The sequence below is a fragment of the Vombatus ursinus genome, unplaced genomic scaffold (genome assembly GCF_900497805.2).
Source record: "Vombatus ursinus unplaced genomic scaffold, bare-nosed wombat genome assembly UNPS02014821.1, whole genome shotgun sequence".
NCBI lineage: Eukaryota > Metazoa > Chordata > Mammalia > Diprotodontia > Vombatidae > Vombatus > Vombatus ursinus.
Genome location: NW_020954599.1, coordinates 4,670,300 through 4,742,388, shown reverse-complemented (window position 1 = coordinate 4,742,388; position 72,089 = coordinate 4,670,300).

Sequence of the window (72,089 nt, the reverse complement as noted above, 5' to 3'; positions counted from 1 at the left end):
ATTGTCACTGAAGCTACAACTGGTAGCAGTTTTCTAAAATAGAAAGTTTGAAGTTTTTTTAGAATGTTTTTTCTATCTGCCCTATTTTACTATAGGGAGATGACTATGGGGTTATTATTATTATTATTTTAAATTTTACTATTCTGATCTTCATGAACTTCTATATGCGGAGAACACAAACAATCAGCACTGGAACATATGTTGTCATAGCTTGTCTAAGTGAATTGATACAAGAGTACCCCAACATGGTAGCAACAAAGAGGAGTTTTTGTACTGAAGTATTAGAATATTAATACGTGTTTGCCTGAATTAGGCACCGTTGCATTATGTAGTCACTGACACATTTTGGGAAGTGCCTTAATCATAAAGAAGCCTTTTGTAAAAAAAAAAAAAATCTGTTGAATTGAGAAATGCTAATTTAAAATTTGACATTTTGGAGCTTACTGTTTATGCAAGTTAGATATTATTTGTTTATTTTTGGTCGAGTCACACTAGAATTTTTTTTTTTTGGTAGCAAATGAATTCTTTAGCTAATTTTGCCCTGATTTTAGTTTGTAACTTTGGTAGGGGTGGGGAATCAGCTTCATACATCCTTCAGAAGGCACATATTTAACAATGTCTTAAAACAAAAGCAGTGAATATTTATTGTTCTTATCTTAGGCTAATATGTCACTGTAACTCATGTCATAGACCTTCGAGAGGCAACAGAAACTCGTGTATTGGAACGTACCTTGCAGGCAGCTAGTCCAAACCCTTTACTATACAGAGGAGAAGGAGGCCCACAGAGGCTGTGAATTAGCCGAAGTCACCCTTGTAGTGAGGGGCAGAGACAGAATTCTGCCCCAGGCCCTTTATTTCTAAATCCAGTACTCTTTTTTACACTGTACCATACTACTTCTCAACATTATATTCATATGTCTTTTTTCCACCAGACCTGTGAAATTCTTCCTCATCTGCATCTTTTCAAAGTGACAGTGATAAATTTTATAAGCCTGTTTGTTGACATTCCCAGGAATCTGTCAGAGAAAGTAAATCATGAAAGGCAGAAAAAGCATCATACCTAGATTTACTGCAGAGTATCTTGGTGATTGGGGGTTGAAGAGGCAAGTAGCTTAAAATATATATATACCCCAGAGTTGTCTTGAATAGGGATTTTGGTTAACAAATTTTTAGACAATAGATGTTAACCTAAGAATGATTTCTCTTCACGTATGGTTCTGCTAATAGAGACAGGGCAGCTAGGTGGCACAGTGAGTAGAGTGCCAGGCCTGGAGACGCTCAATGTATGATCCTGGGCAAGTTGCTTAACCCTGTTTGCCTCAGTTTCCTCATCTATAAAATAAGCTGGAGAGGAAATGGCAAACTACTCCGGTTATCTTTGCCATGATAGGGTCATGAAGAGTTGGACATGACTGAAATGACTGAAAATAGCTATAGTATATACTATATACTATATAGTATTTTCTGGGGAAAATACTACCCAATAAAATAAGTTAATGTAGAATAATGTAGACAAAAAGCAATATTTGCTAAGAAGTCCATAATTTTAGAGCTTGGAGATATAGTCTAACTGTCTATTTTACATAGGAGAAAACTGAAGCCAAGGGGGATTTAGTTCTGCGACTTTGAGGAAGTTATTTTACTAGTGGCAGGGATGGAATTAGAAGGCAGGTACCTTGCTGAGAGTCACAGACACAAGAAACTGTCAAATGGATGATTGATCAGGTAGACAAAATAGCCAATTGACTGAATTTTTTTTCATTCTTATAAAATGTTTTTAACCTCTCTGCACCTCAGTTTCCTCATCAGTAAAAATGGGCTTTAATCATTTTGAAAGCCCTCCACCCTATGCTTGAATGGAAGGAAAGTTGAATTAGTAAGGGAGCTGAGTAGCATTTGGTTGGGAGGTCTCTGTATTAATCATGGCTGGCATTTAATTTAACTTCTTGTTTGCTCTGACAGGGACATAATTCCTCTGTTTATAGAAGCCTCTCCTGCCAATGGGGATGTTGTTTTACAATGGAGACGGGGAGGGAAGTAGCGTGAGGGAGAAGTATGTATGTATGAGGAAGATAGATTGTTTAATATTTCATTTATACTGGAGTCATATTTCACACTTACATAGTATGCATAAAAGGTGTAACCAGGTTGTAGGATGCACCTTTGGAGGGAGTTACCCACTCATATGATATTACTCATTAGGAATTTGAAGGTAGTAGTTTAAGGCTAACAAATCACTTTCTTCATAACACCTGGTGACATGGATTAAGATCTTACCATATGTGGGCATCACTAGGCTAGAGGCTTTTTGATGATGTAAGGAATATGAGACACCTGCCCTACTTTCAATGGACTTATTTACTTGCAGAGAGATTACTAGTATGTGCTGAAACTATAGAACTAATTTTAGTTTAAGAAACTTTCATTAAATACCTACTGTGTGCTTGGAACAGGGAATGATAAAAAAACAAAGTGAACATCTCTGTTCCCAATTAGTTTAAATTCTATGTAATCCCATGGGAGGACAATATTGATTATACAGATGCTTACTTACAAGATGCTTACAAAGTAATTTTTGGAAGGGGACAGCAATTAGCAATATGTTGGGGGAGAGTCAAGAAAGATTTCTTTTTTTAGGCAATTGGGGTTAAGTGACTTGCCCAGGGTCACACAGCTAGTAAGTGTCAAGTGTTTGATCTGAGGCCAGATTTGAACTCAGGTCCTCCTGACTTCAGGGCCGGTGCTGTATCCACTGCGCCACGTAGCTGCCCCCAAGAAAGATTTCTTTAGGAGCAGCCAGTTGAGCTGAACTTTGAAGTTCTCTAAGGATTGTGAAAGAAACGTGCAAGATAATCCATAATAAAGTATTCAATGATGTGCTACAGACTTCTCCACCAGAGTTTAGATAAGGAAGAAATGACTTAGGGTCAGAGTAGATGGGGAAAGTTTCATGCACTTATGGTGTTTGAAGTATGGATAGGAGGGACAACTAGGTGGAGCACTGGCCCTGAAGTCATGAGGACCTGAGTTCAAATCTGCCCTCAGACATTTGATATTTAATAGCTATGTGACCCTGGGCAAGTCACTTAACACCATTGCCTAGCCAAAAACAAACAAACAAAAAACAACAAAAAACAAATTAAGTATGGATAGGAGCTAGAAAAGTAAGCAAGGGTTGCTGAGAATCTGACTTGGGAAGAAAGGCATTGGAGCAGGAATCAACTTTGCATGATGGGGAAGGTGAGTAGAACAGTGCAGCTGGGTGGGCAGGAAATGCTGAGGATGTAGAGAAAAGGTTGGATAGGTAGGGTGGTCATGGTCTTTTAAGAGAGTCAGTTCAAACAAGTCATCCTAGGATAGTTAGTGGAGTAACATGATAAACAGTACTGGAAATATCTGCATGTGCATGTGAGAAGTATATGGTACTGTGTATATTCTTTATCTTCTTACTTTGCTGTTGAATGTATTTTTTTCCATTTATTGTATCTTCCTATTGGAAGTGAACGGAACTGAAAAAAAATGAAATGTAGTTTCTCATTAGGTTTCACTCCCAAAAGCTTTCTATGCTAAAAATGTTAAATGAGAGTTTGAAGTCATGGAGATGTGAAACACAATTTTTATGTTCTTTTTGCCTGAATCTATGATTTATATTGACCTTAAGTTTGTTGGGGGATGAGAATCAGTTCTTCCAATAGAATCCTACAAATGTAGTCTTCGGTAGCATAATAATCAGTGGCGGGATTTATAACAAATGGGTTACTAGCCATTGTTGTGGTGGGTATGCAGTTAGGTTTAAGAGAAACTTAAATTGCATAATGAACATTATAGATTTTTGGTTTCTTTTTTTAAACATAGAATTAAAATTTTATTTAGTACCTTGAAACGCAATATTCTCTGAAACTTCCAGGCTACATTAGACCAAATTTGAAGAAATGTTTTCCCTTTTGACAGCCACTATATTATAAATGAGTAAGCCACTAAATTTTTTCTGCTATTATAACCTCTCATTGGAATCATTAGGTGTCATTACTTAACTACCTACTCGTTCAGGAGTGCTTACCCTGAGGTCGGTGAACTTACATGAAAACTATCTTGGTAACTATTACAATACAATCAGTTTCCTTTGTAAAAGGTCCTACGTACTTTTATGCGTTTAAAATTATGATCCTGGAAAGGAGTCCGTAAGCTTTACCAACCTGCCAAAGAGGTCTATGGCACACACAAAAGGTGAATAACAACCACATCTAGTTCAATTCTTTCTTTTTTAGAAAAAATATGTATTTATTTTTAAAAAATTTCCCCAGTTACATGTAAAAACAATTTTTAACCAATTCTTTCGTTTTATAGATGAGGAAAATTGGACTCAGAAAAGTGAAATGACTTGTCTAAGGTCATGAACAGAGTAGAGCTGGGATCCCCACCCAGGCCCTCTGATTCCAAAATTGATTTCTGCCATATGGCCTGCCCTTTTTTCCTCCCCCTACTCAAACTGCTTCTTACAAACCTACATACAAATGATGCCATGAGGTTTTTCCCCCCTAAGTTTTATCAAATCCCAAAGGTGTTAGTTTTGGCCCCTTACTTTTCCTCACCGCAAATATACAATCAGTTTCCTAATGTTGCCTCTTCTACTTCCTCCACAACATTTCTTACAGTTCCTTTTCTTTACCCATAGTCACAACCTTAGTTTAGGCCTTCTCTTCTCTTGCATAGATTATTGAAACATGATATCACAACTCTGTGATCCAGTCAAACTGCTGTTTTCCCTGTTCCTTACACAGAGCTTTTGCTCTCCCATTTCTATGACTTGTACAGGCTGTCCTCATGCCTGGAATACATTTCCTCCTCATCTGTTGTGTGTGTGTGTGTGTGTGTGTGTGTGTATTTCTCTTCTTTCATAACGCAGCTGAAGCCCTGTCTTTTCCATAAAGCCTTTCCTCATTACCTCCTCCCAAACTGGCAGTGCCCATCCTCCTCAACTACTTTATATTTTTTATATTTGTTCTTCTTATCTTTATTCTGAATGTGCTTATATATGTATTTGTTTTATCTCCTATTAGAATATAAGCTCATTTAGAATTGGAGTTGTGAATATTTGTCGCTTCAGTGCCTAGTACAGCAGACACTTAATAATTGCTTGTTGATTGAGAAATATTGAACAAAGGCAACACTGATTCAAAATATAAAAACCTTAGCAAAATCTTACAATAAAGATGATGGAAAATTATGAATACTATTACCTTATAAATCAGAAAGAACCAATGGAAAGTGAAACATTTTAAAGGGAGTTTTGCAAGAGACCTAACTAAAGTAAAGCTGAAGATTATTTAGGGATGAAAATGGATGGACCTATCGATAAGAGAAAAATAATGGAAAAGATCTGCAAAGAAACTATTTTCACCAGTAAGGAAAGTATAATCATCACCCCTAGATATGGTTATAGAAGAGGTAGAAATAGCTTTAAGGAGAACAAAGATAGAAAAATCAGTTTGCTTAGGTGAAGTGTACATAGAGGAGATGTCTATTTGACGCAGTGCAGTTATGATGGCCTTGAAGGAATCAATCACAAGGTACCTAAAGGGTTGTTGTTGTTCTTTGTCCTTCGTTAGCTGTTGAAGATGTTGAAGACAAGGAAAATTAATGATCTCAAACCTCATAAATACTGGAGAAAGGGCAACCAAGAGAAAACCAACAATTGCTATCTCTGCCTGTTTTTTGATTTGTAGAAAATTTTTGCGATATTTATCTATACATTCATTGAGGGCACCTTCAATATGGGGTCCTATTGTACTTATTTGTTTATATGTACACACATGTGTATATATGTATACACATAAATATATATGTATGTGCATAAATGTGTGCACTTATATATGTATATTATATGCATGTTTGTTTCAGTAGAGTAAAATATCACCTTAAAAGTCCTCTTCTAACAAGGTGTCTATTCACTATATATTAAAATCACTCACATTCCTTGAAAGATAACCTAGTTCAGTGACCCCTCTGATAATAAATATCAAGCCAGTTCTAAAACAAGGAGATGTGTGTTTGTTAAGGGTGTTTGGCATTGTTATGGAAGTCTATCTAGCTCACGGTTCAAGGAATGAGAGTGGCATCAAGTTCTTCGAGATACCCATAAATACTGAAAAGCATTTATTCTGATCACCCACAAGGCAAAAACCAAGTGGATGAAGAGTATTGTCCAGATTTTAACATGCAGGTGGAAGTTTAACTATATAGTATGTATACATGAGACAGAAAACACAAATAGACAGTGAGATTGGTTTATAATTGAATAGGAGACGAGTTGGATAGATTACCTGCAGGAAATTGCAAGGTTCTTTTTAATGACCCCCGATTTTTCCTGGAAACCGTGGTAAATCTATATAATATCTGTATGCTACTCATACTGTTGTATGACTGTGAGACATAGAGAAGAGTCTCTAAATCAATGAAAATAATTGAAAAGAACACAAACAGGGCAGGGTGGGGGAAGGCACACATAGTGGATGTGAGCAGGCTATGACATATGAGAAATGAAGAAGTTCAAAGAATAACAGGAATGAAAGATATGGAAACATATGATAGAAAAAGAACATGGGCTGGTCACGTGGCAAGGGAGAAGCATGACAGGTGGATAGCTCTAATGGTATCTATAACATGTCAGGAGAAAGGGAAGAAGTCTAGCATGTTGGATAGACTGCCTATACTGAGTTTATGGGAACACATGGACCAGAGTTGCATAGGATGAGTAAACATGAATGGATTGCATTTCGTACTATCCAAAATGAAAAGATCATGAATCCATATACATATTTTGAGAGAAGTAGCCAGTGAGTACATTTTCCCCTACACTGATACACCATGGCGAACTAGCCTGTACTTACAGGCTTAGAGAGTTACCAGAGGCAGTGGTAAGTTATGATTTGGCCCTGGTCTCAAAACTAGTATGTGTCAGAAGCAGCACTTAAATGTAGATCTTATTGCCAGTATCTACTCTGTCCTGTTGACTCTTTATAGATAAATAAGAAATCAGTTCTAAGAAAACTAATGTGGTTGTTGGAAGTTCATCCAACGGTGAGGGTGGGGTGGATTAGTGAAGCCTGTATGTTTCTACTCCTGTAGAGTAGTCCTACTAACCCTCCAAAACTGTTAAATTTAAAGAGCATTACTAAATGATCTGACATTGTCTAACACCATTTCACCATATCAAATATTTTACAGACCTGTTCCAACTTGTATATAAAAGCTGCCATACTACCAATAATTTAACAAGTCTATCTACACTCAGTTTCCTATATATTTTTTAGAAGTCATGCTCACATGTGTTTTTACTTATTTGTTGGTTCTTGGACATTTTAACTCCTTCAGTCCCCTAATTTGTGATAGTCATGGTGGTATTTGCCTGTCAGAGAAGCAGTAGTGTGAAAAATTTGGATTGGGTAATCTGAGATGTTGAAAATGGGATGGAACTCAAAGCAAGAGATGGTGATTTGTTGAAACCAGTGTCCCCTGTCTGGAATAAGAGGTTGAGGTTTCTGGTGTGTGTGTGTGTGTGTGTGTGTGTGTGTGTGTGTGTGTGTGTGTGTGTGTGTGTGTGTGTGTGTAAATATACAGAGAGGTGGGGTGGGCATAGGGGGAAAGGGGAGAGATTATAAATATACTTGTTGGTCTCCAAATTATCAGCATCCAGAAAGCATGTGAAACACTTATCAATAGACTTATTGGTCAGAGTGTCTTTTATGGAAAGTTTTCTGCAGATTTAATAGAGAGCTGTAATATATGCATGTTTTTCTCAGACTTCTACCATGATGATAAGCTCTTTTAGCATGAAATTCGTGTGCAAGTGACTAGCACTTGTGACTAACAACTTTTCAATTATTATACCTATTGTCTCTTCTTCGTTTCCTAGGGGCTGAGCAATTTGCCCCATTGTTTATAAGGTCACGTTGTAGGGGTTACAGTTCTGTACATCATCTTAGAGTGGCCATAACAAGAGTGTTTCTTTCACTTTGTACTGGTAGAGTTGACTAGGAATTCTTACAGAGGAGTTGGACAAAGAAATGGAAGGCCGGACTTTTTTTAATTGATAATTTTGATATTATATAATCTAAAATCACCTCTTGATATTTTGGTAGTTGGTTGTTTCTTGTTTTGCATACACATTTGTTGTCTCTTTAATCTATGGATTCTACTTTTTCAAGTTATACTCAGAAGAGTATAACATTTGTCCCTTATAAAGGTCCTCTTGCTAGGTAGAACTGGTAAGTGATCATCAGATAGCATTTATTAAGCACCAGCTATATGAAGACAAAAATGGAATAGTAATGGAGATAGCATTATATCAGTGGAGATACCATGTAAGCAAATGAGTATATACAACAATATGTAAAATAAATACAAGGTGGTAGAGTTTTGTGTTCTTTTTTTTTTTTTTTTTTTTGAGGAGTAGATCTGGAGAGGCTTCATGTAGGAGGTAGAATTAAGTGTAATGGGAGTGCCTCAGTGAGATTTCAGCAAATGCTGGAAAGTCTACAGTGGGATAAAGATGGAAACATTGAAAAGTAAAGAGGAAAGCCTCAAGGCACAAAATCAGTATTCTCTACCCTAGAAAAAGATGTGAGGCGTGAATACCTTAATTGCATGTGAAGAGGCCAGGAAGACTATGAATGTGCTTCCAAAGTAGAGACTGCATTCACACCTTTTCTCTATGCCATTCCTGTCCATATGATTCCCCAAGGAGGGTGGGAGGTGAAAATGACTGAATTGAAGCTAATCAACGCAAAGCAACATGGAGTAGCTTAAAAAGGGAAGGGACTTCTGAGTGAAAAAGGAAGAATGTGTTAAATAAAGAAGCAAGCCTCTAATTTCCTGTCTGGCTGTGCCAAACAACCTCAGAGCTAAGGCTCTGGGGAGTCAGAGGGAAGAACTGCTGATCCTAAGCAAAGGGTCATTGTTCCCCCTAAAAGAGCTTTGTGGCATTCTTGTGGAAGAGAATACATTCTCCTTCTGCACAGCCAGGGGCTGTGGTACAATGGACCATGGAAGAGCCAACTCAGAAGACCAGGTAATCAACACATCTTAGCAAAGATGTGCCCTGAGAAGAGCAGAGTGCCTGCACATCCTTTCTGGTCCAGTCCAGGAGCAGTGGAGCCTGGTGAACCAGAACAGCTACCCAGTGATGTGTTCAACCCAGTCCAGCAAGAGCTTGGCCCTTCCAGCTAAAACACACACCCTAGGAGGAGCAGCCCAGGTGAGCCAGTGAAGATACTGTGCCTTGCAAAAGAGCCAAGTCAGATGAATAGTGGAATGATTCAGTGAACTTTGTGAGAAATCTCTGGAGAGAGAAAGGGCAATGAGGACCTAAAGTTCCAGAGTTGTGGGTTCCTTGGCCATGTATTCCCCACAGGTGGTCTCACTACAGCTGTACTATCATGCCCACTCTTTCCCAACCCTCCCTGGATTCTGGGTATGTTTGTGGGAGAGGGTGCCTCTGTTATCTGGGGATATACTTTGTAACTACTGTCTTTCCTATGTCATTTGAATCTTTGCTAAAGAACTGAGTCTACAGGTTGATTAAAGGGAAGCGCACTGATGGGGGTTTGTGAGCTAGTGTTAGGAAAACAGCAACCCACAAAGTTACACCTGGAACTTGGGGGAAGTAATAGTTAATGGAGTTGATGAAGTGAGCCCTGAGGGAGCATTACATACGGGATTAGAAGAGTCAGTGGTGAGGTAGGAATATATCACAGGTTTTTCTTTATTCTCTCCCAACTTTTTATGTCTAACAGTTTTTTTTTCATTGTTGTGTCTAGGGAGTAAGCTTCTTGAATGTAGTCAGTGTAGCAGTGGCTGATGCTGGAATTTTTGTTAGGAGTGTTTTCAAGTTCCTTTTGGGAATGATCACTATACAGAATGAGCTCCTAGAGCAAGATGTGAGATTTGATACGCCTTTTGGAGTTTTGAATTTTATGTTCTTCGAAATTGTTAGTTCATTTCATTAATTTGAGCTCCATGAGAAATTATTTGTCCGGATACCTGCCTGGGAATTACGGAGATATTAGCTGAACATCAAATCCTTCTGGAGACTTCCAAGTATGTTCAAAGTTACTTAGGCATTTATTTTGACATTTACAGGTAGTAGAGGGAAATGAATTTATTTTGAATATAAGTTTTTCAATTTGTAGTCACTTTTAGCCCACTGACTGGTGAATATTTATTATGTACCAGCACTAGGATAGGCACTGGTAGGAGACAGAAAAGGTGTATAAGCATATTCCATGTAACACTGTCCTCATTCGTTTTATGATAATGTTAATACATTATAATTAACTTTGCTCGAATGTAGTTCCAGATAGCTGCTTTATCTTCTCTCATATTTAATATCTTCCCATTCCTCTCCTATTTTCCCCCTCCTTTTTACCATAGCCTTTTTATCTGTGTGACTTGGGCAAATAACAACCACCGTCACCACCCTCAGCCTGTTTCCTCATCTGTAAAATAAGGGGGCTGGACTAGAGGAATTCTGAGGTCCCTTCTAACTCTAGCTTCATTCCTAGGATTCTTTCCCTTATCTCATTTTGTTTCTAACATTTTTTTTCTGGAACTAAGAATATAAACCCTCTAATGTTTCACTTGTCATTATGCTATGTGAAACATCAAAAAAGCAAGAAAGACTTGGTATGTCTGTAAAAGACTATTCTAAAGGAGCTTATGAGCATGGTTGGAAGACAGGACTTACATACCTGAAGTAATTGGGGAACAATACAACACAATATATATTAAGTGTTCAATTATGTGGAATACACAATAAATGCTAAAGAAATTCAAAGAAAGGAGAGAAATGAATATAAACTAGAATAGTGAAATAATTCTTTAGGAAGGAGGTAGAACATGAACTGGGTCTTGAAAGATAATTGGATAGAGAAGGGGTCATATGGCAGACATTCTAGAAATGTCATTTGGGGTGGGAGGTGAAACTTCTCAAGGTAACAAATGTAGTTTAATCCTTTTTTTTTCACCTCACATAAAAATTCAGAAAATGAGGGGGCGGAGCCAAGATGGAGGAGTAAAAGCAGTGACTTACTTGAACTCTTTCCCAAACCCTTCCAAATAACTGTAAAAAATGGCTCTAAACAAATTCTAAAACAGCAGGACCCACAGAAACACAGAGTGAAACAAATTTCCAGCCCTGGGCAACCTGGATGGTTGATGGAAAAGGTCTCTTGTTCCAGACTGGGAGAGGAACACAGTTCAGGCAAAGACCAGGCCTCAGCAAACCTGGAACAGGCCTCAGGGGACTGAATCAAGAGGAGCTGTGGTGGTTTCTAGACTTCTCAACCCACAAAAGCCAAAGACAACTTAGAAGGTCAGTAGAAAAGGTCTGTTGGACCATGGTGAGAGAAAAGCTCAGTCCAGCCCCAGTCTTGGCGCAGCCCCAGGGCAGTGGCTGCTTCTGGAACTCTCGGCCCAGACTGAGGGGGAATAGATTGGCTGATCAGAAGGGGATTGGAGGGATCTCTTTGCTGGTGCTGAGGCAGGATTCTCTTGCTTTGCCTGTGCTTGGATCTGGGTCACTGTTCTGGGTGGTGGTCTTGGAGCAAGGAGGAGTGGTGGCATGGTGGAGCTTGTAGTGGTGGTGGAGAGGTAATCCACCTCGCAGTTCCAAGGCAGAAGATAGTGCTTGTGGTCACTCATAGGACAGAGCACAGGCCAGGAAAAGAAAATTTACAGGTCCCTAGAAGTAGCTCTGAAAACAGCTGCAAAAACCCCTGAAGCTTGGGACATTACGTTATCCACACTGGAAGCAGACCCCTACCTTAACAAAGAGTTTAAAACTCAAGTAATTGACTGATAAAATGAGCAAACAGTGCAAAAAAGTCAGACCATAGAATCTTACTTTGTTGACGAAGAAGATCAAAACATACAACCAGAGGAAGACAACAAAGTAAAAGCTTCTACACCCAAAACCTCCAAGAAAAATATGAATTGGTCCCAGGCCATGGAAGAGCTCAAAAGGGATTTTGAGAAGCAAGTAAGAGAAGTAGAGGAAAAACTGGGAAGAGAAATGAGAGTGATGCAAGAAAAACATGAAAAACAAGTCAACAGTTTGCTAAAGGAGACCCAAAAAATACTGAAGAAAATAACACCTTAAAAAATAGTCTAACCCAAATGGTAAAAGAGGTCCAAAAAGTCAGTGAGGAGGAGAATGTCTTAAAAAGCAAAATTGGCCAAATGGAAAAGGAAGTCCAAAAGTTTACTGAAGAAAATACTTCCTTAAAAATTAGAATGGAGCAATTCTCGGAGGCTAGTGACTTCATGAGAAATCAAGACACTGTAAAACAAAACCAAAAGAATGAAAAAATAGAAAACAATGTGAAATATCTCATTGGAAAAACAACTGACCTGGAAAATAGATCCAGGAGAGACAATTTAAAAATTATTGGACTATCTGAAATCCATGATAAAAAAAAGAGCCTAGACATCATCTTTCAAGAAATGATCAAGGAAAACTGCCCTGATATTTTAGAACCAGAGGGCAAAATAGAAATTGAAAGAATCCACCGATCTCCTCCTGAAAGAGATCCCCAAAGGAAAACTCCTAGGAATATTATAGCCAAATTCTAGAGTTCCCAGGTCAAGGAGAAAATATTGCAAGCAGCCAGAAAAATACAATTTTGTGTATGTGAAAAATACAATATTTGTGTGGAAACACAATCAGGATAACACACGATTTAGCAGCTTCTACATTAAAGGACAAGAGGGCTTGGAATAGAATATTCCAGAGGGCAAAGGAGATAGGATTACAAATAAGTATCACCTACCCAGCAAAACAGTATATTCCTTCAGGGGAAAAAAATGGACATTCAGTGATCTAGAGGACTATCAAGCATTCTTGATGAAAAGACCAGAGCTGAATAGAAAATTTAACTTTCAAATACAAGACTTAAGTGAAACATGAAGAGGTAAACAGGAAAGAGAAATCATAAGAGACTTATTAAGGTTGAACTGTTTCCATTCCTGCATGGAAAGATGATATTTGTAACTCATGAGTCCTTTGTCAGTATTAGGGTAGTTGGAGAGAAAAATATATATATATAGATATATGTATAGGTAGGTCAACAGAGGGAACAGGGTGAATTGAAGATGAATGGGTGATATCTGGAGAATAAAATTAAGGGATGAGAGAGGATTACGCTGGGAGAAGGTGAAAGGGAGAGGTAGAATAGGGTAAATTATCTCACATAAAACAGACTAGGAAAGATTTTTACAATGGAGGGGAAATGGGGGAAGGTGAGAGGGAATGAGTGAATCTTATTCTCATAGGATTTGGCTTAAGGAGGGAATAACAGACACACTCAATTGGGCATGGACATCTATCTTACCCTACAGGGGGAATGGGGATAAGAGAGGGGGGATGATAGAAGGGAGGGCAGATTGGCGGAGAGGGTAATCAGAAGCAAACACTTTTGAGGAGGGACAAGGTCAAAGGAAAGAATAGAATAAATGAAAGGTGGGATAGGATGAAGGGAAATATAGTTAGTTTTTCACAACATGACTATTATGGAAGTGTTTTGCATGACTACACATGTATAACTTATATGGAGTGTCTTGCCTTCTCTATGAGGATGGGTGCGCAGGGAGGAAGGGAGAGAATTTGGAACCCAAAGTTTTAAAAACAAGTGTTAAAAATTGTTTTTACATGCAGTTGAGAAATAAGATATACAGTCAATGAGGTATAAGAAATCTATACTACTCTATAGGAAAATAGAAGGGGAAGTGGATAAAAGAAGGGAGGGTGATAGAAGGGAGGGCAGATCAGGAAAAGGGCTACTCAGAATGCATGCCATCTTGGGGTGGGGGAGGGGTGAGATGGGGAGAAAATTTGGAACTCAAAATCTTGTGGAAGTGAATGTTGAAAACTAAAAATAAATTAATTAAAATTTAAAAAAAAGAAAAAATTCAGAAGGTGAAAAAGAACCCACAGGAGCCCATAACAATGCAAAAAATACATGGAGGACTTAGCCCATAAGCAATTAATGTAATTTTCCTTCCCTTTTTGGGGTTCCACTTCTCTATAGGGGCCTAAAGTCTTTCAATTCTATGACATCTATGGTTTGGATCCCCCTTAGAAGGGAATGAAATTGGGTTTGATAGTGAGGCAACTTTCGCCCTCCCTCTACATTCTAGTAAGTCCCTTGCAGCAAGAATTTAGGGTTAGGGTCCTACATAATCTTCCTCACCCAGATTTAGTGTTATCCTTTCATTTGGGCTGTCCACAAAAGGGAAATGAGTTTTGGTGCTGTTGGGCAGTAAATATCCTGATGTATGATGTTGAGTCTTTCACCCTAGAAAGATTCTGTTAGGGTTTGAAAATTCCTAGAAAGAAAATACATTGGGGCATTTTTAATTAGGCAGCCCCCTTCTTATGAGGCTGACATTGTCTGAACATTTGAACATATTGGTCGGATTCCAAGTTTTGGCTAATCGCTGTGCCATATTGTGGCTTTTAATCCCTTGCTGCTGTTCCTAAAAGCATGTGGATCCCCTTCTCTGTTGTGTAGGAAATTGCCCTTCTATGATGAGGCTAGTTTTCCCAATTCTCAGACTTGGGATTGAGATTACTCCAAACCAACTCCTGAGGCTCCAGCTGTGCAAGAATTCCCTTTCTCTGGATGGATAGCTAGATTTTGGGATGACACTGTCCAGAAAAAGCTCCTCCTTTAAAAAGTCGGCAAGAGTTCCCGAACGATACAGTCTAGCAACTACCTCTTCTGTTTTTCCTGACGTGTCTCTCACATACAGCAATGTCCTCCCTTCTGCTTCCCTACACACACTCTTAGAATCTTTCAGGAAGAAAAACTGAAAGAAAAAGGATGAAGTTACTTCCTTCTTATAAGTCAGTTGGAAGGGGTGGCTCTTTTTAAAATGGTTTGTCCCACAAAAGTGGGAACCAGCTAGTTTACTGGTTTACTGGGGGCAGTACCAGTCGGTGAAAGTTAATTAGGGTTTTAATCCTTTTAAGTTATCATTGGGTATGTCACTAGGTGGTATGGTAGACAGAAGGCTGGACTTGAAGTCTGGAAGACCTTGTGTTCAAATCCTGCCTCATAAATACATTTACTGTGTGACACTGGGCAAGTGACTTTCAGCCTCAGTTTCCTCATCTGTAAAATGAGTCTAATAATGACATTGACCTCACTGTATTGTTAGAGTGATCAAACAACGTTATATATATGGCTCCTTGTGGACCTTAAAATATTAAATGAATAGTTATTATTATTATCATTATTTATTATTGTTGTCATAAGATCTATAAGGAGATTTAATCAAGTTAGAGCAAGAGCTCACTGTCCTATAAGCCCATCAGGTTGAATTCATAAAATGAAATTTCCCACCAACATATAATGAAGAGTTTACTGAAACTAGATTATTTAGGCATAACTATTCACTATCATTTGTAAATTAAGGGAAAACTTTTGTGACTTGTTTTTAAAGTATCTTTATGTTGGTTATAAAATTTTAAATCCATTTATTTCATTCTCTACAAAAAAGGAACTCTGCTATTAAGCAATGTTTCCTCCAGTGCCAATCATTTGCTGAGAAAATTAATTTATTCCTATGAGGAAGAACTGCTTTTCCTGAATTCCATGGTATTCCTGGGATATAAAATGTCAGAGAGAGTTCTAACTTAATCCAGTGCTGAAATAATGCCACATAGTACTTTTTATTTTAATGAAGGTAACAGTTTTGATGAACACAAAGCTAGACCCATTGAGCCTACTGGATGTTTGTTCGACTTCCTGCATTCTCAAAATCAGTTTGGTTCTGACTGAGAACTTGTGGGAAGGCTGGTTTACCCCAGAACTTTATTAGAGCATCAACTTCACTTGGCAACAGAGCTTGGCAAAGTGCTTGGATTGGTTCCAATGGATGCCTCGTCTTCAAAAGCCTTGAATGGATAGTTTTGGTTTTAGGGACTCAGTGATGATTTGGCTCTATATTTGCCATTCCAGGAAGCCTGTTCAAATATGGAATTCTCTTTGTTCAGCCAGAGTTGTCAAAGTATTGAGCATTAACTTTGAAAGCAAGAGAAACAGGATTACCAGTAACATGTTAGGAAAAGAATTGAAAATTTATTAAGTTTTTTCTTGGATCCTTTGGATTCTAAGTGAGTAGAAAGATAGAAAGAAGAGTGATATGTCTACCTGTGACAAAAAGGGAAGTATCAGGCATTGGAGAGACATTGTAGTATAGTAAAAATGGTTTGGATTTGGAGTAGAAAAGCCTGAGCTTGTGTTCCAGCTGAACATAAAATTAACTCCTCCTCTATTGACCTCAATGCCTTACAAATAAGGAGAATGGATCCCATCTAGTCCCAATCTATGATTTTGCTTCAAAGTCACCATCAGGAAATAAGGAATTTGTTAATGTTGTGGAAATGATGGAAACTTTGGGAAGAAATCCATTCTATCCTAGAATTTTTAAGAGAGGAGAGGAAAGTTGTCTATTTTGATACATACACTATGTTTTGGGAGAGCAGATTTGAAAGCTTTCAGGGAAAGCACAGATCCCATGGACTGAAATTCTATGTGGGACTGTCAATTTAGGAAGGATGCGAAGGTCTCAAGTATGAAGTTCTGAAGACAAAAAAAAATGGATGAAGAGGAAAAAGATAAGTAGTCTTACAAGACTGATGTAAAAGCACAGGGAGCTTGCTCCCTGATAAACAAAGACACATACTGAAGGTGGATGCAAAGGCAAAGTAAAAAAAAAAATCAACAGGGAGCAGTGGAAGGGAGGGAGGTAAATACAAAAATATAGCACAATCCTGTAAGAAAAATGTCAGGAATGCTAAAACTTGGAATGAGCTTAGGTTGATGAGGAAAGCTAAGGATGGCAGTTTTTTCAAAAGTTATACTGTAGAAAAGAGGGAGATCAAAGCAGGGAAAGAACAGCTGCTTTAGGATGGTGGTAACCATGAGATACTGTAGCTTCTATCTTATTTTGATATGGTTTTCTCTGTCAAGGGAAATGATCATTAGACTGGAAAATATGAAAGAAAAATGGTGAATAGAACATAGATATCGAAGAGAAGTAGGGAGACAGTAAGACATGAGGTCATATAACCAGATTCAGATGACTGTTATTCTAGGGTATTGAAAGAACTCTCTGCTGTGATTAGTGAACCATTGTTGATGATCTTTGAAAGGTAATGGTGAAGTAGATAGGTACTGTTGGCTTGAAAAAGAGTGAATATCTCAATTTTCAAAACGGGAAAGAATTGAGTCGGCAAGCCACAAGGCTGAATTTGGTTAGTTAATGTCTTTGAAAGGAAGCAGTGATCAGCAAGAACCAGCATGACATCATCAAGAACAGGTAAGGTCAAACTAACCTTATTTCCTTTTTGGACAGGTTTGGCTTACTAGATTGGTAGACTGTATTCTACCGAATGATGCAGATATAAAGTAACACTTATGTCTTAGCAAATCATTTGGCAAAATATTAAGTTCTAAGAAAGATATTGAAAAACAGAAGATTTTGTCCAGTAAAAGGATGTTGAAGGATCTCATGAGAAACTCTGATGTCTTCCCCTCCCAGATTGAAGACAAACTAGGCTTTTTAAAAAATTCAATTCTTATCTAGTTTTCAACTACCGAAAAGAGGAAAAGACCTTAACTTAAAAAGGCCAAGGTCTCCCACTGCATCTGGGGCCATGTCTAGTCATCCTGACCTAGGTCTTGCCACTGGACCCCGATGACTCTGGTGGAGAGAGTGAGGCTGATGACTGTGCATCCTTGTGTCACTTAAATCCAATTCTCTTGCAAGTCAAGATGTCACCCTCTTGCTGTCATTGGTCCTCTTGGAGAACTAAGGACAAAAAGCAATAATCCTGACATAGGAGGATAAACTGAAGGGATTGGTGAAGTTCAGATGAAAAAAGAAGAGACTTAGGGATATGACAACTGAATTTAGGTATGTGAAAGTTTGTAACGTGAAAAAGAGTTTGTCTTACTTGACTCTTGAGTCTAGAGGGTAAAAACTAGGCTCAGTGAGTAGAAATTGTAGAGATAAACTCAGGCTTGTTACAAAGAGAAAATTGCTAACCGTTAGTTTCCCCAAAGTGGAATCGGCTGCCTTTGTAGGTAATAGGTTTTCCCTCAATAGGGGATTTTCAGGTAAGAATTGAACAAACACTTTTAGGCAATGTTACAGTGGGGATTCTTGTTTAGAAATGGTTTGAACTGCATAGCTTCTATGGTCTGGGATTGTGTGATTTATTGAGGAAGTTCAGGAAGCCGGTACATTTCAAACCCGTGTTTTACCTAATACTTACATTGATTTTATAAATGTTAGTTTGTAACAGCATTATTCAGTAATACAGTTTATGCTAGGTGGAAACTATTTTCTCACACGTGTGCCTAAGCAGTGAGCCTTTTGTTCTATCCAATTATAAGGTTCTCCCCTGATAGAATGTGAGACTCTAGAAAGGTTGTTTCACTTAGCTGCAGACAAACCAATCCACTTGGGACCCCCTCTGAGCTTGCTTTCTGCAGACTGAAGTTATAATACTAGCAATATTTGTGTTTACCTCAATCTGGAATTCATTATAGACTGAAATAGCTAGCACATATCCTTGTCTGAAATAATGTGCCAACAGTGCTACTTCAGAATATGTCTTTGAGCCACAATGTACTCTGCTTGTCACAGAGATCAAGTTATAGAATTTTGTAGCTGGTAGCCGCTTTCAAGGTACTCTAGCGCAATTGCCTCATTTTACAGAGGACAATTTGAGGCTTAGAGAAGTTGTGAATTGCCCAAGCACACAAGATGTTATATTTTATTTTTATAGATTAAAATACATTTAATTTTAAAATTAAGTTTAATAATAACACAAGAATATCTGTCGATCATCTCACAATCTCTCTACCCCAAATCCTGGTTTCATGCTGGGAGACTTCAATATACATTTTGATTCTCCCTCAAACACCCTATTTTCTCATTTCCTTAATCTTATTCAACTTTCATGACTTAACTCATTCTCCCCCAGCTACACACTGGGATGTTAACACTCTTGGCCTTTCTATCACTTATGTATGCTCCACTTGCATGATCAAGAACTCCAAAATTTTGTTATTTGTTAATCATCTCGAATAATTTCATTTCTCCCTGTGACTTATTCTTCTTAAATCTGTTCTTTATCCTTACCATGACTTCCAACCCTTTCATTTTCTAGTACTTTTTTTTTTTTTAGTGAGGCAATCAGGGTTAAGTGACTTGCCCAAGGTCACACAGCTAGTAGTGTCAAGTGTTTGGTCTGAGGCCAGATTTGACCTCAGGTCCTTCTGACTTCAGGGCCGGTGCTGTATCCACTGCGCCACCTAGCTGCCCCTCATTTTCTAGTACTTTCTCAGGTCATCACTTATGTCCTAGCTTATAGTCTCTTATTCCCAATCTCAACTTTTTAGTTAGTCAGTTTAATTCTACACTATCCTTTACTCTCACATCCCTTTCTTTCTTATGCTGTTGATATTTATGCCTTGTTAACCCCCAGTACTACCACTGTTCACTTTCTCTGCTTTTAGTCATGTGTAGCTTACTGAATGGAACTGGAAGAATTGATACAATTGTGAAGATTGGGTCTACTACAAATTTATCATCTCAACTGAGACCTAATCAGGTCCTTTTATTCCTCTCTAGTTAATTCCCCCCCTACACACATACTTAAGTGGCTATTTTAAATCCACTCTTGTCTCCTTGAGACTAAATGAAGTCCTCTTCTCCCATTATTCTTATCCCCAAATTTGTTCACATCATTCCCTACTATCTCCTTTACTCCAGTCTCTGATGAAATGGTTGATCCATCACATCAAGGCCAACCTCCACTTTCTACATTGATACTATCCTATTCTGTCTTCTCTATCATTGGCTTCACCAATATCCCACCCCGCAACCCATTCTTCAGTATTTCCCTGTCTCTTAGTTCCTTGCCTGTAGCCAACAAATATGCCCATTTTCCCCATGTTAGAGCTTTCATCTCCTCAGGTTATCATCCTATATATCTTCTCTTCTCAGTCAAATTCTTTGAAAATGTTGCCTAGTCTTTTTGAATCTATTTTGTTTCTTCTTACTCTCGGTATTTTGGCTTGTGACCTGATTACTCCACTGAAATTGCTTTCTTAATTGCCACATGTAATGACCGAAGATCATTATTGACAGTGCAGCATTTGCCTCTGTTGAATTTCCTTTTCTCCTGGATATTTTCTTCTCCCTGGGTTTTTGTGTCCTCTTCTCTCTGGGTTCATTTATTGACTCCTTGTAGATATCTCCTGGTCCCACCCCTCATCTCTTATGAAATTCAATTGTGCATCACTGATGGAGTCTAGCCCCTGCCCCCAGCCCCAATATCCCAACTTCCTCATATACCTCACTGCCTCATTAGAACAGCAGGTTGTGCCCATCCATCTAGTCTCAGACAGAACCACAGTAGCCAGCCAATAAGAAAGCAGCACCAGCAGGCTACTGAGCAGGATGTTTGACCACTAAATCACAGCCTAAGTGGATGCCTGCACAGTAACAGCAAAGAACCATCCTTAGGTGAACTTATGATATAGAGAGGCTTATTATATCATAATCATACAGCAGTACCCCCCAGTAGGATTTTCTGTATGCATTCTGGGTACCCGCATTCACAGTTCCTCTAAGGTGAGGACCCCCTGCCCAAATTAGTAAAACCCTCCTATATTTTAATATTCAGAGATTCTTTGATGTCTATTCATAAATTCTGTTATATGTAATCATATGTTTTGCTCTATAAAAATCCCTGTCTTGCTTTGCTAAGCTGCTGGTTCCTTTAAGGAGCCTAGCCCACTTGTTGAGAACATAATCCTCAGTAAATGCCTTTGCTTGGGTAGGAGATGCTTTGAGTCTGTGAATTCTTTTGAGATAACCTTGCAGCATATCTTGAAAAACTGCAACTACCAACTGGACATTTTGAATTGGATGTAATTTGGTTTCCCTGAGAAGTTCATCAGTGTTGCATGTCAGTTTCATGATGACATGCTTGCCCAGGTTCTGGTTTTTTCCCAACTGTAATAGGGAATTAGTCAATGCTTCTGAGCAGAGTACTGACATCTCTTTCATTTCCAAACACAGCCCTCTTGTGAACATCTCTATTTTTGTCAAGAGTACCACCATCCTTCCAGTCAGATCCCAAGTTCTTAACTTTAGTATCATTCTCAACTTCTTACTCTCATTTATTTCGCTTACCCAATTAGTTGCCAAATCTTAATTCTCTCTACAGCATCTCTTGTATCCATCCTCTTCTCGTGACTCATACCCATCACTCTAATTAAGGCCCTTCTACCTCTCACTTGATCTATTGTAGTAGCCTCCTAATTGGTGCCTTTGCTTTGTCTTTACCCATTCAATAAATAAATTCATTCTGCTCCTATTATAAAATTGTTACTGTTTGTTTTTAAAAGCTGTATTTTAAGTGTCCAGATGTCAGGCAAAATGCTTTATTTTCTGGAAGTTGTCCCTTGCACTGTCAACAGGTTCCAATAGTACCTTTTCCTGAAATGCCATCTTGAGTTAAAGCAGTTTAGGTATATGCCCTAGTATAAAGAGACTGAACTTTTATTGTTTCCGTGCAGTATTACCCTTCTCTAGACTAGGTCCAAGGTGATGGGTGTGGATAGAACCTGTCACATTGAGTATGACTAATTATCTATCCAATGACTTCAACTAGTATAGACATTCAACCTTCTTTTCCCTTAGCTTAGTGTAAAGCCAGTGTTTTTTAACCTGGGATCTGTGAACTTTAAATACACACACACACACGCACACGCACACGCACACACACACGCACACACACAGAGGAAAAATATTTTAAAGAAGTATTTCTTTTAGAAAAAAAAAATGTGCTTTCCCCTGTCTTTATTCCTTCCCCTCCATTGTTATATCAAACAGGCACCTCAAGGCTTTAAGAACATCAATTACTTTCATAGTCACTTCAGCAGAGAGCTTTGTTAAGGGAACATTTTTGAAATAAAGTTAAATTCATTGCCAATAAAGTTAAATTCATTACCTTGCCCTTTTAAGGACGTTGCAAAGGTTACATTGGAGGACCAGATAAGTTTGATAGAGGTTAGAAGTGAGGCACTATACACCTCCTTACACAACTGTATGTTTGTTTCTGTCCAAATTCTCTTTCTCTCCCTTCCTATGGGCTTTTCCGCTAGAGTCTGTCTAGCTGTGACTACTAAACACTACGGCAGGTTGGAGCAGAGGTTCCCAAACATATTTGGCCTACTGTCCCCTTTTTAAAAAAAAATTACCCCTACCTCCTAGAAATCTACTTTCTTTAACCCTTAAATGTTTTTTTAAATTTATGTCATTTCAAAAAAATACAAAATCTTTTAAAAAATGATGCATCTTAAATTTAATAATTAATTGTAAATTTGTAGTTTTTTTCCTGCAGTGAAATTTTGATGATGCAATGTAACGTAATGTAACCATATAGTATCACACTGTAAAGAAATCATTACATACACATATTACTGCCTATGCATGCTAGACTTTGCGACAATGTGCAATGCACTTGCCAGCCAACACTTGTTTGTTAAGACCTGTTGGTGGACTTGACCACTGATGGGTTATAACTTGCATTTTGTATGTTTATTTGGAAAATAATGTAATCACTATGACTTTAACTCTTTCACACAACAGATGAAATATGTACAAATGGTTTTTCAAAATTTTCTTATCTTTCTTTATTCCTCTACCACCCCCTTATTTTTATTCAATGCCCCCCAATTGTACCCGAGGCTACTACTGCCCCCCCTATTGTTCCAGCACCCCTCAGGGGGCGGTATCTCTCATTTTGGAACCTATGGACTAAATGAAGGGACAGGGCCTCTTTGAACTAGCCAGGAATAAGTAGAAGTTAGATGAGGACACGACCTTGTCCTCTTTTCATGGATCAAAGATCCTTATTTCTTATATCTGAAATTGTAAAGGGAAAAAACTCCTAATTTATTTCAAAGTGTCATTTACTCTCTTCTTTCTCTCTATTTCTAACACTTGGGCCTAGGTGAATTAAAAATAATGTAGATTAGAGGCAAAAAACTCTACTGGAGGTTGTTTCTCATACTCTCAAGTGATTGGCTCCAACAGTACTTTCCCCGCCCTCCCCCAATTGACTTTTTGAGGTACTATGGTTTAGTATCCACACCAGTAAAAAGAAATTAAACTTTGTTATTTCAGTGATTTCAGTCCTCTCTTTGTGTTCCTGCTTGTCCGTGTACTCCTTAAAATATGGCACCAAGAACTGAAAACAAGACTCCAGATGTCGTTTTCTACATGGAGTCCATGAGTGCTTTCACCTCCCACCTCTATACACTCAGCTTCTGTTGCTTAAGCCTCAGAGCATATTCCCCGGCAAACACTCCCTCCTCTGGCAACTCGCTGTGGTATGCATGTGATTCTTGGGGCTCAAGGGCCAGAGGATATTAACTTCCGGTCAAGCCTCCTTGGCTAGAAAGACTTTGAGGATAAGCCTAGGGGTTGAAAAACTGAGTATCATGGCCACTTTTCTTTCTTTCTAAATCTTTGTTTTAGAATGAGTATAGGAGGGGAAAGGAGGGAAAAAAATATTCGTGGAAATAGGATATCTAGTAAAACCATCCCTAAAAAGAAAAAAGAGACAGTGGCTTTTAAAAATTATATTACAGCATTTCATTTCTATTATATTACAGAATATGTTTTATTATATCATGGGATTGTGTTTTATTCCCTTTCGAATGTAGTAGATCGAGATGTATTTATACAATATTCTTTTAGGACGTCCCAAAGGTTTATGGAGTGAGAGAGTTCTTTATAATTTGAACCTTATTTTGAGGTCCGTTGGTATTGAAATAACAAAACCTTTTATGAGGCTCGATAAGGAAGTACCTTTTTATTGAATTCCGTTTTTACCGTGAAGGTGTCATTATAGCAGTTTTTCCCATGGCAACTTTGTGCCTTTTGTGTTTTTTTTTAACTACTTAATTTTAATATTAACACAATCTCATCAGGGTTATCTGTAAAATCATTAGTTTGCATAAGCTGAAATTTAGATACTAAGTTGAGCTCCTCTGACGTATTTCTGCATCCATTTGACATCATATATAGATGTAATGTATGACTGTGATAATGCAAGTATGGCCTAAATATAGCTTTTTGAGATACTGCTTTCTCCTGGCTCTCCTCCTCCATGTCTGACCACCTCTTGTTAATCTTTTTTGTTGTATCTTCATGCAGGTAATAATAATAATTAATTCTACCATTTGTGACCAAGCAAAACAAATTTCATCACTCTTCCATATGCCAGTGCTTCAGTTATTTAAAGACAACTGTCGTGTTCTTCCTTCTTATTTTCTTATCCCTATTTCTTTCTGCAGAGCCTCGTGTGGGATGATTCTGAATCTTCCTACCCTCCTTGATGCCCCGTTCTGGATATATTTCCACTTGTCCATATCCTCCCTAAAATGTCACACCAAGTACTGAAAACATACTCCAGATGGGATCGCACTGGCCCTCTGGACATTCTGCTTCTCTCACAGAAAACCAAGAGAACATTTTTCCCCTAACACTGTACTCTGATGACTCATTGTGGTGTGGAAGTGATTTTGGGTTCTGAAATAACCAGAGGAACATACCTGTTGTTGGTCCTACTTAGCTGGAAAGACTGAGGATAGACCAAACATGGACAGTATGTTTATTGTCCCAAGACTAGCCTACCTAAATTTTGGAGGGACATCACTTGGAGTGATGAATTTCTTGGCCACAGAAAGAAACTCTTACAAGTTTAGGAAGTGATAAAGTTCTGTGCCAGTGAGGTAACTATTCACGCAGTAGAAATTAAATATCTTTGAAGTACTGGAAAAAATAGAATTAGTTCTTGGAGTGTGGGGAACACCTCTACCACATTCGGTGGCTAATTTAAATTGTACTTTCAGTCTACTAGAACCTGTAAGCCTTTTTGCACAAGAACTGGGTTGTTTCTTTTCTTTTTTTGCCATTATCTATTACATTCTCTACTATTGCAGCTGATTTATTTTTAACCTAAATTTTTACTATTTTTTATTTGGCCATTAGTTGAGATAATTGAGTGAAGACTTTACTGAGGCCTAGTTTTGTTGTCCAGGATATTAATTTTTCCTTCTCAGCTTTGTGTCGTTTGAAAACTTGGTCAGCATGACACCAACACCTTCATCTATAACACTTTTTAAACTCCTGAAACAAACAGGCTCTATACTAGAGATATGCGACATTTGGGTAGAGAACCCCTTCTAGGTGAAATCAATCTGGCTGTTAATTATGTTTTCTTGAGTAAAGTAGTTCAATCAAACCTGGTAGCCATCATTATTAAAAGTAACCATTCATTATTAAGTCCATATTTCCCCATCTTGCCCCAAAACAGTATGATCCTATATTCATAGATTTGAGATCTAGAAGGCCAATTATATGTTGTCTAATCCAGGCCCTTATTTAATAGAAAAAAAACAGAACCAGAGAGGTGCTCAGGGTCACATAGCTCGTAAGTGAAAGCACTACTGGTCTTACAAAAGTATTAAATAAATTAGGTTCAAAGTGAATAACTTTGTTTCATCATTGATTAGTAGATTGGCCTCTCTCCATTTGAAATTTTGAATTCAACAGTTGTGTATTTGATACTAAGACAACTTCTGTATATCAAGGCATGACAAGACTTTTTGTGCACTGAGGCAGTCTGCTTTTTCTCCCATGAGTTCTCTAGAATAAATTACACATTTTTTTCCTCACCAGTACAACCAGAAACTCTGAAGGGCTGACTCAGATTTCTGTATAGGCCAGATTTCAAAATTGCGACCCTTCTCTGGTTGATTTCCTTGGATTGCCCTGCTGTTAGTTAACATGGACAAGAAAAGCATGAATAAGAGGGTAAATTATTAATAAAAGAGGTCATGGTATTTATATTTGTAATAAGATAAAATTAACTTTATAACAAAATTATGCTCCCTATTTTACTTAAAATTCTTTAAATTAGCAGGAAAAAACCTGGAGTAAGGAGCAGGACAGTCCGAGAAGGACCCTCAGCTTGATTTCTTGTGCTTTGGCACTAGTAATAGTTACTGTGAAAACAATGGCTGCACAGCCTAGAGCCAAAGTTGTCCAGGTGTTTTTTGGAGACCCTCCTAGGGGTCTCACAGACCCTTTGAGGTTAAAGGTTAAAGTTTAAAACCATTTTTATAATTATAATATTTAATTTTGAATATCTTAAATATCTAGATATTTATGTCCAGAAATATTTATATCAGTAGATCTATAGATATGTAGATTTAAAAATATTTATATTCATAAATATCAGTACACATAAACAAAAATATTTTGGGGAGGAGGGACTCATAGTTTTTGAGTATAAGGGAGTATTGAGACAAAAAAGTTTCAAGCCCTGTTGGCTTGGAGAATAGTTTTCACCCTTCTGGACTGTCTTTTGCCCCATTCAGAATGGAGCTTGGAAGGACTTAAAGGTTTAACCATTAGAGCAGAGGAAGAGTTATGAAAAAAGTCTAATATTTGAAGGAGATTCTATAACAGTTTACAGTAATCTGAAGCACATAGTCAGATGAATTACATATTGTTCACAATCAAAACCTGCTGAGCCTGTTTCTTCTTCCCTCTCTGCTCAATTGCCATTAACTTCTTTTTTCTGTCTTCTTCATTCTCTTCCTTTCTCTTTTATCATAGATTGAGTTTCTTTTCCTGTGGTCAATTACCCTTGATAGAAGAGAGTTCTCCCACTTTTGCTCTATATTTTCCAAGCTTCTTTTCCTTGATACTTGCATTTAAAAATTGGCCTTGTGGTAGACTCTTAAAAACTAATTTTTACATTTAAAAGTTATTTTTAACATTCTTTTCTTTTAAAATTTTGTGTTCAAAATTCTCTCCCTCCCTTCCACCACTTCTCCCACCCACTGAGAAAGCAAGAAAAATTATATCAACAGTACATGTGAAATCATGCAAAGCCTGTTTCTATATTAGCCAGCCATATCACAAAAAAACCAAGAAAAATAAAGACATTTATACTTCAGTTTGCCTTCAGAGTTCATCAGTTCTCTCTCTGGAGGTGGATAGCATTTTTTCATTATGACTCCTTTGGAATTTTCTTGGATCATTGTATTGATCAAAGTAGCCAAGTCTTTCACGGTTAATAATCGCTACAACATTGCTTTTACTGTGCACAATTTTCTCCTGGTTCCTCTAACTTCAATTTACATCAATTCATATAGATGCTTCATTTTTTTTCTGATACCCCCAAATAATTTCTTACAGCACAATAGTACACCATCACAATTGTATGCTACAATTTGTTGAGCCCAATTGATGGGAATCCCCAGAATTTCCATTTCTTTGCCACCAGAAAAAGAGCTGTTATAAATATTTTTGTACATCTAAATCCTTTTTTATCTGTTTGGAGTTCAGGTCTAGTAGTGGTATTGCTAGGGTAAAGGGTAAGCACAGTATTATAGCTCTTTAGGCATAGTTCCAGATTGTTTTGCAAAATGATTGGACCAGTTCACAACTTCACCAACAGTTTATTGTTCTACCTATTTTCCCTCATTCCCTTCAGCATTTGTCATTTCTGATAGGTATGAAGTGGTACTTTAGAGTTGTTTTAATTTGCATTTCTCTAATCAGTAGTGATTTAGAGCGTTTTTCACATGACTATAGATAACTTTGGTTTCTTCTTATGAAAATTGCCAATTCATATCTTTTAACTGTTTGTCAATTGAGGAATGGCTCTTGTTTTTATAAATTTGACTCATTTCACAATGTATTTGAGAAAAGAGGTTTTTTTTTTTGAAGAAACTTGCTTGTAAAATTTTTTTATATTCATTGTATGTTGTACTTTTTAGCAAAATGTAGTTTTCTGTTTTTCTCTTTTAATTAGGTCTATTTTTACTTTTGCTTTGTCTGAGATGAAGATTGCTATTCCTATCTTTTTCACTTCAGCTGAAGCATATTAGATTATGCTCCATCCTTTTATTTTAAATCTGTGTGTGTCTTTCTGTTTCAGGTGTGTCTCTTGTAAATGACATATTGTTGGATTCTGGTTTCTAATCCATTCTGCTCTCTGCTTCTGTTATAAGGGGGAGCTCATTACATTCACATTCAGTTATGATTACTAACAGCATTTCCCTCTATCCAATTTTCTTCTATTTCTTCTCTCTCTTTTTTATCCTGTCTCTCCTCAAAAATCCATTTTTCTTCTGACCACTGACACCCTTAATCCCAAAATTTTATAATCCCCTATCCCAAATTTCTTATCCTCTTCCTCTCCTATTTCCCTATTGGGTAAGATAAATTTCTATGCCCAACTGAGTATATATATGTGTATATATACATATATGTATATATGTATATATATTCTTCCCACTTTGAGCCAATTCAAATCAGAGTGAGGTTTAAGCATTGCTTGCCATTCCCCCATTTCCCCCTTAACTATAAAAGCTTATCCTTGTGTGCCACTTTTATGTGAGAAAAAATTTCTCCATTATACCTCCCCCTTCTTCCTTCTCTAAGTGTATTTCTCTTTCTCATCCCTCTATTTTTTAAAAAGATATCACCGAAATCTAATCAATTCATACCCTTGTCCTCTGTCTATGAAGACTTCTCCTAATTACCCTAGTAATGATAAAGTTCTTATGAGTTACATATATCATCTTGACATAATGGAATGTAAACAGTTTAATTATGTTGAATCTCTTATCATTACTCTTTCATGTTTACCTTTACATGCTTCTCTTGAGTCTTGTGTTTGAATGTCAGATTTTCTACTTAGCTCTGATCTTTTCATCAGGAGTGCTTAATAGTCCTCTAATTCATTAAATATCCATTTTCCCCCTAGAAGGATTATGTTCTCTTTTGCTGAGTAGGTGATTCTTGGATGTAATTCTAGGGTCTTTGCCTTCCAGAGTAGCCGCTCTCTAGTTCTTTAATGTGAAAGTTGCTAAATGTTGTGTGACTCTGGCTCCACAATATTTGAATTGTTTCTTTCTGGTTGTTTGAGGTATTTTATTCTTGCCTGGGAGGTCTGCAATCTGGTCACAATATTCTTGGGAGTTTTCATTTTGAGATCTCTTTCAGGAGATGATTGTTGGATTCTTTCTATTTCTGTTTTACCCTCTGTATCCTAAGATATTGGGGCAGTTTTCTTTTATAATTTGTTTTTTTTTTTCCTGCAAGGCAGTTGGGGTTAAGTGACTTGCCCAGCATCACACAGATAGTAAAGGTCTGATATAATTTGTTGAAATATGATGTCTTTTTTTTTTTTAACGTGGCTTTCAGCTAGTCCAGTAATTCTTAAATTATTTCTCTTTGATCTATTTTCTAGGTCAGTTGTTTTTTCTAATAAGATAATTCACAGTTACTTCTGTTTTTTCATTCTTTTGACTTTGTTTTATTGCTTTTTGGTGTCTTTGAAATCATTAGGTTCCACTTGTCCAATTTTAATTGTTAAGACATTATTTTTTTCCAGTGGGCTTTTGTACCTCCTTTTCCATTTATCTGGTTCTGCTTTTTAAGGAATCTTTCTCTTTAGTGAATTTTTGCACCCCTTTTACCATTAGGCCAATTTTGTTTTTTTAAGGTGTTATTTTCTTTGGTATCTTTTTTTGTGCTTCTTTTGTCAAACTGTTAGTTCTCGTTTTATAATTTTTTGTATCACTCTCATCCCCCCTCCCCAATTTTCCTTTTATCACTTATCTCTCTCTTTTTCTTTTAAACTTTTCTAAGAGTTCTTGTTGGGCTTGGGTCCAATTAGCATTTTTCCTTGAGACTTTGTTTGTAGCTGTTTGCACATTATTGTCTTCTTCTCAGTTTATATCTTAGTCTTCTCTGCCACCATAGAAGCTTTTTCTGGTAAATTTTTTAATGCTGTTTGCTCATTTTTCCAGCCTTTTTCTTGACTTTCAACATTATGTTGAAGTTGGATTCTTCTTACCTGAGGGGGAGGCGGGAGTGGAGAGATGAGATGTTATGCCAAGTTTCTGGATTTTTATGCTGCTGTTTTCAGAGCTAGTTCTAGGAATCTGCAAGTTTTTGTTGCTTCCACGGTGGTGTGATCCAGGAAGAGATGTAGTCACTGCCATCCTAGTCTGTGCTCTGGTCTTTACCCAGCTCCCCTGTAGCTACAAATGTTAGCACTCCTCTTTACTCTGGAACTGTGATGAAATCCCTCGCTCGCCTGTAGCCACAAATGCTAGTGCTCTTCTCTGCCTTGGAACTGGGACTAGGGTCCCTGTTGCCTTGTGACAGCTCACTAGTGCTCCTTTCAGCACTAGAACTGTGACCTTGAACTATGAATGATCAACAGAATTGCCAAACAGCACCAGCTGCACCTAATGTCAGCAACAGGCCCTCTTTGATCTGTTTTCTGACCAGTTGTCTGACCCGCTTGCTATCTCTGGTCTGAGAGGTCCTAAAGTTGCTGCCACCGTCTCAGCTGTGCCACCTCCAAAGCCCATGGCTGGTGCTGCTGCTGTCATGGCTAACTTCCACCCTACTGTTACAGACCTCTCCTGCCAACTTCCTAAATTTTTAGGCTAGAAAAGTGGTTCACTCTGACCTTTTGCTGTCTTTGCTGCTCTTTAATTTGATTTGAGGAGTTATTTTAAAGTCATTTGGAGGGGAACATTGGGAGAGTTCAGCTGGGTGGCTGCCTCAAGTCTGCCATCTTGGCTCCCCTTGGCAGACACTTGAATGAGGACAAACTTGCCTTCATTTCAAAATTGGCAGTTGCACAGATCCACTTGAATGGAACTTTTCTGATCTCTCCTTTTCATGCCTTCCATTTAAATGTATTTGTTGTGCTTCCTGAATGGCACTGCTAGAAGGTTGGCTGGATAATCTGTTAAATTAATTTAAGCTAAAGTCTTAATAACTAATAAGGGCATAATGTGTTACCAGTCATAGATAACATTTCCATTTTTGCTGAGCATTTCATTTTCTAACACAGAGGGAGGAGCATTGTGGAAATTTCAGGCATAGTAAAAGGGGCAGTGGAAATCATGTTAACGTGAAAGCTTTTCATCACATCCTCAACTATCACCATTTGAGCAGCAGCTTAGTCCACCTGGGTGTGAAGAAACCATGCTCCCTCACTCCGAAGGTCATTTTTGACCTGCTTCTCCGACATAGTGATGTCTGTGACCTTTTACTTTAATCCAGAGTCTCTTGAGATATCCAAGGGTATGTAGATAGCAATCACATGGGAGTCAAATAAATATTTTTAGTAGTGTGTTCATGGTTAGAAATCAATATTTATCAAGGAATAAATTAGTCCATACCGACATGGTTGGCAGCAACTTAATAGCTGAACAGGACCCAGCTAATAAAACATGTCATAAAGCATTATCCAGCAAACAGTTTTACAGTGAGAGAGGAGCCTTCCAGGCAAAATGATCAATTACTCTCTAATAAAGACACCTGAAACTGTTTGTCAGCCCTGGCCTCCTCCCAGTTACTTACTGAATGCCCTGTGATTGGCAAGCAGCTATTTGGATGGTGGCCCAGCTGATAGGTATTGTCAGAAGACAATAGAATAAATGCACAGTTTCTCTTTGTTACTGAATGAATCCAGAGACCAGGCACCTAGTCTGGGTATTAGAGACAAACATGCTGGTGTGTTTGTGATTCAAGAGGGAAAGAGAGAAAATCTGAGAGCTAGGAGGAAGGGTATTGATTGTGGTTTTGACTTTTCAAATAGAAGCAGTTGGTGAAGATGAGTTTGGAGGCTACCCACTCATAAAAAATTGGTCTAGGTACTGTCAATATGAAAATACACAAATTGTTTAATATATTAAGGTTGGAAATTTTTGCTTTGTATAGACATGGTACTTGAGAATTTGTACTGCCCGAAGGGATGATTTCCTCCCCCAACTTTTAATGTACCTTCTAAGCTACTTAATTATCTCAGACAAAAGAAACTTTTATAGTTTCTAAGTTTTGAAGGCTAGTGAAACATCTAAGGCCATAGATTTAGTGATTGAAGAGACCTTAGAGGCTATCAGTCTAACCCCCTCATTTTACAAATGAGGAAACTGAGGAGTTAGGTCACGCAGATAACCTAACCACAGATCTGATCCCAGCTCTTCTCACTCCAATTTCTGTGACTTTTCCACTCTGTCACACTTTTTCTTCTATGATAGCTTATATTATTTCATATCAGATAAGGTCATATGTAAAGTGTTCTGTAAACCTTAAAGCGCTATGTTCATGCTCTAAATTTTTTTATTTTATTAGCATAATTGCTAATTTTAGCTTTTAAAAAGCCCTAATTTACTCTGTGATTTTGAAGCATAAGAAATTTATATATAATTTAGTATATTATATAGTCTTATGTGTATATGATATATACATGTATATGTATATGTGTGTATTTTATATTTATATATACACACATGTATAGGTATATCAAATATATACATTTTATATATGCATGTGTGTATATGCATATATGTGTGCATGTGTGTATATACATATATGTGTGTGTATATGTATATATACACACACATGTGTATATATAAGAGAGAGAGATGCAGAGGCAGCTAGTTGGCTCTGTAGATAGAGCACTGGGCCTGGAGTCAGAAAGACTGAGTTCAAATGTAGCCTTAGATGCTTACTAGCTGTGTGACCCTGGGTAAGTCATTTAACCTCTGTTTGCCTTAATCCACTGGAAGAAGAAATATATATATATATATATATTTATTTCTATAGCTGAAAGCACAACCAATAAACATATTTAATAGAACTGTATTTTCCAGTTATGATTATCATAGTAATATTAATACATTTTAGGAAAGATCACAACTTTAATTTTATTTAATTCGTTTTTTTTGTTTTTGTTTTGTTTTTTTTTGTTAGGCAGTGGGGTTAAGTGACTTGCCCAGGGTCACACAGCTGGTAAATGTTATGTGTCTGAGGCTTGATTTGAACTGAGGTCCTCCTGCCTCCAGGGCCAGTACTCTATCCACTGCGCCACCTAGCTACCCCGAAGATCACAACTTTAAACAGCTAGGATATGGGGAAAACAAACATGAATTTTGTCTAGAAGCCAGGCGATAAAGGAAACTAATACATAAATATCACTGGAGTAATATTCAGAATTAGATGCTTATACTTAGTTTTCACAACCCCTTTTCATTTGCTTCCCAGGTAGCTGAAAGTTATTTCTGTGTTACACCTATATGGGTTCTATAGTCTATATAGGTTTTTTGAAATTAAATTCGTTGACCCAGAAAACCATAGAGGAAAAAAAGCCAAAGGGTGTTGTAAGCCAGCAATTGAAAACATTTTTTGTATTCTTTTACTAGCATTTTTCTGAGTAAGAGCTCAGAAAACGAATTTTATTTGCATGTTTACAACTGCACAAAATCCTATTCTGATGTTTCCTTGTGGCATGGAGGTGACTATGTTGTAATGTGTGATTGTGTGGTGTGCTACCAGGGTCTGTTGTACTTATACTTTAAGAATATCAGTTTTTTGGGGCAGCAAGGTGGCTCAATGAATAGAGGTCTGGCAGTCAGAAGGAACTGAGTTCAAATCCGACCTGAGTTCAAATCCAGCCTCAGACACTTAACGCTTACTAGTTGTGTGACCCTGGGTAAGTCACTTAACCCTGGTCACCTCCCCAAAAAGCAAAAAAAAAAAATCAGTTTATTATGGAAGTGAATGTTGAAAACTAAAAATAAAGTAATTTAAAACAAAACTTTAAAAAAAGGAATGTCATTTTAGTAGCTGGGTAGAGAATGGCTTGGAGAGGAGAGTGACCAGAGGTAGGGAGATCAATTAAGAGAATATTACAATATTCTCGATGAAAGATGATGGCAGCCTGAATGAGAGTGCTAGCTTTGTGAGCAAGGACAAGAGAGTAAATGTATTGTATTTAAGATATAGAACTGACAAGACTTGGCAACAGTGGATATGAGGGGGAGAAAAGACTCAAAAATGACTTTGGGGTTGTGAACTTGGGTGACAGGGTGTTTGCCGATAATCTCAAAAGAAATAGTATCTAGGGGTTAGAAAGAGGGCAGAGTTTTGGGGGAAGATAAATTCTTCTTGAGATGCCTCCAGGATATCAGTCAGGTGGCTGATGATGTGGAACTGAAGTTCACGAGACCCTGGAATTGTACATTTAACATTTAAAAATGGGAGTCATCTTGCATAGAGATGATGACTGAATCCATGGTGGCTGATGAGATCCCTGAAAGAAAGATTATAGAGACAAAAGAGGACCTAGGACAGAGTCCTGGTGTATACCTAAATGTCAAGTATGGGACAAGAATGATAATCCAGCAAAAGAGTAAGAAGCGTTGATCAGAAAGGTAGGAGGAGTTTCAAACTCAAGGAGGAGAGACTATCTGGTAAGAGTGGATAGTCAAGAGTCAAGCGCTACAGATATTGAGGAGAAAAGGTCCTTGGAAGTGGCAATCATTAGATCATTGGGAAGCTTAATAAATGCTTATTGAGTTGTTGACTTGATCTTTGATCCCCATATGTGTATATTTCTTTCCTTACTCTGAAAGGTGGAAGCATCACTGAATGCCTGCTTTTCTGTGCCACCTAAATCTTGCTTATCATGACCCCATAGCCTATGGGTAGGTAGTCCTGAGGCAAATGTTTTATCTATCTCTGCTATTTCGGAGGGTATGACAGTTATAAATAAAATTATCCAGATCATAAAATTCTTTCTAATTTGTCTCAATCCTGAGCTATGGGGAGAAGGGAGGAAGACGACAATTAGCGGGTTCAGACCTCTGTCTTGTGTAGTTCTTAGTCAGTAGACTTTTATTAAATGCTTATTTTATGCCAAGCAAAGAGTAGTAAAAGACAGCCCCCACTCTCAAGGAGCTCGTAGTCTAACAGAAGAGACAGCATGCAAAAACAACTATGAGCAAACCAGTTCACTTAGATATAGGATAAATTGAAGATAATCAGTAGAAAGAAGACACTAGCATTGAGAGGAATCAGAAAAGGCTTCCTGTAGGAAATGGGATTTTAGTAGGGATTTGAAGGAAGCTAGGGAAGCCAAGTGGCAGAGATAAGGAAGGAGAACAGGAGAGCATCACTGTCTGCCTCTCTTGCAGTCCTTCTGTTTGCAATTCATGTGTATTTGTGTGTGTGTGTGTATAAATGTTGATTATATATATATACACACATATGTAAATGCTGATTATATATACATATATGCTGATTATATATACACACATATTTTTTTGTGTGTGTATGTATATATGATATAAAATCAACATTTACGATGAGTAACAATTTACATGAGACAAAGTCAGGAATTAGAAATAACTTAAGTAGAAAAATATCACTTAGAAAAATATCACTTAGAAAATGCCTCGCAGCTACATGCATAGGAGCAAGGAGGGGACATAAGGAAGCAGCAGCCAGAAGCTTTAGTATGTTACAGCCGTATGTGCAGTGTCAGAATGCTTGGTAACAGTATTATTAAAGGAATAGTCTATCAGAAAGGAAAGCAGTAATCATAACTATTTAGCTTGGGATCATTAAAATAGGTTGTAACAAGCTGGCTTCATTTCCTCATCACGAGAGATTAGGCTTAGGCATTTGACAATTTCTTTTCATGCTGTCTTTATCAACATGATATACCTGGGTTATATAATAATATAGGGCAGCTAGGTGGTGCACTTGGATAGAGTGCTGGACCTGGAGTCAGGAAGACCTGAGTTCAAATGCAGCCTTCAACACTTAACTACCTGTGTGATCCTGGGCTAGTTTTTTAAACCCTGTTTGTCTTGCTTTCCTTATCTGTAAAGTGAGGTAAAGAAGGAAATGGCAAACCACTACCATGTCTTTGTCAGGAAAACCACAAATGGGTCATTCATGAAGAGTCAGACACAACTGAAATGACTGAATAACAACAACATATACTAATACAGATAGGTGAAGTTGGATTGGCTTGGATTCAGAAAGTTGTAATTAATCCACCAGTATTCTGGAATGACAACTCTGTTCGAGTGCCCTCAGGATCAGTCCTACGATCTGTGAAACATGTTTTTCAATCACTTTAGATAGGAGTATACATAGATGATGTGTTATTAGCAGATCTGAAAATGACATAAAGCTGAGAAAATTAGCTGAAACTGAACAAGAGTGAGAATCCCAAAAGATTAGACCAGGATGATGACCCAAATCTAATATAGTGAAATATTAGAAATAATAAAATGAAATGGAAACTGCTGCAACAAGTATACAAGTATAGTCTAGAGAAGGCATAGTTAAATAACACTTTGTGTGGAAAATGCGAAAGCGATATGGATCAGCAGTGTGACATAGCCAACAAAAATGGTAGTGTGGTCTTAGGCTGCATTTCTCCTAGCATTCTGTCAGCAGTGAGGGAGGTGATCATTCCATTATACCTGACCCTTGTCAGAACACATTGAGGTATATTTTAGAAAGGACATTGACAAAGTGGAGTGCAGAGGGAGGAAGGTAAGAAAGAACGCTGTGCTATCCAAGAATCAGGTGAAAGAACCGGGGATGTTTGAGCTGCAAAAGAGATGATTTAGAAGAAATATGATAGCTGGCTTTTGAGCATTTGAAGGAATGTCCCATGGAGAAGTAACGTAGAGACCTTAGCAGTTTAGGCATAACCATAGGAATGGAGGTCAAAGGCCAGCAGTTCCACACACCCTTCCCCCTCTAGTCTTGTTTAGGTGAAGCTTCCAGGTCATCTGGTCAGAGTGATCCGCCAGAGGCAAGAGGGGAGCTCCAACGAATTTTCTCATCCCAACCCAAAGAACATGCTTGTCTGGAAGAGCTCAAGTGGAAGGAAAGGCATTCAAAATGTAGCCTGGACCCAAGGGCTTTGGCTGCTCAGCCACGTGTGACTGTGGGTTGGCCCCACAAAAGAGCTCAGGTCATTTTAGCAATCAGTCCACATTTATTGAATATTTAAATATGAAAAAAATGAAACAAAACCTACTCTCAGAGAACTTACATTCTAATGGGGGAAACAACCAGCATATGTGTGTGTATATATTTGTGTATGTGTGTGTGTGTGTGTATATATATATATATATATATGTTTATGCACGCATATATGTGTGTATGTGTGTGAACATGCATTGTGTAGGTATGTATGTATATATACACATATATGTATACAATCTTCCTATATGTACACATACAAATATATATTTATACATGGATGTATTACATGCATATGTATGTGTATGAATGTGTATTATGTTTGTTTGCATACATATATGTATACACCTTCCTGTATGTATATATGCACACGTGGGTATGAACTTGTATTGTGTTTATATGTGTACATGCATAAATGCATATATCTTCCTATATGCACACGCACAAATATATGTATATATGGATGTATATGCCTGCATATATGTGTATGAATGTGTATTGTATTTGTATGTATACATACACATATGCATACATCTTCCTATATGTATATATAAAATATATATAAACACATAAAATATATATGTAAGAATGTGTATGCATGCATTGGTATTGTGTTTGTATGTGTATATACACACATGTATACACCTTCCTATATGTATATACACGCATATCTATGTATGTAGGTTAGTATATGCAGAATAAATATAAACAGAAAAATATGAATAAATACAAAGTAGTGAAATGCAAGGTAATTTGGGAGGGAGGATCTGGCAGTTGGGGGAATCAGAAAGCCTTCATGTTGAAGGTGGCCTTTGAACTTTGTCTTGAAGGAGGAGAGGATTTATGTAAGGTGGAGTTGATAAGGGAGCACACTTCAGGGATTTGGGACTGTCACTATTAAAATGTGGAGATGGGAGATGGAGTGCTGTGACGAAGGAACCAATAGAAAACAGTTTGTCTGGGTCACCAAGTGCAGGGTGGGGAGTAATGTAAAATGGGGTGGAAACCATGTTGGGAATAGTAAGTAAAGCCCGCTACTACAAGTGTGTACAGACTCAGCAGAAGGCAGTGCAGCAAATGAAACCCCGTCAGAGGATGCCGGCAGCTGTGATTCAAAGTTGATTGTGAGTTGACGAAGGTGCAGCAGAGAAGACATCCCAGGCTATGTATGACACCAGAGCCCCTGTGGGAAAGCAGCTCTGGGGGCAAATCAGTGTTCCAGATGAGAAAAAGCCTTGCATTGTCCAGGCTCTGTGAGATCTCTTTCCCATTGTCTGTTTGTGGTCAATTTCCCTCACTCTTCTGTTTTAATTAAATGTTTTTAGGTTTGAATTAATGTATCCTCTGGTGTGGTCTGGTAAGCGAAGCCCTTTTGGAGGCTTGTGAACTTGTGTTTTGAGTTGATATTAGTCCAGAGTTTGCCTTGAACCTGCTTGTAGTTTTTAGGAACCTATCCTTGAAGGCACGTGGACTTGCAAAGATTAGATTTATTCTGTCCAGCCCCAGAGGGCAGCACTAGGAACCAGTGGGGAGAAGTTGAAAAGAAGCAGGTGTTGGAGAAAATTTAAACCTCAGAAGCTTATGAAAGTGAATGTTGAAAACTAAAAATAATAAATTATTTAAAAAAAAAGAAAAGAAAAGAAGCAGGTGTCAGCTCAGTAGAAGGAAATACTTTCTAGTAATTAGAACTATCCGAAAGAAGAATGGGCTTTCCCAAAACGTAGAGTATTCTCCTTCCCTGGATGTATTCGTGAGGAAGCTACATGAATATCTATTGAGTTGTCATAGAGGTAAATCCAGTTCACATATGAGTTGGACTAGATCATCTGTGAAGTTTCCTTCAGTCTCTGAGAAGGGTTCTGCAGTGTTTACATTAAATAGAAGAGTAAGATGACAAGAGACATTACAAGGGTACAGTGTTTGTTAATCCTAATCCTATGTGTGCTAGGAATTAACATAGACTGTCTTTCGCTGTCACAAGTACCCAGAGTTTTCCATCTTCTTTGTCTGTCAGAGAACTTTCTTCCCATTTCTCTTGAGCTGGAAAGACAATCTAGAGGTCTCATCCTTTGCCCCCACCCCCTATTTTCATTAGCTCCTTTACCCTCATTGGAAGCATCCTAGAGAGAGACAATAAGTGTAAGTAAGGACCCATTCCTGATATGTCAGGCAGAATTAATTTACATTTTAGAGATTCTTCAGAAATGTCAGTCTTTACAGTACCCTTCTGCCACCATAGTGTGTATAGAAAAATGCGGCAACCTCCCCCCTCCACCCGCCAGTGATGACTGCAACAAGATTTGAAAATTTATACTTTATTTGTGAAAAACAAAGCTAATTATTCTGAGAAATAAGCAAAACTTACATAATTGTTTTTTATTTGAGAAAGGATAGAATCAGGTTCTATTTCTCTGATGTTTCATAATGGTCAGGTAAGGGTTTGCATGAAGGAGCTGAAAAGCCATACACATAGAACTCGAATCTTAATATGCATAGTGAAGTAAACACAATTTTTGTTACTTAAATAAAAGTGAAATATAAATCTTACTTGAATGTTCACTGCAGTCTTTCTAGGATAAAGTTTGGGGCCTGGGAAGAATGTTGAAGTTAAACAGAGCTTGAAGGGATGTTACAGATGTTATTTCTCCGTCAAGCCTGAGTAGTTTGCACACCTGCAGGACTGGAGTCTTCTTTCAACAGACATAAAAGCTCACTAGGGACCAGAGTGCTTCCAGATTGATTTCCTGCTCACTTCACCCTCATTTCCCTTGTGCTTTTTCTGCTGTCTCTCTAAATCCATTTGTTTAAGCTATTTGCATAGAAGAATTGGTACTTGGTAACTTTGGAATGTTTTTAATATTAAAAATGCGGCATTATTAAGGATCTTCTAAAAATTTTATTTTCTCAGTCCAGATACTGTTACTGATACTAAGGTGATTATAAAGGGAATCTAGTTGATGTGGTCCTTCGAGACTAAAGAACATCTGGAAAGTTCAACAAAATAATAAAAAATGGAAACAGATGCACGAGAGCTTCTTTGCCTTCTTTCAGAAGTTTCGGTTATTAGTAATAATTTAGGAAATTTTCTATTTCACTTCACTGATCCTCATAGAAATATAAATATACATTCAGAGTATAAGTAGTTAAATCTGAAATCAATTTTCAGAAATGTTAATGCCATATTTTAGTGATAGTCAGAGATTTCAGTGAAAGTCATGCATTTCCAGCAGTAGCATTTGTCCCTTAAAATGTAGGAATAAAAAGTGCAGTGAATTCAACATGATTTGCCATTAAATATGAATTATTTAGCTAGAATTTTTTCTTGTAACTAAAAGAATTTTATGTGACTATTATCACACATAATCACAAAAATAATATGCAAATGTTTAGGGATCTGTGTGTGTGTGTGTGTGTGTGTGTGTGTGTGTGTGTATAATATACTTATTTTTACCTCCAAGAGAAATCATTTCCCACAGTAAAATCTTCCAGGATTTTGTTAGAAAGAATGCCAGTGTAGCCCAGGCAGGGGCACATTAAGCCTGGGGTTAGAAGACCGTGGGTTCAGGAGGACTTTAGCAAGTCACCTTACCTTTCTGGGCCCCTCTTTCCTTATCTATAAAAAGAGGAATTGGATTAGGTTATCTCTGAGGCCCCTTCCAGTTCTTTGATTTTATCGTAGGGAGATAGCTTGTTTGTTTTTAGCTTTGTGGGATGTCATGCGTGTATATGTATATATATGTATGTCATGGAGTAGAAAAAGATGACTTTGCCATATTTGCTTAGTTGTTTATACTTAGATTTAACTACATGTCCATTTAAAGAGAAACCTGGAATAAAGTGGTCTTTAAAGCCTAACTTCCACAGAGTTCTTTTGGGAGTTTCTTTGGCAGAATCTCACCAAATGAATTTTGGATACGTGGAAATCCCACGAGTTCTAGGAACTTTGAAACCTCTGTCAGATTTAGCCCCAGACTCAGACAATTTAAAAAAAGACTTAGTTTTAGCATTGGGACACTCTAGTTTAGTTGCATTTTTAGGTGGCTATGGTGACTCATAGATTTAGCTGAGTAAAGAGCTGTCAGCCTGGCATATGGCAGAAGAGGCTTTCCAATCACTGCACTCTAGCCGATGAGAGACAAGATGCCGCTTTTTAGAGGCATTTGTTCCTGAAAATATGAAAAGTAGAGAGAAGCTCAGCCAACACAGGATTTGTGAAGATGCCCAGTAGAGACTGTGTGATGAAAATACAAGTCACATCATAATCAGTAGAGTGGTACCTAATGCAGAGAGAGCATTTATAATGACATTATCTTCAAATGCCATACAGCTTTGGAGGAGTGGGTTTCTTTGGCTTTGTGTATGCCTAGAACACAAATGTCCTCATGTTTATGTCTTGATTACATGGATTCCTGATGTATGGATCTTCATGTATGCTCCCTGATAATGTATATTCTCTGTGTGGGTCTTTCCCATTGGTGGTATTGCAAACCTGTGGGAGACTTTCGTGTGTATGAGAGAAAATATTTTTCTTGTTATTTTGTCATGTTTTTAAATTAACCATCTTTTGCGTGGACTAAGTTTTTCTGTGGCTATCAGGAGGCTATAGTTTTGAATGAGCTCTAATCCAGCATACCTTGAACCTGGGGTAGCTCTTCTAGAAAATCCATGTATGAGAGGGGATGCCCTAGGGACTACATTTTGAAATTTCAATTTGTCCTGTGGAGTGAATACTTCTGTTAACTTTCTAAACATAAGTTGCTAATCTAAAGCCAATTTCTCAGATATCTTTCAGAGCAACTGAATGAGTTGTACATACAGATTTCTTGGACTTGGGCTAATATTGTTGTGATAGATGTTTTATGAATGTTATGTCCTATATTTGGGATAATCCATGGTAGAATCTATACAGAAATTACATCTTTTTATACAGTCTGCAACCCAATAGTGTGCAAGTAAGAAATTCTCTCAATTTACATTTCCAAAACAATTTTGACCTGAGTACACTTTGGAGACTTGATGGTACAGTGCAAAAACTGTTCAAATTGGAATCAGAGATGCTGGGTTCAAATCCAGACAATTACTATTTGTTTGACCTTGGGTAGTTTTCTTAACCTTCGTGGGTCTTAATTTCATTATGTGTAAAATGAGAAGTTTGAACAAGAGGGACCAAAGTCCTTTAGAGTTCTTAATTCTTGACTATGGCACAATTCCTCCTCACCTTCGTCTTTCTTGTTAGGCTTCTGTTGTCCATAGCCACAGTCCTGAAACTGAAGACTTGGTAAAACTAGTGGTTGCAACATCAGGGTTGGGTTATTGCTTTTTATTAATAATTGTATTTTATCATTTTGTATAACCTAGAAAATTTTATGTTTGCTTGTTTCTACTTTTTTTTGAAAAAAAAGTACATGTTTCGTAGGATTTTCAGAAACAATATTGATAGATTTTCATAGCAACTCACTGTAGGTTATTGTTCTATAACTTTCTTGAAGGAGTTTAAATTTATGTCAGTGATACATTTATTTATTTTTCCCCTCTGTTTCCCTGAGGGTAATCACTAAGGCTTTAAATAGCTAGAATGCCTCATCTATAATAGTTTAAGGTGGCAGTACATCTGTTCTGGGCAGTAACAATTATAGGTTTAGTTTTGGGTTATTAGAGCGCTTTGGAATGTAGATAACCTATGTTGATGTACAGATGTGAGTGTGTACAGAAAGGTACGGGCATATGTCTTCTAGAGTTTTAATATATACTACTTAGCAATGGAATATTTAACTTCTAAAATAGAGCCTTCATGTTTTACCAATAATGGGTGTTTTATAAAATATTATAGGATCTGATTCTAGGATGTTGCGGTAAAATTTTTTTTCTGTGGTATTACAGTGGAGTGAAACTGGGGTATTGTTATCCTATTTGGAAGAGCGGATTGTTTTGGCCCTTCTTAGAATGCCAAGCTAAAATTTGGAGTGGAAACTTCTCTTACTGTGGTAGAACACAATGATTTGAAATAAATGAATGTATTGTTGAAATGTTTCAATGGCATGATAGTTTCTTTTCCTAAAGAAATTAATACCACAACCGTGTATATTGATTTTTTTCCTTCTCTAAAAGGTGTGCATTAAGCCTATATTCTTGTTTAACATAAATATATCTTAAATATTTTATGAATGGTCCTATGGCTCAGTTTGTAATTTTATTTGGTGGAGTAGCATCTGAGAAATTGGCTTATTCCTAAGGCAATTTTTTCCCTCTTAAAACATCTTGCAGAAGAATCAACTCAGATACTCTAATGGGATCACAAACAGTTCTAAGAATGTTGTATTTTTTAAAAAAATAACATCTAGAGTAAATAATACTGTTTGTCCTGAAGAGTCAGACTGAGCCTTACATTTTTGATAATGTATTATCCATATTCTATAAAAATAAAACAGACTTAGAGCATGTGTGAGTATATTTTTGCCAAGTCAAGATTAGTTATAGTGAAATGACAGGGGTGTTGAAAGTTCATGATTTAGGATTTAGTAAAAGTCAAATTTTGGATTAGTTTTACTAATGATGCATCTGAACTCACTGAGCTGACTACACCCTGGGAGAACATCAGGTTTTATTCCTAAGCTCTCTAAAGGAAAGTCTTTGCTCACTATCAGGAGCTTTTGTAAAGTTATACACTTTGCCTTTTGTGTAAAATCAGGGCAACACACATTGTTCTATGTGCTTGTTCCTAATTTCTTACGTATATTTAGTTCAACAAATATTGAACACTTACTATGTACTAGCTTAGTTCTTAGTCCTCATAGGGCTCATATATATTACATCATCTGGATGGAGCAGTTTAATGTTGAAAGAGATATAAAAATATTTTCACATAAAGAAAAAAATCATATGAACACTCAAAAGAAGTATTATTTTAATCACTGTTGTAGGTGAACACTTTGATCCCTGAAAGGGGTGGGAAAAGAACTTTGTTTTAGTATGTATCTATGAAGAAACAGATCTTTTAGATAAGATGAACAATTTTGGACAGGAAGGGAATTGTGGCATAAGTATAATGATTTAAGTCACATTCTAAATGATGTATAATGATGCCTCACTTGTATGTGAAGAATTAAATCATACAAGTGCGAGAGGGAAAACTTTTATTTATTTATTTATTTATTTTATTTATTAAAAATAGCAAGATATGAATGTGAAGAAGCACAATTTCAAGTTCACAGAATGACACACTAGTCCATATTGAAGCTACAGGGAATTGTTGTATTTTAACTCAATTTGCATATGGCTGTTTTATGACTAAAGAGGTTAAAATAAAAAAAAAACACAAGAAATGACATGAACATTTGATTATTGAGGTATGATTAAAAAAATTGCTCATTTTCATAGCGGAAATTTGGAGAATTGTGGGATTTTTACGTAAGACCGAAAAGGAGGGAGCACACAGCATCTTGAAGAATACCTACATTTAGAGAGTAGGAGGAAGAAAAAGACATAGGAAAGAAAAAAAAGGCATTTTCAGTGAGTCAGGAAGAGAAGTGGAGTGGGACAGTGTCTGACAGAAGTAGGGGAAAAAGGATTTTTTAAAAGGAAGAAGTGGATAGCTGTGTCAAATGATGCAGGTCTATGTCACTTTCTTATTTTGTGGCTCTCTGTTACTTTAAGGGTCAAGTAAAAACCCTTTTGTTTGACATTCAAAGCTCTTCACAGTCTGAATCCAATTTATATTTAGATCCTTGTTACACATTCATGCCTTTTACACACTCTAAAATCCAGTTTTACTGGCCTTCTTACTTTTTTTTTAATACATGATGCTTCATTTCCAATTTGTCAGCCTTTGCCCTGGGGTTGTTTCCCATGTTTGGAGTGTAGTCTTTCCTTGCATCTACCACTTGGGTTACTCAGTTTCCTTTAAGATTCAGCTGAAGAACAATCTTCTTTTTGAAACTTTTCCTGCTCCAGATTCCTATAACTTATAGTATATTCTTATTCAAAATTTCCTCATAATATTTTTGTTTATACATCTATGTATATATATATATTTATATACATACACATACATATATACACGTTTGTCTCTTCTAGTAGAATGTAATTGCCTTGAGGAAGAGGACTTTCTATTTTGTCCTTTTATCAACTGTTTATAGTAGATAGTAAATGCTTAATAAATGTTTATTTAATAATAACAATAATGTAAATAGAAAGATTAATATGAGCCCCCAGATCAAAGCCTAACGTCATGAAATTACGACCAGTATTGACTCCAAAGAAGAGATAAAAAATATTATCTCCCTAAACAAGATGGAAGACTAGACATTTTTTTCTGATCCCCTCAACCTCCCAAACCTCTCCAAAATAGAAATTATGTGCCAAAGATAAAGTCATTTTAGCTGTCTCCATGATCTAGGACATCTGGAATCCAAAAGGTTAAAAAATTCAAACTCATGAAAAGATGCTTCCTGACACTGAGTCCGTTTAGTACCCCTTACTTACTTCCCATACTACGAGCCTTGAGACTTTACTAGTTAACCCAAGGATATAACACAGGCTTATGGCAACTCCCCCACTCTACCCCCCCCACACTCTATCTAGTCCCACCTCCCTCTTTCCAGTGCCATGGAGACCCTGTCTTCATACTGATGAACTTTGCCCAGACCAGATAAAAACAAGTAAACTATACTATGCCTAAAGGAACCATGTACAATAAACAGATATCAGTAATAAACTTATATGTTCCAAATACCTTAGCATGGAAATTCATAAAGGAAACATCTGAGCAACCAGAAGACATGGACATTAACACAATAATGACAGGAGAGTTCAATGTCTTCCAAGTTTTGGAAACATATAACAGAAAGCTAAACGAAAGGGAAAATATGAAACTGAACATATTTCTGGAGAAATAGAATTTAAAAACTTAGGAAGTCTCCTAAATGGGACACCAAAAGAATATGCATATTTCTCAGCACCACGTGGAATTTTTGCAAAAATTGCCTATGTTCTAGGGCACATTGATAATACAAACAAATGTAAGAAGGCAGAAATAGTTAATGCATAATTTATAGACCATAACACAACAAAATAGTAATTTGTTCAGGGACCACAAAGAAAAGATACAGACCTAAATGGAGACTTAACAATGAAATCCTAAATAATTAGTGGGTCAGAGAACAAAGTATAAAAACAATAAATAACCATGTAAAAGAAAACAATAATGATGAAAAAATGTACCAAAATTTCTGGGATCTAGCCAAAGCAATCCTCTAGGGAAAACTCATAGTCCTTATAAACATACCCTCACAAAATAGAAAAAGAAAGGATTAATGAACTGAATATATATTTGAAAACTAGGAAGCCAAGAAATAAATAAATCAAAAATAAGTACAGAAGAAGAAATATTAAAAATTAGCAAGGAAATAGATAAATTGGAAACAAAAATGTAAAAATGATAAATGAAACTAAAAGTTAGTTCTTTGAAAAGAATAATAAAATTGATAAGACCTTAGCTAATCTGATTAAAAAGAGTAGAAAATCAAATCAGTAAAATGGCAAATGAACAGGGTGAAATCATAGCAAAATAAGGAGAAATAAAAATAATCAGAACAGATTATGCAGTTTTATGCTAGCAAAACTGAAAATATGAAAGAAATAGCAAGATACTTTTATAAATATAAAATACCTGAACTATGAGATCAGGTAGAGCTCTTAAATAGTTCAATCTTTGAAAAAGAAATAGCTTTAGTTGTAAAGGAACTACCAAAGAAAAAAATCTTCTAATACTTATGGAGTCACAGGAGAATTCTATCAAACTTTTAAGGAACACTTAATACCCATACTTCACACATTATTCTAAAAATTGAGAAAGAAAAAACCCTACCAGAGTCCTTTTATGAGACAAATATATAATACTTACACCAGGGCAGGATCAAATGCAGGAAGAAAATTATTGGTCAATAAAATTAATGAACATATACTCAAAAATTTAAACAAAATTCTGTCAAAAATTCTACAGTTATTTATCTGAAAAATCCAACCATTATGAACAAGTGGAATTTACACCAGGGATGCAAAGATTGTTCAACATTAGCAAAACAATCAGCAATCAAAATATTGAAAACCACATGATGCAGAAAAAGACTTTGATAAAGTACAACACTTTTATACTAAAACTCTACAAAATCTAGGCATAAAGGGATATTTTTTTAATATTACAGAAATTATCTGTCAGGGCAACTAGGTGGTGCAGTGGATAGAGTACTGGCCTTGGATTCAGGAGGACCTGAGTTCAAATGTGACCTCAGACACATAACATCCACTAGCTGTGTGACTCTGGGCAAGTCACTTAACCTCAATTGCCTCACCAAAAACAAAAAAAACCCCACAAAAAAACCCCAAAATCATCCATCTAAAACCAAAGCAAGCATCATATGCAGTGGGAATATATAATGCCCAGTCTCCCTATTATTATTTGGTTTATTTCTGTAAATGCTAGCAACCACAGTACTACAAGAGATAGTAAAGGCATAAATATAGGTAAACAGGATATAAAGGTATCCCTCTTTGCTGATGATATTATGATTTGTTTGGAAAATACCTGGAAACTAGCACAGATACTAGTCAAGACAATATCTTCAGTAAAGTTTCTGGCTACAAAATAAGTCTGCAAAAATTAACAGCGTTTCTATAAAATAATAGCAAAATACAAGAATCAATAATAGAAATGATAATACCATTCCAAATAACTACAAAATCCACAAAATATCTGGGGACTAACCAACCACAGCATACAAAAAGAATTGTATAGATTAAATTATAAAGTTTCCCTAAAGAAATAGGGAATAACTTAAATAGCTGGAGGAGTATTCAGTGTTCCTGACTAGGCCATGTCAAAAATAATAGAAATGACAATACTACCTTAATTGATTTATACTTGTGATGCTATGCCAATTAAATTATCAAGAGGATTCTATATAAAACTTGGTAAAATAATAAAATTCATTCAGAAAAACAAAAGATCCAGATTATCAAGGGAAATTATGAAAAGAAATAGTGTCAGAGGAGGAATAGCACTTCCATACCTCAGAAAAAACCATCTGGTATAGGTTAAAAAAATTGAATTCATCAGTGGAAACAGATTAGTCAAAGGAGAATCAGAATCAATAGAACTCAATAAACCAGTGCTGGATAAAGTGGAAAATATAAGTTTTCTAGGGAAAAAAACTCCTTATTTGATAAATGCTATGGGGAAAATTGGAAAGCAATCTGTCAGAAATTAGTGAGACCAAACCTTTACACCATATTTCACAATACATTCTAAATGAATATGTAGCTTTAATTTTAAAGATTATACTATAAAAAATAGAATTGAAACAGATCGTATGCCTCTCACTGCTCTGGATAGGCGAGTTATTTATTTATTTTTTTGGTGAGGCAATTAGGGTTAAGTAACTTGCCCGGAGTCATATAGCTAGTAAGTGTTATGTGTCTGAGGGCAGATTTGAACTCAGGTCCTCCTGACTCCAGGGCTAGTGCTCTATCCACTGCGCCACCTAGCTTAGGTGAGTTATTTTTAATCAAATAAGAAATAGAGGCAGTTACAGAAAGGTTAAATGAATAACTTTGCTAGAAAATGAGACGCTTCTATAAAGACCAAATTAACGTGGTTAGTATAAAAAGGGAAGGTAAAATGGGGGAAAAATCTTTGCATCAAATTTCTCTAATAAAGTTTTGCTATTGAAGATACATAAAAATTAATAAATCCATATAATAGCCTATATATATATATATACACACACATATATATACACACACATATTATATATATATAAAATAGCCATTCCCAACTGGTCAATGGGAATAGAAAACAGTTCTCAAAAGGACTGCAAAGTATTCAAAGTTACATGAAAGTGCTCTAAATTACTGTTAATAAGAGAAATGTAAATCAAAACAACCCTGATGTTTTACCTCACACCCTGGAAATGGCAAAAATGAAAAAAAAATTAGCAGTCAGTGTTGGAGGGGTTGTGGAAAGATGGACACACTAATACATTGTGGGTTCGGTTGTGAAATGGTACAATTATTTGGGAAAACAATTTGGAATCATACAGATAAAGTGATTAAGATGTGACTACATTTTGAAACAGAGACTCCATTACTTGGCATAACCCTCAAAGAAGCTATCAATATGCATCTATATGCTACAAAATTCTTTTAGCAGCATTTTTTGTGATAGCAAAGAATTGGAAACAATGTAGATGCTCATCTATCAAGAAATGGTTAAACACATTTTGGTGCATGAATGTAATGGAATATTGCTGTGCTGTAAGAAGTGATGTGTTCTGGATACAAAGAAGCATGGAAAATCTATTTGAATTGATGCAGAATGAAGTAAGCAGAGCCAAAAAAAACAGTTTACATAGAAACTACAGCAATGTAAGTAGAAAGAACTACGCTGAAAAAAATGAAAAGTGAATGTGACAAAGTTATAAAGATTAATCAAGACTCAAATGAAGACATATGAGAGAACACCCCCAACCCACCCCTTCGTGGAGGTAAGAAGTCCACTGGAGTTACACATATATTTTCAGACTTTTTCAACATATTGATCAGTTATGCGAATTTTTTTCATAGGTACTGGGGTGACTATGATAATGTAAGAAACAGAAGATAACAATAAAACCTTAATTAGAAAGATTACATCAAGATATAGCTTCTGTGCTCAGAAAAAAATTTGAATTTCATGTTTCCCATTTATAAACAACAAAAAGAAATATGACTGAACAAGAAAGAAAGGAAGGAAGAAAGAAAGAAAAAATGCATCTCCCTTCCTTTTTGTTGATGTAGGAGACCGTGGGTGAGAAGCAATACTTAAAAGGTCAACTTTGCTTCATGTGTTGGTTAATTTGTTGAAAACATATTCTTTTCTCTTGTTCTTATAAAGGATGGCTGTCTGGGAAAGAGATATTGTAAAGTAAAAATGATATGATATGAAAGTAAAAATGATGATGAAAGACATCAATAAAAAAAATTAAGTCATTTTGCAAAACTAGTGACTCGAAAGAACTTTTGGCTATTTGTAGATATCCTTTACCAGAGGATAGGTATATTTACCCATATGGTAAGATTTGTTTTATTTCTTCTTTTCATTCTTTGTCAGAACATCCCAGAGATTAGTTCCTGGACCTGTCTTGTCTGTCGTTTTTTCTCAATGAACTAGATGAAGTTATAGATAGAATGATTGTCACATTATCAGATGATACAAAGTTGGGGAAGGGTAGCTTAAACAATAAATGATAGTCAAGATCCAAAAAGAACAGAACAGTTAATATTGATGAAACAGGGGAATTTAAAATGTTTTCTTTTAAATGCATTTTTAATCAACTGCGTGAATACTGGATTGGACAAATTTGCCTATGATACAGTTTATGTGATAAAATCTAGGCGTTTCAGTGAACTACCAGGTATACAAGTCAACAACATTTCATGGTACAGTGTCCAGAAATAAGGAGGTGAATGTTCTGCTGCAGTCACACCACAGCTGGAAAATTGTGTTTGGTTCGTAGTACATTTTAGAAAGGATGTTAACAGCTGCTACCCATACAGAAGTTGGTAACTAGGGTGGTGAAAAGAATGGAAATTACATTATTTGATGGTCTGTTGAGAGAATGTGGGGAGATGTTTAGCCTGGAGAAGAAAAAATAGAGGGGGAATATGATAACTACTTTCAAGTATTTGAAAGAAGGATTATTCTTGCTTTCAAGTGTTTGAAAGAAAGTCATTCTTGCGTTTTATTGATGCCAGAGTGGAGAATTAGGAACAGTGAGTAATAGTTACAGGGGCAGAAAAGGTCTTAATAATTAGGACTGTCCAAAAATGGAGTGATCTGCTTCAGTAAATAGTGAATAAATGAATTAACATATGTAAAGCTCTTTGCAAACCTTAAAGCACTATATAATAATAATTTTTATTTTTATTTGGTTGTAGATCTTCGAGTAAAAGGTAGTTAAAGTGGATTTCAGGGATAGGATAGAGTGTATTCCTGTTCAGGTACAGATTTTAGTTGATGTCCTCTAAGGTGTCTTCCAACTTGGATATTCCATGACACAGCGATCATATTTTCCAGACCACAAATCAGATTATTTGGTCTGCCAAAGCATTTTTTCCTCTAGATTTTGGACTTTTTGTGTGCAAAAAATCACAAAAACATATGTCCTTTATATTTATTTTGATGGAAAAAAATGATAATTTATAATGAAATAAATTTGAAAACAATTAATTAAACTTGGCATCACTGACAGGCAAATTGTTGGAAAGATTCATCATATTTTTTTTGAGGGTAGGAGGGAAGGATATGGATCTATGATTTTATTGGTGTAGGAAATTCCCATTGAGGAAACTCTTTTGTCCAATGCATGTCAGCAGTGATTCTGCTACTTAATGTTGGAGTTGCCCGGGACATTAAGACACGAAAAGATTTACTCTGGGCCACGCAACCAGTGTGGATCAGAGTCTGGACATAAATGCCCATCCTCCTGATTCCAAAGCCATCACTCCATTCATGCCACCAAACTCCTTTTCTATCATGATTACATCATCTTCACATATTCACCAATTTTTTCTTGTTGCTATAATAAAGTGCTTCCCACCATATCTTAAGTATGTGTATAACTATAGGAATATATGATATGGGCTGTTACGTTAGATTTTTTATGAGTACTCTAATAGCTTCAGCCCATCTTATGTGGTTTTCGATCTTTTGACAAGTATATTTTTATCTTAAGCTCATTGATGAGATTCATTCAGGTATTATTTATCCAACTGCTGCTTCTTTAACATTTAGATGATTTTGAGAGAACAGAGGAGAAGAATATTTTATGTGGAGACTCTTTTGGAAGATCTGGCAGGTATAGCAATGCCTTGATGTTGTTTTCCACTTTAGTAGTAAATAATTGCCTCAGATTTGCTAAGTAAAGGCATCAAATAATACTAATATTTGACAGCCATTTTCATTGACTTAGGAAATCTACGAACTTCACTATGTGCATAAGGGGTTTTTTGGATTGTTCCTACTGTACTCATTTTTTTATTGTGAAGTATTTTGGGAGGGTGCTTGTAAAGGAAACGAAACAGATTTTTAAAAATTAATGTATTTAATATGCCAATTAAGATAATGGAGGTTGCCAGTTTCCCCGCCATTATAAACTAAGGTTGAACCTACGTAAGTTTGGACAGATTTCACTGGCTTTTGCTTCATTGAGACCCAAGTGTGCCTGCAGGTGAGCATCACAGGTGATTGTCTTTAGGCTAATGCCTGCAGGAAGTGTTTGAAAGTCAATGTACATTGGAATCCAGACAACCTAGAGGAACTTAGCAAGTAAAAGTTGGTTTTGAGACTGTGATAAATTTCCAATATACTTTCTCCTTGGGAATTTCCAATATACTTTCTCCTGACATACACCTCTCTCTTATGTTTCTAATTTTTTCTCTTCTATACTTTCTTCACCTTCCCCACTTCTTCAAGTTCATTACTCTCTGTTTTCTTCCCGCCACCACCTTGATCACATTTCATGGTATCATATGGCTGTTTCATCAGAGATAAGAAATATCTAAACTATGCTGTTTGTGTTTGTAAAGACAAATAAGTCAACAGATATTCAGTTATTTTTCCTGAACTCTCTTATTCTATTTAAAAATTACATTTAAAAATGAAACTTCCTGTTATTTGTCCTACATTCGCCTTTCTGTTATAGGCAGTGACATTTCTGTATATATACATTCTGTTGTCATGAAGAAACGACAACCTAAATCTAGCTTGCTCATGAAATTGCGTCAGATTCTTATATTACATTGGGTTGAATTAAACTTATTTTCACTCAGAGATTGTCTTAGTGGAGAGAATAAAATTCTTTGAGTTTAGAACCATATGAACCAAAACCAATAAAATGGTTCATGGAATAGGTGTGTTTTATGTCTTCTGGATGACTGATAATCCAGTACAGAAAGTTCCACACCATTAGCAAACAACTATTCCTGTCTTTTCTATTTTGTATGATGAAAGGTGAAAGGGGATGTGTGCTTTTGAAATTTAGAAACAAATTCACTGATTTTTCTTATATTTTCATTATGTTACTCGTCAAACCTACATTTCAGGAGAAATAGAAGTGACATATCCAGCATATGTGTCTATGCACGCACACACATACACACAGACACACACACGCACACATATATATTATATATACGAACATATATACACATATGCATATACATTTTATACAGAATTTGTTGGAGGAATATATGTATTTAAATATGAATATATGTATTTAAATATTAAAATTAAATGTTAATTTAAAAATATGTTGTGTGTATATTTAACAAAAAATTTATTGGTGGGGGGAGGTTTGATTGGTGTAAAGGAGTTGCTGGCATTGAAACTTCCCCTACCAATACAGAGGCTATGTAGGCTAGTTGTCGGAGGATAAGCCTTGGAATCAGGAACACCTGGGTTGAAGTCCTGCTTCTGACCCATACAAACTGCAGGGCCATGGGTGAGTCACTTTCTAAGTATAGTAGTACAAATGAGCAACTGATGTGCATCAGTGGAGATCTGGAATTAATCATCAGAAAATGCCAACTACAGTAGTTAGTGTGTACTTCTTAGCCTTTATGTTATTTTTGAAAATAGAAAATAATCTTTTTTCTTCCTCTTTCTGCAGATCTGGTCATTTCCTTTTTGGTAGTCGTTTATTTGAGTTATTCTAGGCATAGTCTGTCAAGACTTTATTACTTTTTTGAGTTATCTTTGGTAATGTGGATAGTCATGAAGGTGTCAAGTAGGTGTTTTCCTTTTCTGCACGACAGTGGAAGAGTTGTCAGTTTTTTGTTTTTCTGTTATGATTTATGCATATTAATGTTGCAGCTGTATGAATCCATTTTTAACAGACATTTTTTCCTCTTTCAGATGCTGAAAGTTTAAATTTAAATTTAGTGCATGATATTTTAAATATTTTAAAAAGTAATAATTTAAAACTTTGTTAACTTTTAATGATGAATGAAAATCTTTTATTAAACACTGTGCCAAGTATTGTGTATATGAATATAAGAGCAAATACAGTTCCTAACCTCCAGGGGTTTACATTTTAATTAGGGGAGACAACTCAAATTGGAAGGCCTGAAAATGATAAGATGATGAGTGAGACTATGGGGAAATAGATTGAGTACACACCCATTCTAGGAACAGTGGCAGAATTGATTGGATCAAGTAGTTCAAGAACTGGAAGGTGGGAGAGTGGGATGTGGAGGTACATATGTGGTGGTAAGATAGCTGATGATGGAGAAGATGGCTGGGGAGTGGGAGTGCAGAACAATATAGCGGGGCCTGCCTGAAAGTGTGGGCTAGATGAAGGAATTACCAGTCAGGACAGGGTGGCCCTGGGGCAAAAATTAGATTTACGTCACACATTCAGTACTTACATTCAAGACTTCATTTGGTGAGAACAGGTCAGGTTTCGTGGAGAAAGGTGATAACTTAGCTAGTATCTGAAATAAAGGATTGATTCATTGAGGAGAATTTAGGAGAAAGTGCTTTATAGTAATAGCTGGTAGAAGTGTATGCAAATACACAGAAGGAAGAAAGTGGACAAAAACTTAGGAGAAACTAGAAATGATCAGAGGGAGCAATGAGTGGAAATTGTAGAGAAGCAAATTTAGGCCTGATATGCACGTGGCTCTTGGCACCTCTTTCTTTCAAAGAAAAGGGCCCACAGAGGATGAAGTTCCGCTTGCTGGAAGGAAATTCTTTGGCATTTCATAGTCCACTGGGAGAAGACAGACTGGTGGTCTTTCAAAAGATGAGTTGTTTTCCTTTTTCACTGGAGGTCAAAAATTTTGCCACCCATTAGAAGCCAACAAGGTCATGGAGTTCCATTGCAGTAGTGTGGACATTTGGCTTTGGTGGGAGATTCAAGGAAGACAGATTGGGATGTCGTCTGAGGAGTAATCCCCATTGCTGCTGCCACTACATTGGGGGTGGGGCTAAATCATGGGAAGAGGGAGGGACCAGAGTTTACCAAAAAGGATGATCCAGAATATTCTTGTCAATTCTTTCACCATCTCCCATTGCCCACTTCCCAGGGAGAGGGAGTTCCTATTCTAAAGCTTATCTTTGCCCTTTAAAGTTACATTTTTTTTTTTCTGTTTAATTAGTTTCTATTGCCAGCTAGATAAAGTGAGTAATTACACCTATTCCTGATTTGTACACTTCATAGCAGTGAAAGGAAGCCCAGAAAGCAGGAGAGGAGTACCTAGGTTAGGTTCAGATGCTGTGAGAGAGTCAGAGAACACTACCTTCCCATCTGAATTGGCCTGAGGAGTGGGCTCAATAGCTTCCCATAGCTCCAGGGGGCTTCTGAGCTGTATGAGAGAGAACTGTATTGTGTGTGATGGGTTTTTTTTTTAAACTCCCGCAAAAGCAGAAGAAAAACTCTAGCCATGTGAGTTTGAATTTCCAGATTCTTTTTGGGCACAACAGAGTTAAAACAATGTGTAGAGGAAGAGTGGCTTAGTAAAAAGAGGAGACTTCTCTCAGCAATTTGCTTCAGGCAGTTTTATTCCCATACTATTCTCTCCTGGCTATTTCAGAGGTGTTGACTACGGGAAAGTCACACCCAAAGTCCTGGCTGAAGGGAGGGGCTGGAAAATAATGGCTCTGAACATACAAAAGTGGGGGCCTTCTAGGAGGGAGTAGTTAGTTTTCTGCCAAACTCAACACCTTCAACCCTAGACACTTATATAAGGGAAAACTTTGTAATAAACTTTCTTAGAGCCATCTCTAAGTAGAATGAATGCTTTGAGTAGGGGTGGGTTTCATTTCCTTGCTGGTCATTAAGCAGAAAGTCAGTGACTGTCTGCATGTTGCATATGTGATAGTGGGATTTTTGACTAAGCTGGGATGACTGCTTAATTCCCTTCTATTGAAACTCACCAACTTTGAGATCTAGTTTGGTTGGAACAGGATATTATGTGAATGGGGAATAGGATGGAATAAAGCTGGAAATTTAAGAGGGAGGGAAATATCATTGAGGGCCATATATACTAGGCCTTATGTTTTATTTGATAGGCAATCGGGAAGTTTTTGGAGCAAGGTAGTGACATGGACAGATATACACATTAAGATTACTTTGGCAATTGTGTGAAGGACTGATTTGATGGGAAGAATGAAGGAAGAGGGAGACAAGTTAGGAGGAATATGGTTTGTTATGCCATGATTTCATGAAATCATAAGATCATAACTCTTGAGCTTGAAGGGACCTCAAGTGGCATCCTATCCAACTATAATTTCACAGATGAGAAAACTGAGGCTAAGGAAAATTAAACGACTTGCTCATGGGTCACACAGATAGAAATAATAAACAATTTTGAAAGACTTAGGAACTCTGAAAAACACAGTTGACCAACCACAGTTCATAAGGACACACAATGAAGCGTGCTGTCCACCTACAGAGAGCAAATAGACTCAAATGCAGGTTAAAACATCTTTTTCTTTTCTTTCCCTTTCCTTTTCCCTTTCCCCTTCTCTTTCTCCTTCCTCTTTCCCTTTCCTTGCCATTTATTTTACTTGACTATATATATTTTAACGTGTTTTATTTTTATTGCTTTTCAGTGAGTGGGAGAGGGGGAAATGGGTCTGAGAGAATTCGGAACTAAAAATGAAACAGAATTGAATTAAAAAAAAAAAGAAATGTATCAAGACCCACAAAAAAGTCCTTAGCACATAAAGATTTCAGCTGGAATCTCTGGAGAATCTATGTGAGAATGTGGAAAAGAGGATGAGAAGATTTAGGTGGGTATGATTGCATCAATGGAAAGAAAATCAATATGACAACTACATAGGAATATGGAATCATTGAGTTAGAACTGGACGGGACCTCAGAGGTTATCTATCTGCTTTAACCCCACTTTTACAGCTTAGAAAACTCAGGCCCAGAGAGGAGCTCTCTTGGGTTCTCTTTTGGGTAAACCATCATATATCATCTACAAAAAGTGATTTTTTTTCCTTTTGGTCTCTGTTCCCTCAATTATTTTTATCATATTCTCTTTATAGTTTTTTAAAATAATAATATCATTTATTATAATATATAGTTTATTGTATATTTCTCTAAGTAAATTAAGTATATTTTCCTTTAAATATTTAGATGGTGTGTTATTTGGTCTATGTGAATTAATATCAATATTCTTTGTTTATGGTGCCTTTAAGCATAACAAAGTTTTTTTGTTTATCTATTTTGATATTATTTTACGGTCCTCTTCTGTCATTTCATGATTGCTGTACCTGCTTTTTTGAGTTTACTTGATGTATACTGCTCTAGCCCCTTATTTTAACTCTGAGTGAATTTTCATCTTTCAAATGTATTTCTTGTGGGGCTGCTAGGTGGCACAGTGAAGCTCCTCTGGCCTTGGAGTCAGGAGGACCTGAGTTCAAATCCAGCCTCAGACACTTAACACTTACTAGCTGTGTGACCTTGGGCAAGTCACTTAACCCTGATCGCCTCACCATAAAGCAAAAAAAAGCCAAACAAACAAAACAAATGTAATTCTTGTAAGCAAAAAAATATGTTCAGCTTTCTGATTTATTCTCTGTCCTCTTCAGTTTTTTTGAGTGAATTCATTCTTTGAGGGTCCTGGTTGCTCCTCTTCAGGAACATTCCAATTTACCAATATCCTCCTTAAGTGGTTGTGCCCAGAACTGACTATACTACTACAAAAAACACAAGTCCTGTGTGATGAAAGCAATACAACAATTACCAACGTTATGCCGTTCTTACTACCCAAGACCACATTAACTTTTTTTGCTCCTGTGTCACACTGATGAATCCTGTTGAGTCTGTGGGCTCCTGCCTATCTTTTGATTGAACATGTATCATCTTCCTCCTTTATCATATTCCTGAATATCAACATTTCATACTTGTGTAGTCCTTTCCTTATTGCTCGTTCATATTTACCTTTCTAGATTTCTTTCTCTTGATTCCTTTTTTTTTTTTGCATTTAAAAGTTCCTAGTAAGTTCAGGTTTTTTTTTCAGAAATTTTTTGAAGTTCCCAATTTCACTGAGTTGGTTTTTCCCACCTTATAATGATAACTAATTTTGTGGAGTAAGTTATTTTTTGTTGTAAACCTATATCTTTTGACTTTTGGAATATAATAGTCCAGGCTCTATTCACCTGTTTCGGTGGTTGCTGCAAAGTTTTATATGATCCTAACTTTGACTTCTTGGAACTTGAACTCTTTCTTTCTGGTTACTTTCAGTGTTTCTTTATTTGTTTTGTTTATTTGTTTGTTTGTTTTTCACTTGGAAGCTCTGGATTTTGGTTATGATGTTTCTGAGAGTTTTCACATGGGTTTCTTTTAGGAGGGGACTGATGGATATGTTCTATTTTTTGCATTCTTGTTCTAATAGGTTTAGGCAGTTTTCATTCACAATTTCTTGAAATATTGTATCCAGGCTTTATTTTTAGTCATGTATTTTAAGGAGTACAATGAGTCTTATACTTTTTTCTCCTTGATCTGTTTCCTGGTCTTTTTTTTTTTTTTTGATAGGAGGTACTTTATATTTTCTATCTTTTGGTGTTCTTTTAATATTTCCTTATTATCTCATGGGGACATTGTTTTCTGTTTGGTCAATTCTTATTTTCAGGGCACCTGTTACTTGGTAAGGGTTTTGTATTTCCTGTACTAAGCTGTTAAAAAGCTCTCATTTCATTTTATTTCTTACTTCATTTCTTTCAGTAATTCTAATAGATCTTGTGGCCAAGCTGCAGTTTTCTTTGAGGCTTCGCTTCTAGATGTTGTAGTCTTATTGTCTTCTGGGTTTGTGCCTTCAATGTTCCTGGATCCATAAGACTTCTTTACTATCAGGGTCTCCTCCTGTTTGCTTTAGTCTTACTTACTGAATTTGGGCATTGTGTCAAGACCAGGCACTGTGTACTCTGGAAGGAATGGTTAGTGCTGATATGTGTTATCTGGAGTCCTACTGAGCCCTGTGTTTTTCAAGGACTTACAGGGGTGGTTCAGGCCAGGTAGAAACAAATTTGTTGAGCCTTAGGGTATGGTCAGATTGCTGCCCTCTTGTTAAGGGCTCTGTAGTCACTTGACCCCGGCGCTTGAGTCAAAGTGACACAGATGTAGGCTCCAGGTGTTCTGGACTTTATATACATGCTGGAAAACTACCATGCTCTGTGCTTTTGGGACAAGAATTTTTTTGAGTGATCCCGTTCCTTAGCACCAGTTAGGTTCTGGCTGTGTCTTTGGCAAAAATACACTCATAGTTAACTCCCTAGATTTCTGAATCATTGATTGGTCTAGTGTTCTTTTAAAATCTTTGTTGGATTAGTGTTAGAGCTGGGCTGTTTTGTTCTGGATTGCTCGGCCAGAACCATCCTCAATTTTAGCAATTCAAAAGAAAAAATGAGAAGGTAGACACATACACTAATCATAGTATTTCTATACTCATTAAAATTTGTCATAATGTTTTCTTATTGACTTATTTGGCCCCCAAACAATCTGGGTGAAGTAGATGGGGGAAGATATTAATGTCTCCATCCTGTAGCTAGAAAACTAAGGCCTGGGGAAGCTAAGGGACGTGTTCAAGATGGCCTTGGTAGGAAGTAGGAGAGCCGGGAAGAGAACTGAGATATTTTGACCAGAAATTCTACGCTCCACCTTGGTGCCTTATTTATTGACACAGTTGGAAATGTTTCCAAGAAGTTGAAAGAGTTTTCGGTAAATTCTTTTAATGTTCATAATTCTCTGAGGTTTGTTTTTTTTTAACCTCTCTGGGAGGAAAGTGTTTATTTAATTGGTGGAAAGGCCTACTACTGTTATCTTTCATTGATAACATTATGGAAGGTAATAAAACTGGAAGGGCAATGAATGACACTTCTTTTCCTACAAGGTTTTTTAACTACAAGAAATTGGTTTCAGAATCCTTAAAATATCATGAAATTGTGGCTTTCATTATATTTGAATAGGAAATATTTTTTCTTGCTCCTTCTAAGGGGAAGACTTTTAATAGCAGCCATTTACTGACTAGATGGGTTACCACAAAGAGGTATATAGGGACCTCCTTAGAATTTTAAGATTTTTCAAGGAGAGGTGGAAAGAAAGGCTGGAGGGAAGTAGGAATACTTGAAATCTTTATTGCCTCATTTCAGTTATACATGGGCAAGCCTGTTGCTAGGCATTTTTTTTGTCTGAATAGCTTTATATTTGATGAAAATACTTATTTATCACTTTGCTCTCTATTAAGTTGTATATTTGAAATTTCACAGTTCGATGCCTTAACAAGAAAAAAGCATTCTTTCTTTAAGCATTTTGTGTTCTGTGCTCCTTGCTATATAGTTTCCGCTTTTCTACTGAAATTTTATATTTGCTAGTTCCAAGCCATTCCAAATCGTGGCTGATCACAGACTTTGGATGTGAAACAAGTGAATTGACTGTGATTTGGAGTTTAGGCCTTGTGTAGAGAGCTCAGGTGAGGGAGCTAGATGGCTCAGTGGATTGAGTGGCCCAGCCTGGAATCAGGAAGACCTGAGTTCAGATCTGGCCTCAGACACTTATTAGCTGTGTGATCCTGGGCAAGTCACTTAACTTTTGTTTGCCTTAATCCACTAGGAAAGGAAATGGCAAACCACTTCAGTATCTTTGTCAAGAAAACTCCATATGGGGTCATGAAGAGTCGGACATGATTGAAAAACAACTAAGAGGTTGAAATAGAACCTTGTCTCTCAAAGGCTGAATTAATAGTGTCCAGCTGGGGTGGGGTGCAGGGTAGGTTAGAGGGAAGTTTTTCAGGGAAATTGGACCACCCAGTGATTTGGCGACAAATAGAGCACTGTGCTTTTGCTAATCATTCACATCATTGAATGCCTCTCCCTCTCATCTAATCCTCTCTCTATTGCCTTTCTTTCTTTGGTTCTATTCTACAAATATGATATTTTTATGTAAAGAAATTATAAGGAGCATAGGAAATTATAGTAGCCCTTGGAAGGTTTCAAGATGAAAAAGCTTAAGAAGTATCGCAGTAGGAGGCTTTATGAGGTTTGTTGCTGAGGTTTGGCTCCAAATATGTCTTGATTGGACAGGACAGAGGAGAGATTTTGAGTTGAAGGAATTGCTTTGCTGGAAGAAGGTAAGGAAAATAAAGTGTCAGGAAGTTGGATTATAGAAGGAAAAGATAGAGGTAAGTGTGTCCTTCACCCTGTTTTGTTCAATATTTATGTCAATGATTTGGATAAAAATATAGATGAAATGTGTGTGAAATTTATGAATGAAACAAACTAGGAGGCATATTTAATGTATTAGCAGAAGTGAGGGGGCCAAAGATATCTCTTTAATGAGCCTATTTCTGTTCCCTCAATCTATGAAAAATAAATTTAATCCCTTTTTCTGTTTAAATAATTGAAAAAGTGGTATATCTCTCCAAAGTCTTCCATTTTTAAGACCAAACACCCCATGTTCCTTTAGCTGATCTCATTATCGCCTCCTTTAAAGGATGGAGCTTAGGTAACTTGTGTTATGCTATTGTGTATAATGATAATATTATATTATTATTATATTGTATATTAGTATATTATATTGTATATTATAATTATTATGTTATATCATATCCTAAGCTTTGACCAAATATTTAGTGGACATGTGAGCCTAGCCATATATATGTTGTGAGGAATACAGAAAGAGAGTTCTGGGGCAGGTAGGTGGCGCAGTAGATAGCGCACCGGGCCTGAAGTCAGGAGGACCTGAGTTCGAATTTGGCATCAGACCAAACACTTGACACTTACTAGCTGTGTGACCCTGGGCAAGTCACTTTACCCCAATTGCTTTAAGAAAAAAGAGAGAGTTCCCTTGATTTGAGGAATTTGTGCTATAGTTGAGGGAAATGAAACAGGAAGCCATCTTTCCAGGAGCTGAGGTTTGCAATTTTGAGTCATCCTTGAATCTTACTCTCATTCGCTGTCCATACACAATCAGTTGCCAAATCCTTTTGATTTTCCTGCCAAAACAATTGTTGCATCCAGGCCCTCGTTAGTTCTCATCTGCATTGCTCTGATAGTCTTCTAAGTGGTCTTCCTGTTTCAAGCCTCTCTTCCTTCTACAATCCAGCCTTCATGCAATTGAGAAAACAGCTAACTATATCACCCTCTTGCCTAACAAGCTTCAGTGGCCACCTATTATTTGTGTGATCCAGCATTCACAGTCTGACTTCCATCTATTTTTCCAGGCAGATTTCCTAAGGCCTTCTACATTCTAGCCAAACTGTCTGATTTGTTGTTTTCTAAGTGACAGCAGAGGTTGTATGTGCCTTCTACCTGAAATTCTTACCATTGTTATTTAGAATTGATTCCTAAACTTTTAAAAAATTCAGTTCAAGTATCACCAACTACACAAAGCCTTTCCTGGTTCCTCTAGTTTTTAGTGATCATGTTTGCCCCACTAGATGGTAAGGGGGCATGATTTTTTTTTTGGCCTAATATATCTCCAGTGCCTAGCAAATAGTAGACTTGCTGAAGTAATTGAACAGGGAGCGATACAATAGAAAGCAATGTACAAATGTAGTGTAGTACAAATTGTGTAGAAGGATTCTTCAATATGGAGCAAAGGAGGGTAGTGTTGGTATTAGAGGAGGTGAGTATGAGGCAGTTTTAAAAGGGGACACATGGATTAGTGAAGAGAAAGTGAGATGGTATTCTAGATGAAGAAAGTGACAAATGGGAGATGAATAATATTTGAGTGTGGACAAGAACACTGGCTTTTCCAAAGGAGAGGGCCAAGGGTTGGAGCATCAGGACGTGTTCGCTTTTCCTGTGTAATTTTGAAGGAAGGAGCTTTTTATTTCTCCCTTGAAGAGTAAGGCAAACATAAGATAAACAGAATAGTGATGAAAGTATTGTCTAAGATTTAGAATCTAATAAAATTGATAATGTGACATGTTTTAGACGGTTGGTTATGTTTGGCAAAATAGTATCACACGCTTCCCTCTGTACTTACTTTTTTCAAGCAGCTACAGAGACAGTTGTTAGCTCAGGGGTAGAGTGCTGGACCTGGAGTCAAGAAAACCTGACACATTTATTAGCTGTGTAACCCTGGGAAGGACCTCTATTTGCCTGTCTCTTCAACTGCACAATGGGGATAATCATAGCACCTTTTTCTGAGGGTTGTTTTGAAGATCCAGTGAGATAATATTTGTAAAAATGCTTAGTACTGTGCCTGTCACATAGTAGGTACCATATAAAGGCTTAATACTGGTTTTAGCTTAAAATTTATTCAGCAGTTTTGGTTCTTTAATATTGATGACCATTGTCAAGATATCTGTGGGAACAGTTAAAAAACAAACTCCTTTCATTCTACATAATTTGACTTAGCCTAGAGATGTGTTTTGAAGCTGTAATTATTCTTCAAGGTATTTTTAAAGTATGAACTGAATCCTTTATCCCAGTTTCCTCTGCAGTAATTTTAGGATATAAAAATAGTAGAATAAAAATTCTGTTCATTGTCATTAATATAATTAATTTGAACTACCTAATTTGTATCATAACATTTTTAACAGCCATACACAAAATGCTATAATTATTTCAGTTTTAGTTTACTTTTCTGAAAATAAAGTTAGCCACAGGCTGTGAAATGCTGCTCACGAAGAGATTGGGAGTTTAAAGTACTTACACCATACTTAAGTAAACCTTTGCCAGGCAAAAATAGGGCACCTAATTATCCAAACTCTTGCAAACTTTTCTTTTCACAGATTTTCATAGTTTTGGATGTGGCTAGGCTGGCTGTCTTGGAGTCTTCCCCATTTGCTTCAGTTTCCTCATCTGTAAAATGAGCTGGAGAAGGAAATGGCAAACCTCTCCAGCAGACACTGGTTTTCTTTGCCAAGAAAACCCTAAATGGGGTCACGAAGAGTCGGACACAGTTGAAACGACTGAACAGCAACGACGTAGAGTCTTGGCTTTAGAGGAGCCTGCGTCTGGGCTGGGTTTTGTGCCGCTGACCCCGATAGGCCTTTGAAGTGTTTCTCTTTTTCAGACTGCTTTGATTTTCACTGTTCTAGGTAAAACTTGCATTACCAGTCATCAGTTAGTAGAGTTTTCAGTTTGTAGTAGTGATATGTGTAAATAGTATTCTTTCATCCACGGCATTCTATTAACTAAAGGAACTACAGTGAAACAATGGTGAAAATAGCATTCCCCCTTTGAAATAGTTTATAGCTCCCTTAATTTTCAGAAGATAGGTCTTTTTTAATGTGGCATCATATCAAAGACTTGGAGGTTTCTTTTTTATTTTCTATTTAACAAGTTGAGTTCAACGATGTTCATTTAATTTATTTTTTCGGCTTTGAAGTAGCAACTTCTATTGCAAGAACAGACTCCCCTCTTCATAATGTACTTGGCCTTGCCATTCTCAGGCTAATTGCATGCCATTGACTGGGAGTGGTGAAGTGGAAAGTTGGGGAATAGTAAGAGAGAGGAACTCTGGGCACTATTCATTCCCTTAGTCCCATTTGGTAATTTTCCACCTTCTCTACTTAGGATTATCCTGTTACTTTTGATGGGTTAGGGTTAGAGACTTAGTAAACCTTTTTTTTTAAGTCAATTAGTTGTGTCTGACTCTTTATGACCCCATTTGAGATTTTCTTGGCAATGATACTGGAGTGGTTTGCCATTTCCTGCTCCAGCTCATTTTACAGATGAGGAAACTGAGGCAGACAGGGTTAAGTGACTTGCCCAAGGTCATACAGCAACTAATAAGTGTCTGAGGCCAGATTTGAACTCAGGTGCTCCTGACTGTAGGGCTGGCACTCTATCCACTGTGCCATCTAGCTGCCATCTAGCAAACATAGAAAGAACCTTATGAAAAGGTGGGAGTTGGAACTGTGACTGTTGTCAGGTTCATTTCTTATAGTAAAGGTGATTAAAGTGAAAATGAGAAACTTGAAAGGAAAGGAAATTCTTAAGGTTAATATATCACTTTAAGATTTTTTAGTTTTTTGACTTCTCAAATCCTCTCACTGAGTTTTTAACGTAAACATACAATCTTTATAGCTCAAGTAACATTTTTACCCTAAAAATAGAGGAATAGCTTAAAAAAAGAGAAGTATTTGATTTCAGTTCATTTTTATTGCAATATATAATTGAGTAAGCTAGGATTTTGGGGGGCAAATAAACATGAAAATCTAAGAATAGACAACTAATAAAAGCAATGAGAGACCAGAACCCAATTGCTTTTGTAGTTCTGTCTTCCATCTGCTTACTAATGAAAATATAAGGGGTGAGGGGAGGAAGAAGTTAGGCTAGCAGATATGATCATGCCTGTACTGTGGCTTTTTATAGTATTTATTTTTTAATATCTTTAAAAAAGCTTTAATATGCTGTATATTCTTTGGCTACAATCATTTTTTCATGTGATTTGACATTGAGTTCACAAAATTTAGACAAATATTCTTTGGCTACAATCATTTTTTCATGTGATTTGACATTGAGTTCACAAAATTTAGACAAATATTCTTTAATTCTTCAATGTGAAAGCACATTTTTATCACATTGGATTTTAAGCATAACTTTAAACAGTCCATTTTCTCCAAGCATTTGTTTATAGCACATAAATTTTCTTTTTGTTCTTTTAATTGTTTATTTGCATGCATTTATTATCTGTCCCTACCACTGCCCTTCTCCCCAAGTGAACAAAAAAAATGGAAAAAATAGAAGACTCATAAAAAAATATACATAGTCCACTAAAACAAATTCCTATATTGGACATGACTAAAAATACATGCCTCATTCCATAACCTCTCCATCAAGAAGCTGGTTGCTCCTTCAGTCCTTTAACTTCATGCTTTATCATAACTGATCAGTGTTCTAAAATCTTTCAAAGTTATTTTTCTCTGTAATGATAGCTTTGTGTAAACTGTTTTTCTTAATTCTTCTCACTCCATTCTCTATCAATTTATAAAGGCCTCCCCAGTTTCTACCAAACTTGTCCATTTCATTCTTATGATGAAATAACAATATTTCATTACATTCATATACTACAATTTGTTTAGCCATTCCTTAACAGATGGAGCACCCCCTTAGTTTCTAGTTTGGGGCTATTATGAAGAGAGCAGCTATAAATATTTTTGTCATAAGGGGCCTTTTTCTCTTTCTTTGGAGCATCTATTGGGGGTGTAGCCATAGTAGTGGGATTGCAAGGTCAAAGGGCACGGATAATTTAGTGACTTGGGGCATAGTTCAAAATTGCTTTCCAGAATGACTAGACAAATTCACAGCACCATTTGTGCGCATATTTTCCCAAAGACTTTTAAACATTTATCATTTTCTGCTTTTGCCATATTTACCAATCTGATGGATATAAATTATTTAAGAATCTCTTTAAATTTCATCTCTCAATTTATTAGTTATTTGGAGCATTTTTTATGTAGCTATTAATAACTTGTATTTCTTTTTTTGTGATCTTCCTGTTCATATCCTTTGACTATTTATCTATTTGGGAATATCTCAACTTTATTTATCATATTATTTCTCATAGCTTCTTATATTCAGAAAATTACACAATACAGTGACTTTAATAATGTTTTCTCAGTCATACTATAAATTTGCAAATGAGACACCATGATTATAGATAAAGCAAAATTGTAGATGCTTCTAAGGGCAATGGTAAATGTGTGGTAGTGTCGACAGGCAACAGAATATTATCAGTGATGACTTGGATGGGTATGGTATAGTATAAAAGACATGTTAATGGAAATGGAGGTAAAATGGCCATGTAGTGAGACTGTGTTAAGAGTATATGAAAAGCCTGTGTGGTATATTGGTACGCTCAAGAAACTAAAAGACCCTGAGGTCTCCATTGGGCTGCATAGTTTATGTATTTTTCCATTTCCAGTTCTCCCTTTTTGGACTTTGCCGCTATGCCTCAGTTGTTCCCGTCCTTGAACTTCCCCAAGCCCACTGGGCTTTCTTACTCTGGAACGTCCATTTGCCCTTGCACCTTTTCACCTGAGAACATCACTCCACTCTGCTGACTCCTTTCTGTCATAGGTGAGTTTCTTCCGGGAGGCCTCCATTTTGGTGAGGGGCCTAGTGCAGGGGTGGGGAGCCTGCAGCCTTGAGGCCACAGGTAGCCTTCTATGTCCTTGAGTGTGGCTTTTTGACTGAGTCCGAGTTTTACAGAACAAATCCTTTTATTAAAGGGATTTGTTATGTGAAGTTTGGATTCAGTCAAAAGGCTGCATTTGAGGACCTTGAAGGCACATGTGGTGTTGAGGCCACGTTCTCCACCCCTGGGCTAGGCCCCTCACCAAAACAGAGGCCTTCCCGAAGAAACTCACCTATGACAGAAGGGAGTCAGCAAAATTGGCCACCATGCTTTAGCTTCTCACATCGGAACTTCCCTCAGCACCTGGGGCCTCCTCACCTTGAAACATGTATCTACCTCCACACTCTTCTCACCCAAGAAAATAATAATAATAAATAATGATGGTGGTGATGATGATAGTAACAGCAATAACAACATCAATACTGATAACACCAAGAACTTATATAATGCTTTATGGCTTACAAAATGCTTTACAAATATTACTTCATTTTATCCTTACAACAGCCCTGTGAGGTAGGTACTGTTATCATCTCCCATTTTACAGCTGAAGAAACTGAGACTGAGGGAGGTTAAGTGACTTGCCAGGGGTTACATAGTAAGTGTCAAAGTCCAAACTTGATGTCCGGTCTTCTTGACTCTGCCTCTACTATACCCTGCTTTCATTGGTGAATTCTTCCTGGGGAGGAGGATCTCCAATTTGGGGAGGGGCTCAGGCTGGCAGGTAGATGGCTCAATGGATAGAGTGCTGGGCCTGGGGTCAGGAAGTCATGAGTTAAAATCTGGTCTCAGACGCTTACTAACTGTGTGATCTTAGACAAGTCACTTAACTAACTCTGTTTGCCTAGATAGTGGATAGAGCTTAGTGGATAGAGCACTGGGCTTGGAGTCAAGAAGACCTGAGTTCAAATTCAGCCTCAAACACTTACTAGTTGTGTGACCCTGGGCAAATCACTTAATCTCTGTCTGCCTTAATCCAGCACAGAAGGAAATAGCAAACCACTCTAGTATCTTTGCCATGAACAGTATGGTCATGAAGGGTTTCATACAACTGAACAACAACAACAACCAGGCTGGTGAACCTTCATTTCCTTCCCAGCAGTGCTGCTCATTTTCCAGATTTTGGGTACCTCCTCCCGTCTTCCCCCATTAGAATGTAAAGTTCCTTGAGAGCAGTGACTCTCTTTCTTATTGTTTATATTTGTGTCTCTGGTGCTTAATACAGCACTCAGCACGGGGTAAACACTTCATAAATGCTTGTTGCTCCGCATTGCCCCTTTGAAGGTTTTATGGAAGGACGTGGATGAGAATTACAGAAGATGTGAAGGGCTTGTGTTTGCCTCACTTTGTGAAAATATCTTGTGAAAATATCCATACCGTGGGGGCCACAGCATCCATCGAGCTAGACTCATGGCTCTTCTTAAACTGTGGGTCAAGACCCCATCTGGGTCGTGAAAAGTTTGGTAACAGTAAAAGGTTTCTGAACATGCAAAGACCAAAACTAATTAAAAATCAAACGTGTAATGAATCCTAGGTGTTTCTGGCAGCGCTTGCCCAGTATAGCATTGCACAACTTCGTTGCAGCCTTGGGTCTGAACACGAAGTATGTGCAAAATTGTAGGGTTATTATCATAGCTGGAATGGACCTCGGTGGTGCTTTCCTCTGTTCCACCTTCTTAACCAACCACAAATGATTTGATCAGGTCTTTTATGCTGTTTTGTACATACAAAGCTCTTTGGGCAGAATCGGATTTCTCAATTAGTAGGTACAAAGAAATTAGTGGCAAACTTAAATGCAATGTAAACTTAAATCCAGGTTCCTCAATACAATGCTATCCCAAGGAAAGAAGCCAAAAAAAGATATAAAGACTGGGTAGGTGTTGAGGTGTAATCATACCAAAAATTAGAAACATTTACATCTTACTAAAATCTTAAAATATACAAGAACTGACATTTTCTACCAATGTCACTTTAAGATGAAACAATTTTATCTTCAAGTGAAACTGTTAGGAGAAAGTTCTGCTTCGCATTAGGGTCTTGCCCTTCTAAAGCAGAAATGGTTTTTAAACTCTACATACACCAACTTTTAAGAGCATTCTAAACTGAATGATTCTTTTTATAATAATGGAGGGTTTGGGGGTGGGTTTCACTTTTGTGTAATAATTCTTGCTTCCATGCTAAGAGATAAATGAATTGTTATTGTAGTAGAGTTAGACCAGTTGGTATTTAACTGTTATGAGGCCTCTATTTCAAATGCAGGTTCATAAGCTTCATGTTTGCTAAATTAGCAGGTGTTATCGCTTCTCTCTTGCCTGTAATGCGATGATGCTCATTAAAGCTATAACTTTAGTAAGCACAATGTAAATTAGAATCTTTGTCAATATTGCCAGTAAAGCATATAACTTTTGTCATGCTTCCCATGAAAGTTATAATCCTCAACAGGGAGCATACCAGAGCTCACCATATTAAGGAATAGGGCTATGAAAAGTTGAGAAGGAAGCTTTGTTGAACTGGTCCCTGCACTGGTTCCCAGAGAGATCTGATAAAGAAGACTATTTTGAACTATTCCCAGCAGCTGTTTTCGACTTCCTTTTTTTTTCTTCTTGTATGGATAACATCAATTTCTTTAAGCTCCATGACTGAAAAACATATTTCTGATTTACTTCTTCAATGGATTATCCTTTAGCCTAACCCAGATGTGATGTATTTCAAACCAAACCACGAGAGTTCAATGGAATTTGAATTTAGTTTAGGGGAAGTAGTTGCTATTAATCTTAGAAAATGTCTTTTATCCTGGACAGTGAAGTAGTTGCCTTTATTCTATCATATTTCAGTGAATTAATTTATTATCCATATAATCTAGGGATCTCTCTCTTCTCTGAACTCATAGCACTTATTATTCGTGCCATTTATCTGGCACAAAATCATATCCTGTATTTTAACATCATTTTGCATTGTTGTCTTCTTTGATTCTTTAACCGAATCATGTATTGCTTAACTTTATGAATGTGTGCTCCTTTTCTCTCCAGTTAGATTATAAGTCACTGGAGAACAAACACCACCTGTCCTATTTCTGTGTATAACAACAGCTAGTCAGCTGCTATATACATACAAGATATTTAGTAAATATTGATTGAATTAGGCATAGGGACTGGACCTGAGATCTCACTGGTATAGGGAATTCTTACCAATACGGTTAGCACCTTCTCTTCAATTTATAGTCTTGGAGGATTTGCCTTAATTGAAACAAATAATCCAAATGTATGTGAAGGACATTCATCTAAATTAACTTGGCCCTATATTTAAGATGTCTACACTGCTCTGTCATACTTCCATCTTTTTCACTGTATGAATAAGTTTTTTTAAATGTGTTTTTCTGTAAGAAATCAGTTCATATACCATACTGAATTAGACTGAAGGAAATGCTTCAGAAGCACAAACAAGAACTACAAGCCTGCAGTTTGTCCTACTTGGAGCCTAATTCTCAAAACTGTTCTGAAGATATTCGCAACTGATAAAGGGTCCTGAATTCAAGATCCTTTACCAAAATGCTGAATGACCTCTGTCACTAAATCTAATGGACTTCTTTTCAGTACTCATTTTCCTTTATCTCTCTGTGGCAATTGTTACTGATAATTTCTCCTTTTTGGTATTCTCTCCTTCCTTGCATTCTGAGACACTACACTTTCCTGGCTTTCCTCCTCCTTTGTTCATATCTTTTTTTCTTTCTTCTATTGGTTTCTCTTAATCTATCTCCTCCTCCTTTGGAATGAAGATACTCGACAGCATTCTGCCGTTGTCCACCTTTTCATTCTATGCACTCTGACTTGGTGATTTTTTTATCAACTGGCATGGTTTTTAATCATTACTTGGATGCAAATAACTTCCAAATGTTTGTCTTTGCCTATGACTTCTTTTGTGTGTGTTTGTGTGTGTGCATATGTATATTATATTTTCTTACCTGTGTATGTATTGTTTCTCTATCTTCCTCCAATAGAATGTCAAGTTTATTGACAGGAAGGACTGTTTTTTTTTTTTTTTGTGCGTGTGTGTCCCCAAGTCTAGCATAGTGTCTTACAAATGGTTGGCACTTAATAAATGCTTGTTTAATGGGTTATTCTGAAAGCCACTGTAAACATGCTAAAGTACCTGTAGTTCTTTAGTGTTAGAGAGGCAGTGGGATGTATTGGAAAGAGAACACACTTTGAAGCCTGAATAATCTGGGTTCAAATCCTACCACCCGGTTCCTACTGGCTGGTCCAATCACTTAACCTCTCAGTGCTGCAGCAACTCTAAATTGCAGAGAAGAAACCAACCTAGCTTAGTAGAGGGAGTTTCCTCACTTGGGAATTCCATATAGTAAGGAAATTACAAGCCCAGATCCCTATTCTTGATATTAGACAGTTTGCCTGACCTTAAAATAGGACCAGTACTATCTTTCAGTTCTAAATGGATTATTTTTTCCCCTCTTTTCATTTAAGCAAGAATAATCATGAAAGTTATGAAGTTTGAATTTTTTTGTGTGCAGCAAATAAACCAGTGATATGCCAAAATGTGCTGCCTCACAGTCAAATCTTGGCAATTATACCATTACAATCCCATATCTGACCTGTACCTTCCTTACTACCTAATTGTCTCTGGCCTACACAATGTAATAGTTTCTGAAGTGGTCTCCCAGCTTCCAGTTTCTTCCTTCCCTTAATCCACCACTTAAAACATTACTGCCCTAATCTTCCTAATGGGCACATATGATGTCACTCCTCTGGTCATAAAGCTTTAGAGGTTCTCCATTACCTGCCAAAAAAAAGACAAATTCCGGAGCCTGACATTTCAAACCCTGTCTTCTCATCTTTATTTCATATGACTTACTTGCCTATTCATAAACTCCACACTCTGGCTAAACCAGGATGTATATCTTAATCTATTCCTGCCCTCCCCAACCTTTATGCGTTTGCACCAACCATCTCCTAT